Source organism: Notothenia rossii, assembly GCF_949606895.1.
Source record: "Notothenia rossii genome assembly, chromosome: 7".
In the NCBI taxonomy this organism is placed as follows: Eukaryota; Metazoa; Chordata; class Actinopteri; order Perciformes; family Nototheniidae; genus Notothenia; species Notothenia rossii.
The window spans coordinates 21,466,028-21,538,116 of NC_136905.1; the positions used below are offsets into that span (position 1 = coordinate 21,466,028).

At 41.2% G+C, this 72,089-nt stretch overlaps 3 protein-coding genes, 2 long non-coding RNA genes and 1 pseudogene across 13 annotated transcripts; 3 read left to right on the forward strand and 3 right to left on the reverse strand.

The window, feature by feature from the left end:
- Positions 1–10,595: 10,595 nt before the first annotated feature.
- Positions 10,596–17,189, forward strand: LOC307013432 (zinc finger BED domain-containing protein 5-like; the record flags this gene model as incomplete). The annotated part of the gene is made up of 4 exons (XM_079640832.1): positions 10,596–10,653; positions 10,780–11,017; positions 16,069–16,474; positions 16,713–17,189. 4 exons carry the CDS (start codon positions 10,596–10,598, stop codon positions 17,187–17,189), a joined length of 1,179 nt encoding a protein of 392 aa, XP_079496958.1.
- A 2,465-nt stretch (positions 17,190–19,654) lies between these two features.
- On the reverse strand, positions 19,655–26,030 carry LOC307013740 (uncharacterized protein). Of its 3 annotated transcripts, none has more exons than XM_079641291.1 (5): positions 25,651–26,030; positions 22,466–22,678; positions 21,250–22,326; positions 20,360–20,528; positions 19,655–20,158 (listed from the first exon to the last, which is right to left on the reverse strand). In XM_079641291.1, exons 2-5 carry the CDS (start codon positions 22,674–22,676, stop codon positions 19,972–19,974), a joined length of 1,644 nt encoding a protein of 547 aa, XP_079497417.1. In that variant the 5' UTR covers positions 22,677–22,678; positions 25,651–26,030; the 3' UTR covers positions 19,655–19,971. The 3 variants fall into 3 exon arrangements, with proteins under 3 accessions (XP_079497417.1, XP_079497416.1, XP_079497418.1); XM_079641290.1 differs by having other exon boundaries at positions 22,466–22,700; XM_079641292.1 differs by lacking the exon at positions 22,466–22,678 and having other exon boundaries at positions 25,651–26,024.
- Positions 26,031–34,978: 8,948 nt separating this feature from the next.
- On the reverse strand, positions 34,979–39,538 carry LOC307046129 (uncharacterized protein). Of its 6 annotated transcripts, none has more exons than XM_079692318.1 (13): positions 38,976–39,538; positions 38,571–38,727; positions 38,076–38,283; positions 37,862–37,954; positions 37,370–37,668; positions 37,123–37,213; positions 36,916–37,032; positions 36,714–36,789; positions 36,364–36,621; positions 35,952–36,121; positions 35,632–35,779; positions 35,315–35,541; positions 34,979–35,196 (listed from the first exon to the last, which is right to left on the reverse strand). In XM_079692318.1, exons 9-13 carry the CDS (start codon positions 36,491–36,493, stop codon positions 35,143–35,145), a joined length of 729 nt encoding a protein of 242 aa, XP_079548444.1. In that variant the 5' UTR covers positions 36,494–36,621; positions 36,714–36,789; positions 36,916–37,032; positions 37,123–37,213; positions 37,370–37,668; positions 37,862–37,954; positions 38,076–38,283; positions 38,571–38,727; positions 38,976–39,538; the 3' UTR covers positions 34,979–35,142. The 6 variants fall into 4 exon arrangements, with proteins under 6 accessions (XP_079548444.1, XP_079548447.1, XP_079548443.1 ...); XM_079692317.1 differs by having other exon boundaries at positions 37,862–37,975; XM_079692322.1 differs by having other exon boundaries at positions 35,632–35,744; positions 37,862–38,283.
- A 22,835-nt stretch (positions 39,539–62,373) lies between these two features.
- On the forward strand, positions 62,374–64,326 carry LOC307045476. The gene is made up of 2 exons (XR_013809934.1): positions 62,374–63,785; positions 64,006–64,326. It is a non-coding gene; the product is annotated as an uncharacterized lncRNA (long non-coding RNA).
- A 440-nt stretch (positions 64,327–64,766) lies between these two features.
- LOC307045477 lies at positions 64,767–67,827 on the reverse strand. Its single transcript, XR_013809935.1, has 2 exons — positions 66,858–67,827; positions 64,767–64,950 (listed from the first exon to the last, which is right to left on the reverse strand). It is a non-coding gene; the product is annotated as an uncharacterized lncRNA (long non-coding RNA).
- A 1,620-nt stretch (positions 67,828–69,447) lies between these two features.
- Positions 69,448–71,126, forward strand: LOC307013433 (putative nuclease HARBI1; annotated as a pseudogene). The gene has a single exon. The product of its transcript is annotated as a putative nuclease HARBI1 (transcript).
- The last annotated feature ends 963 nt before the right edge of the window (positions 71,127–72,089 follow it).

Below are 72,089 nucleotides of genomic sequence, written 5' to 3' on the forward strand. Positions count from 1 at the left end.
GCAGGCCTCAGAGAGTTAAACTTGGGCCTGCAACCATCGGTTTACTGTATTTTGTTTTGAAAATCCACAGCGGAGGTTTGTGTCCTACTACATGCATTGTATTTAGCATTTCTCTCAGTAGCCAACGATCTGTGAGTCTGTTGCACATAAACTCCGTAATAAATGTAGTCTACATTTCATAAGAGGTGTGTAAAACCTGAGAGGCATTTTAAAACGTATATTTGAGCTAAATGCTTATATAATCTGTAGTTGTATTTGTATTGTTGATTTAATGTGTGAACGAGGCGATATAGAGAAGGTTAAGCTGTCATTATTAGGCTGTAATTTGTTATATACTGTTGGAATGGTAAACAGGCCTATTGTTTCTGGATATGTGTGGAGTCAGGTGGTCAGTGAGTGTTTTTTTATTGGTTAAGTGGTCCTTGGTACAAAAAAGTTTGAGAAACACTGCGCTAGTGGATTGTCAAAGGGGGAGCCTCGTTGCGGGGAAATTATACAGATGGCTAGTCCGCCCCTGAAAAATGTATATGCATACGTTATCATTAATAATGATATATTTTATTTAATTGATTAAAAAAATTGATTAAAACTATTTTTTTTTCTATTTTTATTTTGTAATCATCTCGTGATCCCCACTTTGGGAACCCCTGGACTCTAATCAATAGAAATTACTTGACTTAACCGTCAGATACCCCAGAACCACAACTAAGTATTATGATCCATTATAGTATAGAAGTGAAAATAATCATTGTTTCTCAGACAGTAAAGGTAAATAAAAACTCCAGAACATTGAATTATTAGTACACACTGATTTGTTGTTATCATAAACTGGCAAATAGTGTACTCCAATTTGTTTTCCTAAATGTGTTTATTCCAGTCGATCAACAAAGTGGGCACCTCATGTCAGTCATGATTGTCTTAAAATTAAGTCAAACCCAAGTCAATCATTGCTAGTAGCTTTTATTATATATATTATATATATTGTTGCCAATCTCAATTCTGTAATTTATATACATAAATAGTTTGGCAATATGGAGAAAATAATATTACAATATTTAGAGTCCCTAAATAATTGTGATTTTTTTTTTTGTCCCTGTAGAATTACAAAGAGGAGACATTTAGAAGCTGTGAGTGAATTGTGTGAACATTTCAGCCAAGGCCATGTTGCTGTTTTTTTTGTATTTGTTTTACTGTCAAAAAAGTATTATCAGTAGTGTTTGGGGAAAAGTTTTGTGCATGGTCTAACTTTAAATAAGTTTCTAAATTGAATATGTCAGTTGCATGTTGGATGTTTTTTACTTTCCACAGGAAATTTGAGTTTCGAAAAATACGTTTACAGGAAGGAAACTAGATAACACAGACTTGTAAAACCAACAGACAGGACGTCCATCACACAGATGTTTCCCCCTGAAGTCTTTGCAGCTATCCTGACACCACGCTGCCTCAATCCGTCCACACTGAATATGAGAGGGGGAAAATGAAAATAATGAATGCTTTAGACAATAAGAAATATAAAGTTAACTGCTGAGTTGCTCAGTTTTTTTTAGATTGTCAATACTATTACTGTATAACTAATATCTCAGGTTAAGAGGTACCTTCAAATAAAGATTGGTCTTTAAATACATTTAGTTGATTTTGTCTTTTGAATTGTTTGTTTAAAGTCAAGGATCTAGAACTGGTACTTGTAGTTTTAATGATACAGTCTGGTTTTAATGCTGTTTGGAGGAGGCATTACATGCAGTGGCGGTGCCAGGGTATGGCTGGGGTAGGCTACAGCCATACCAAGAAATGGCTTAGCCCCACCATGAAAAATGATGTCAAAGTAAGCAAAATAAAGAGTAAATTGCACAGACAACAGTTAGTAAGATTGATTTCAGTAGCCACTTGTCTGGAAATACCGAAGACTAGAAACGGTTTTGAAAACTTTTGTCACGTAGTGATCGTCTTCTCAACAGAACATCTTTGATAATGTCTTCTGGCCAATCAGAATCAAGATAACGGCGTGGTGTTGTTGCAGGAAGTCCCGACGGAGAATACTTTTGCTGTAGTACATCTCTATATGACTATATACATCGATACAACACGTAATGAAATAAGACCCCACGGTTTGATGGTTGGATGGATGGGTGTGTGGGCTGTCTTTCATTTTGACAAACAGAACAATGGGGGCTATCCACCCTTATCCACAATGTAAAGTAATTCACAGCCTCTTCCCTCTTCTCTCTCTGAGGAGCAGCAGGTTCAGCTTTCAGAACAAAGTAACAAAAAACTAAAATGGCATTCATTTTTTTTTTTAAATGTGTAGTAATAGATTTATTTTATTATTTTAATTATATACATGAGCCCCACCACTGTATGGGTTAGCCCTACGGTACCATAGATTACCCAACTAAAATATTCTGGCGCCGCCACTGATCACATGTAAGAGCACTAACTAGCTATTATCACCCTTAGCTTGACACAAATGTATTAAATATATAATTAAGTGATAGCAAAATATAAATAAATAATTTCATGCAAACATTAATATTTGCTTGATTCCATTGTTGACTTTAAGATTCTGAAGTATCATGCTAATGTAACAGAGTTATAAAGGTTGGTGTAAAATCCGGGTTAAATTGGAGAATCACGCCATCTGGTGTTACAAACGCGTGCCTGCATTACTGTAGCTTTGTTACCGCAATGGATTGTGGGAGATTCTCATACCGCGTGAGGATCTTTTGAGAGTAAGGTTCGATTTTATTATGTCGGTGGACAAAATGTATGTTATTATTTTATTAGGACAATAACATTCTGTTGTGTTGTTTCGTTTAATGTTAGTCGTTTAATGCTCACAGCAACATGTTTTTTGTGTGATTGGCTATTTGTTTTATATGATTTATTAATGTGATCACCAATAGCTAATCTGAGCTAATAAGCTAACGTGAGCGTGGTGCTATCTCCAGAACGTGTCTTTTTTATGTGTCCATTCAAACGCAGGTATGTGAGTTTTGTACACCAGTTTGTATATGTTTAATTTTTCACATTGTTTACTACCACTATACGATCATTGGTGTGTTGTTGGAGATTTAGATACCGCGTGAGGATCTTTTGAGAAACGTTTCCTTTTTATGTGTCCATTCAAACGCAGAAACGCAGTGAAATAAACCAAAGTATTCACCAGCTCTGAGTGGTCTGTTGCCGAGGGGACACTACACCGGGGGTTACACTAACAACTCAATAACTTAGATTATTATTTATAGTTTGCTGAATAGTTTAATGTCCGCTTACCTTAGAAACGTAAAATGCGACGGCAGAATGTTAGCTTAGCTTGGTAGCTTCAGCTAGCTCTTGTATGAGGTGTGATTAGTGCCAAAGACTGAACTGAGCAGCCAACCGTACAATATTATACTATGGGCTGTATGATTAAATATTGTACTGTAAATGTTGTATTAAATAAAGTTAATATTACCAACGTAGATTAACGTCCCTGTAGCTTCTTATTGCACTAAGAAGCTTATTGCACTGTATATATGTATATATATTAGGGCCGGGACTTTAACGCGTTAATTAAGATTAATTAATTACACAAAAATGAACGCATTTTAATCGCACTTATTTTTGTACCGCGGAACGTTTCTCACTGGATGAGTTTCAGGGGTACCGATTATACTGGAGCACCAACTAACGTTCATGACTTCAGACAACAACAAACCACAGTGAACAATAGTCAAACATGAACGAAGAAGCTGATGAGACCGCTTTGGTTGGCCCCGTGGATAGGACATTTTGTTTTAAAAAACGGACGGATGGAAGCGTCGATAAGAGCAAGGTTGTTTGCAAATTATGCAAAAAGGAATTTGCATATCACCGCAGCACATCAAGCCTCAAGTATCACCTCAATGCAAAACCTATAGCAGCTAGCGTGGACGTTAGCCCGACTCGGAGTACAAGGACCCACACCCAATTCGCGTTGATCAAACAGTGGCCTATGCAACAGAGAGATTTTATTTTTCATCAGGATATTGGAAGAATAGGAGGGATTGAGGTCAATCACTGGCACTTTTTTATTTTATTTTAAATGGTACACTTTATGTTGAACTATTTATTATGTTGTTGGTGCAACTGGCACTTTATGTTTATTGTTTTGGCCAAGGTTATTGAGAGAGTTGGACTGAAATGTATTAGATTTTTTAAATCAACTGTTGGTAAATCAACAAAGTCTGTTATGGCCTCTGAAGCAACAGAGAGATGTTTTCTAATAGTCAGGGTTTCCAATGTTCTGAATGTACTTGAAAGTATTGTGTTTTACTTAAAAAACAAAGTGTTATAGTTTACAGAAGGTCTACCTACCTATAGGCTACCTGAATCTCTGAAATGTACTATATTCCTAAATATGCTATTGCTACACTTTATGGCAAAAATTTCACTTTTCTGTTGGTCTTGGTTAAGTACCACCTTGAAAAAAATAAACAATGTTTTGTTGCTTAAGCTTATGTATTCAGTCATTATTCAATGGTATACTAAAATCCATGTGAAAAAAATTGCTTCTCACTGTTCTCAGGTCAAATATTTATATGTGATTAAAAATGCGATTAATTGCGATTAATTAATTACACAAAGCCTGTAATTAATTAGATACATTTTTTTTATCGAGTCCCGGCCCTAATATATATATATATATATATATGTATATATGTATATGTATATATGTATATATGTATATGTATATATGTATATGTGTATATATTAGGGCTGCAACTAACGATTATTTTGGTAGTCGACTAATCGGTCGATTATTTTTTCGATTAGTCGACTAATCTAACGATTATTTCTGTCACACCCTCCATCTCTGCTTGCTGTGGGCACGGCTCCTTTTCCGGGCTCCAGTGCATGTTCTACCTCAAGTCTGCACACCTGTGAATGTCACCCTGTTGTCCAGTCCCAGGATCAATTCAATCGCATTTTATTCTTGTCATTTCGCAGACCCTTGTTAATTATTATTTTAAGTTTGGAATTAATTACAGCGTCCATAAAGCTCTAGTGTGCTCTACTACGCTGTAAGCTTGGCGCTGTTTAGCAGCTCGTTGGTGGACACGCAGCCTCAACATAACTGAAATAGCGTTTGCTTAGCAAGCATTAACCATGAGACGTTCTGTTTTCCAACATGTAAGCTAACGTAAACATGACTATGGCTAACTTGCTCAAACTTACCCATGATCCAAAGTAGCAGTCCTCACGGTTCCAGGGTGCTTGCGTTTTAAATGCTCGTGCATCACTGTAGTGCTGCCGTGGAATGCCAATTCCCCTTTACAAATTCTGCATTTCACTGACTTCTTTGGCTTGTCGTCTGTGAAATACTCCCACACTTTCGAAACTCTCGGTCTCGCTTTTTTGAGCTCTTCATCACCCTCATTCTCTCTCCTTTCCGCCATCGTTCGTATTCTTTCTTCTTTGTTGTTAGTACAGAATGCAGTCATGGCAGACAATGGAGAGTATACTGCCCCCAGCACTTCCTGTAGTGCATTGCAGTTACAAATGAACATTTGCGCAGTTTTGAATTAACGTTACCGGCTCTCTGATTGTTTTTATACGACGCGTCGACACTAAAATTCCGCGTCGACGAATTTTTATGATCGACGTCGTCGATTATGTCGACTAATCGTTGCAGCCCTAGTATATATGTATATATATATATGTGTATATATACAGTGCAATAATTATTTCATGCTAAATGAAGCCCTGTTGCTTGGATATCACTAGATCCTGTTACAGCGTAATATAAAAGTACATAACGATTGATGTGTAAATTAGCATAATTACTAGCTAGCCGCTAGCTGCTAACTGCCACAGCCGCCTCGTTAATATCAAAATCCATCGTATAACAATCCAGTACCATGCTGTCATGAATGTGCGGTGTTGTTACGTGTACAAATTGACGTGCTTAATGTGAATGGTTAAAGTCGCGCATGCTCTACTGTATGAGCGCACATGCGGGTACTTCTCAGACATGATGGTAATCTGTGACGTTTCGCTCTCTCAAAAGCTGGGCCATTTTATCTTCATGCGCCAATGAGCAGCTCTCATAGGAATGAATGAGGCCCCCCCTCCCACGCTGTATCCGGTTCTTTTTATACATCCATGGCTAAAACAGGGTGGATTGTCTGATAGTGTTATTCAGTCTATCCAGGCAGCTAGAGCGGGATCCACCACAGCCTGTTACAGGCCGAAGTGGCTGGGATTCCTCCGAAGGTGTGAGGAGTGGAAAATAGAGCCCCTATCTTGTGAGTTGGGATCTATTTTGTCATACTTACAGTTATTGGTGGAGAGATGGCTTGCTCATTCCACAGTGAAAGTGTATGCAGCAGCCATCTCGTCCTGCCATTCGGGGGCGGGGTGATCGGGAAAGCCCTGTCCAAGAAACGCCTGGCAGGCTGGCTCTGCGAGTGCATTGCACATGCCTACGGACAAGCGGGGAAAGTCTTCCCCACTCGGGTCCGTGCACACTCTACACGAACTATGGCTGTGTCAACAGCCTTATTTAACGGCGTGAGTGTGGAGGACATATGCACGGCGGCGTCTTGGTCAACGCCAGGCCCCTTATTAAAGTTTTATCTCTTGTACATGTCTGGCTCCTTTTCATCGTCTGTGCTTGCTGGGGCAACACAGGACTGGTGAGGAGGGAGGGGGGCTGTGGGTCAGTGGGACGTGACGCACACTGGGCCCATAGAGGCTGGAGGACTCATTACCCCTGCTTTAGGGGAGGGGGAGTCCTCCACGTCATAGCACACCTCCGCGGGGTAAGCGCGTTAGGGTGTGGTGCTGCAGCTGTGTCAGCCCCAGCCCCAATTTTTTCTCCACGGTTACGACCGAGGGAAAGGTGAGTGAGACGCAGCGGCTGCTAACCAGAGACAGTGAGATGGAACAGTGTTGTTGTGGGACAGACAGACACGTCCCCATCTGACCCAGAAAGCGACGCAGGTTCTGGTCCAGGCCAAGGGCGCCGGAAGCAGGGGGGCCAGGGGGCCATTGGCCCCCCCACTTTTCAGCCCTGCCCCACATTTTCGCAGCAGCAGATGCCGCGGAAAACTGTACAAATCCCGTTTCAATAATTCCCCTCTACTCTAAAGTCGCATCTAAAACGCGATCTGATCCAGCTGTGTACATTTTGTTATTTTTGATTGCTATATTCAGTCTCACTAGCTTCAGGCATGTTTGAAGCTTGTAAAGGGAAGATGACAGCTCTCACTCGCCACTCTGCTGTTCCTCAGCGCCGCTCCCCCTCCCTCCCGCTGAAATTATGAATGTAAGGTGTATAGTAATCATAGATAACACGGCAGGGTCCGTTACAGTTTGTTTTTATCTGATTTCAAATAAGCAAAGTCTTGGCTTTCAGTACATTAAACTTGTTTCGGCAAATTCAGATGATAAATAGGCCTACAACTTTGAAGCTTGTAACGGAATAATTACAAGCTGAGAACGGAGTAATTTAACGTCACTGCAGGCATAATAACAGCCGGTGTTTCTCGTGAGTCTTTTCCCCGGGAAACAAACACAACACACACAAACGCAAAAATACACAAACACGCACGTATATACACGCGGCGCGGAACACTGTACAAATCCCGTTTCAATAATTCCCCTCTACTCTAAAGTCGCATCTAAAACGCGATCTGATCTAGCTGTGTATATTTTGTTATTTTGTATTGTTATATATATTCAATCTCAGTAGCTTCACGCATTTTTTAAGCTTGTAAAGGGAAGACCACAGCTCGCCTCTCACTGGCCACTCTGCTCTTCCGCAGCGCCGCTCCCCCTCCCTCCCGCTGAAATTATGAATGTAGGGCATAGTAATCATAGATAACACGGCAGGGTCCGTTACAGTTCGTTTTCATCTGATTTCAAATAAACAAAGTCTTGGCTTTCAGAATATTAAACTTGTTTCGGCAAATGCAGATGATAAATACAGGTTTGAAGTTTGTAATGGCATAATTACAAGCGGAGAACTGAGTAATTTAACGTCACAACAGGCATAACAACAGCCGGTGTTTCCCGTGAGTGCAGTAATCCAAACGAAAATATCTTCCCTCCGTAGTATTTTTGATCATTTGCTCCGCTAATAATCAATCAGATCGATGGATTCCAGAGAAGAGAAACACTTTAAAGGCCTTTTTCTCAAAACGATGACTCTGTAACAGTCATTATATAATGTGACATATTTTGCTTAATATTTGGAGTACAAAAACAATCCTGATCTCATTAGAAAGCTAGGAATCAAAATGTGTCTTCGGGTCAATGCGAACGATTTCGATGGAGCAGGTCACTTTGCATTAGGTAAAATAAAGCAGGCAGACATAACAGGAAGAATATGTACATTTTAACCCAATCAAATAGGACATTGTCACACCATTCAAATGTATCCATGTAAATTACAACCAATAAAAAAGCTTAGATTTGTTTATTTGTTACGTTGTTTACTTTATTTGTTACGTTGTTCTGCTGTGTGTGTCAGCCGTTAACCTAGAGATATAAAGAATATATACACTTGCAAACATGTCAGAAGAACCAGCGCAGAAGAAAACTAAATACGGTCAATCTAAACTTAAATTTAACAACTGGAAGGTCACATCCCTGACTACCACATCTCCGGAGGCTGGACCTTCTTCAAACAGCGAAGCCAGATGAACCCAAAAGCAGCAGCTCTAGTCTGCGGCCGCAGAAACTGTCAAAACCGCCGCCGACCCCACCGCCGCCGTTGTTGAACCGAAACAGGCTGGTTCCAACTGCATGGAGGTTTGCTGTCGGGACATTGAGGCGGTTAAAGCTGTACAGCTAACTATCAGAAAAAAGGAGACCGCTAGTAGATTATTTGGGCAAAGAGAAAGTACTTCAACGCAGAATGGTACAAAAACAGAGTGGTTAATTCTTTGCAAAACCACTAAACGATAGTGATAAATTGCGATGTTAACAACCTCATGATAACCTCTTTTTTTTTTTTACTTAGGATCATACCTGTGTTTAGTCTAGAAAAAGGTGAATGTGTGCATTTTATTATAAAATTGTGTATATTTACAGACTGTTGCAAAAACTAAGAAGCTTATAAACATCAGGTTTAAAACTAAGAGCTTTACAAAAAAGTAACACAATTAAAGATGTTTGGAGTTTTATTTGAGTTATTCATTTACATTTTTTGTCAAAGAGATGCTGATTTGAAACCGTTGTAGCCGTTACGGCATTTCCTGTTTCTGCCGGAGAGAGGGGAGTTTGTCCCAAAGCTTGCCGCTGTATTTACTCCCTCCATCTGACAGGAGGGAGCCTCATGTGTCACTCCACGGAGTTCACTCCGTCACGGAGGGGGAGTGTCTAGGGCGTAGTTTGGGATTGGGCCATACACACGCACTTTTTTTGGCCCCCCCAATTCTAAAATGAATCCGGCGCTCCTGGTCCAGGCTCTCGTCATCTCACGCCTAGACTACTGCAACTCCCTCCTGGCTGGTCTACCTGCATGTGCCATCCGACCTCGGCAGCTCATCCAGAATGCAGCTGCTCGTCTGGTCTTCAACCTTCCTAAATTCTCCCACACCACACCACTCCTCCGCTCCCTTCACTGGCTTCCAGTAACTGCTAGAATCCACTTCAAGACAAAGGTACTTGCGTACCATGCTGCGAATGGATCTGGCCCTTCCTACATCCAGGACATGGTTAAACCGTACACCCCAGCATGTGTACTCCGCTCTGCATCAGCCAAACAGCTCGCTGCACCCGCACTGCGAGGGGGACCCAAGTTCCCATCAGCAAAAACATGTGGGTTTGCTATCCTGGCTCCAAAATGGTGGAATGAGCTCCCCTTTGACATCAGGACAGCAGAAAGCTTACACATCTTCCGGCGCAGACTGAAAACTCATCTCTTTCGACTCCACTTCGAGCGATAGAACTATTAACAAAGCAGTTATATACTAATAAAGGACTGGCTTATCTAAAGCCAGTTGAGTAGCACTTGAAATATTTTGGCTCTATGAAACCTGATGTACATATATGATTCTGTTTTCTTCAAGTTTGTATTTTGTCGGTCGAACGCACTTATTGTAAGTCGCTTTGGATAAAAGCGTCAGCTAAATGCAATGTAATGTGGGACGACAGTGCGTGTATACATCGGGGCTCCGCCCACTGTACCCATAGCCTGTGAGAGATATAACGAGGGGTTACGTATGGTAACCCTTGTTATATAAACACAGGCGGAGCCCTCTACTCAGGGACCCTGTCTGTCCTATGCTGCTCGCTGAGGAGAAGTGTAGGATGACGGGAATGGGAGGCATGGCCACAGGCCAGGCTCCAGGATGAAATGACTGAGGGGGCTGTTAAAATATCCGAGGGGGCGATTTTTTTTTCACAACAACGAAAAATACTGGCAATGTAATTAATTGACACACCAAGCTTCTTTCCTTCTCACTGCTCTATGTCTTTGCTTCTTTATTTGTATTTCGGATTTACCCCCATCATTCTGTTCTTTTCCTCTGATCTTTAACGATAGTACAGATTATTAGATGGCTGCACTTTGGTTAACAGAATTTAATTTAATTGTCTTCACAGTCACAATCTCAGTATCATCTGCAGTAATGGTGGACCGGCCTTTCACTGACTTGCAGTCTGCGGAGGTCTACTCCCACCTGTTGAGTACTTCTGTGCTGAGGTGAATTTCCCCCGGAGACGGAGCAGAGAGATGGAGCGGCTCCACCCGCTGCAGCCTGCTTTCCACCTGTCTGGTGTCTGCGATCTGCGGAGGCCTGCTCCCACCTGTAGAGTACGGCTGTGCTGAGGATTTTACCCCGGAGAAGTCGCGGAGAGACGGAGTGGCTCCAAGCTTCGGGCTGGAGCCTGCTTCCACCGGGCGCCTACTGCTGTGCGGAGGAGGATTTTACCACGGCTGGGGCCTGCCCTCCACCTGTCCTGGTTCTGCTGTTGCGGAGGCCTGCTCCGGGGATACCACGGAGAGACCAGAGCGCTTCCACGCTGCTGCTTTCGCCTGTCCTTTGCTGCTGTGCTGATTTGCTCCAGGAATGTCGCGGATACTGTGTGCTGGTCTGGGAAAATGGCCCATATCGGGATTCTGCTGTGCCTGTTAACTGTTTTGGACTATGAGAAAATCACAAGTCATTCTGAGAAGTCTACTGGATTCAGGTCTGTTCTGCCACACGCAGTGGTCATCCCCTGCAAAGGTTCGGATGTGATGCACAAACAATTACCGGTTGCTTTGTCACAGACAATCTGCTTTTTTTCCTGCGATGATGGTTCTTCAGGACTTCTTCTTAAGCTCAAATCACACTCTCGCAGACTTTTCCGGTGTTTCTAAAGTAGATGACAATGTATGTGTGCCGATTAAGAGGAAAAGATGCCTGTTTTTTTTGTTGCTATTACTGTCATGAAATGTACAACCTCAATACACTCTCACTCCATAATCGTCCAGGAGCAACGTTTGGTCAGGGTCCCGTGGCGTGCAGTTGTGACGCTCCTAGGCTCCTTCAGCTTCATAAAGGGACGCAAATAGCTTTCAACTGATTGCAATGTATTCCCATCTGCGGCTGGATTTGACGCTCATGGAAGCACGGCATTCGTTTGTGTCGGCTGCCCTTAAAGGCAATGTGAGCGTCCATTCCCATTGGATAATGGAGAATTGTACACCCGGAAGTAAGTATTCCCCTTACTGTCGATTGATTTTACAGTGATATCTGCACTACTCATCGACTAAAAAACATCAGATTATCTTTGTTAATTACACAACATTGATTGGTTTAAATGGTGTCCAAAGCTTTTGTATTTTTCCCCTTCGATTCGGAGAAACAAATATTTTTTCGGAGTAAAGGATGGCAGAAAACACTACACTACCCAGAATCCCCAGCTATCGTTTAGGACTACACCTTGTTCTCTGTTTGACAAACCCCGTTTTTTTTCACCATTCATTCCAATGGCTGGCGTATCACGGGATCTTCAAATTTCTGACTGCAGAAAAAAAAAACATGACCGAACTTCGTTTTATTCTCGGTGGAAAATGCCTATTTTAAAGTTAGTTTGGCCATTAAAATGCGTTTTGATGTCATTTGATGCGAGAAATATGAGTTGTTATTTCAGATTATGTGTGCAGTGGATGTACATGATCTTTAGTTTGCTAGTTATTATGAAGATTACTTCAGGAAATTGCGTCCATAGAACGTTTTCATTGTTACCAAGGTGGTTGCTAGGGACGCTGCTATCGATATTATTTCTGTTATGTTCTGTAACTGTTTAATGGTGTTATCTTTATTGCTACCCCCTTCCCCGTCAATGTATAGTGTTGATCCGCAGCGCAAACGTATTAGTTTAACAAAATCCGCATCAAAAGATAAGTTATTTTACCCTGTGCAATTCCAGTCTCACATCTCACATCACATCGTCATTAACAAATAGACCAAAAAGATTTAAAAAAAATAATAATAATACTTTATTCCGAGTGTGCTTGCTTTTCTCTTTGAAAGTCATCACATAACGGCATTGTAATACACGGTTCGGCTGCATTAAATATTACATATCTGCCGTAGTTCTCTATTTATAGAGCCCTGGTGAGAAGACTTCTAGACAAACATGAGGAACTGCCGCCAACACTGAAAACGTGACGTGGATCATAAATATATCAGCAATTAAACAACATCTTACATTTCTTTTCACACAATACGTCTCTTTGCAGGATCAACACTAATTCGGCTGACTTTTATATTTGATCCAATTGGTAGATAGGCTGTATTTACACCATAAAGGTGCACAGCTGATAGAAAGGGACACCTGGTGGTTAAAGCATGTTATTGAATTTCATTATTTTTATTATTAGATATTAGGATCCCTATAATGTATATTCATTACTCGTTATTCTCTACTAATAGTTAATTAAAGACTGTATATAATGACTATTTTGCACATCCCTTTCAAGATTTCAAGATTTTCTAACGTTTATTGACATATATTCACAAACGGTGTAGTTATGCAATGAATGAAAAACTTGGGTCGCAGGTTCCTCATTAGCGCATTACAAGACATCTATCAATATTTGTGCATGCCTCCAGCAATGTTAACTATGTTGAAGCACTTATTTTAACTGATATTATACATATGTATTATACTCTTATAGGCTGTATATAGATATTTCATCTCCGGCCTTGTCAGGTATTGAACAATCAATAAATAAAGAACACAGAATTATTAAATATAAAACACAGAATTTGTGTGATTATACTAAATGATTTACAAATAAACACCACTGCATATTTACAACTGTTACACATGCTGATGTATCGCAAATGTTTCCAACTTGGGATCAATAAAGTATATCTTATCTTAAGATGATCGATGGCTACTGCCATATTTGCTAAATTTGCCTCTGAACCTTGACAAGTGCATGTTTTAGGCTTATCAATTAATGTAATGTAATGTTATCAATTAGCAACAGGAGGGGTCACAAACATAAGACCAGCTGTTAAATAAAGCTCTTCTGACCTTAGCTGTCATATTATATATATTAATGCTGCCCATTATGGGCACAAGCAATTTTCCCCCATTTATTAATTATATGTTTCAAAATTTGAGTGTTTCCTATCCCCTAAACCTCCAGGGATGTACACAGTATACTGGCATCTTCTTATTATGGGAAATACGAAAACATCTTTTAAAACTACAACTCCCAGTAGAGACGTGCCATAGATAGAGAACATGTTGCGAAACACAATATCGATAGCAGCGTCCCTAGCAACAAGTAACAAGTAGTTAATACATTAAGAAAAAGGCATTTTAAACAGTCATTAAAAAGCAACACAATCTACCTGCATTGCATCACTCTAAACGTGTAATAACGTGCTTTAACCAGTAGGTGGTTTGGGTTAAAAAGCTGTCAAGTTTACAGTGTTAAAAAAATAAAATATACTGCTGTTTCTGGTTTAGTTTACTACGGATATATTTAGTTATTTTTTTGATATTTGTAACACAAAAGCGATGGAAAAAACCCACAGCAACACAGAAAAGATGGTCTTAACATGACCCAGCGGTCTAGTAGTTAATAAAAAACAATAATATCAAAACAAAATAGTACTACTAACTTTATTGTGAAATTCAGACTGAATGGTAAAAGAATAGTTTCCGGTCTATTCTGAGCCCGACCTCTGTAGATAAATAAAAATAAAGAACTACGACAGATTTGTAATATATTTAATGCAGCCGAACCATTTATTACAATGCATTCATGTGATGACTTTCAAAGAGTAAAGCAAGCACTGCTGAATAAAGTATGATTTTATCTTTTACGAAACTTTTTTTTTTCATATGGAATGCAGTTGGAGGTCAACCAATCACAGAGCTTGAGAACTAATCACGGGGTTTGTCAACCAGAGCACATGGTGTAGTCCTAAACCACTGGTTCTCAACGGGGGCGGTACCGCCCCCCAGGGGGCGTTCAGAGAACATCGGGGGGCGCTGGAAGCAATATTTTTGAAAGGGGGGCGTTGAGGTGTTCTTGGGGGGCGTTCACGAATAATGTCTTTTTGTCATGAAAAACGCTGGCCACAGCGTCTTTTCCTGTACAAAAAGCAGCTGTCAGCATCTTTTGTTGCTATAGGAAACCACAACTCTGCTTGCGATTGGTCAGCTGTCAGCAGTGTTATTACGGGTACGTTCGTAAATGCACGAACGTTCAGTCCGCTCGGACAACCCGTCTGTTCCGCCAGAGCACCCAGCTGTGAGCGCTCAGAGCGCAGCGCTCTGGACTGTGGAAAGGGGACGCTCGGAGCGCTCTGAGCGCATTTACGAACGTACCCTACAAAAAGCAGCCGGGAGCGGACCGGAAGTCGTTGTAATTTTGGGATCGCGACTGTTAATAATCTGTGTCACTTTGTTAAATTTTGATATGTTTTGATATGACAAATTCCACTAACAGATTCGAACTAAGTGGTCAGTTTATGAAAATAATACCAGTTTCTATGTCTGCTACGACATGGAAGAGCTGGCTAGCCAGGCTGCTCCACACAGAGCTATGTTTGTTCAAAATTACAACGACTTCCGGTCCGCTCCCGGCACGATGTCTTGTCATGTCACCAGCTAGCCCTCTAGTGTTATCGTGACACTACCCCCCCCCCCTAAATATTAGCATCATCAAACAACAAAAATCATATCACATCAGCAAAATGTCCGTGAAAAAGATAAAATGCAGACAGTACTCTATTGAATATCTTAGCTATGGCTTCATACCGTCTCCTACCAATGCACAACTCCCAATGTGTTTACTTTGCGAACATGTATTTTCCAATGAGGGAATGAAACCCTCACGTTTAAAGAAGCACCTTACCAAGATCCACCCGGATAAGGCAGATAAGGAGCGTCCGTTCTTCCAGGCCCTCAAAGAGAAACATGGTAGGAGCACCATCAGCAGTCTCTTCGCTAGGAAGACCACCCAGACTGACAGCGGGCTAATAGCGTCATATAACATCTCCTTGCTGATAGCCAAATGTGGGCAGCCGTTCACAATCGGAGAGAAGTTGGTACTCCCTGCCATCAAAGAGGTCATATCTACTGTGATGGAGCGTGATCCCACACAGGTGCTGAAATCCATCCCACTCAATAATGACACCGTAGCACGCAGGATTAATGAAATGGGTGCTGATACAGAGGAGCAGCTGTGTGCCATCCTGCGGGAAACTCCATTCAGCCTTCAGCTGGATGAGACAACCACTTCTGACAACAATGTTCTGTTGATGGCCTATGTCCGCTATAGCACCTCCAACAGTCAGGAGATGGCTGAGGAATTTTTATTTTCCAAATATCTGGTCACAGACACCAAGGGCCAGACAATTTTTAATGCACTGGATGCTTATCTACAGGATAAGTCAATCCCGATCAACAACATCCTCGCATGTGCTACTGACGGCGCCCCTTCCATGGTTGGCAGGTACCGTGGCTTCACCACTCTGCTGAAGGAGCAGGTCCCGCATGTCCTCACAGTCCACTGTGTCTTGCACTGCCACAACCTTGTGGCCAAATCTAAAAGTCCACCTCTCCACAAGTCTCTCAATGTTGCAGTAAAGGCAATAAACAAAAAAAAGCCCACGCCCTGAATAACAGATTGTTCCGACAGCTGTGTCAGGAAAATGATGAGACCTTTGAGCGTCTTCTTCTCTACACTGATGTCCGCTGGCTCTCAAAAGGAAACTGCCTTGCTCGTTTTTGTGAGCTGTTTGACAGCATCGTGGAGTTCCTGGAGGAGGTGGATGCAGCTCTCGGGGAACAGGTGTCATCCAGCCGCTGCGACATCATGTACCTCACAGACTTCTTTGGCAAAATGAATGAAGTAACGCTGAAGCTCCAAGGAAAAGGAGTTACTCTGATCCAGAGCAAGGCGGTCATCCACAGTCTCACCTCCAGGCTGGATCTATACTGGCAGAGCATAGGCAGGAGGCAGTTTGCTCATTTCCCGCTGTTGACCAAGGTGATCTAGCCTAGGCTACTAAATAATGATAATAATAAATAATACATGTAATAAATGTAGGCTACTCTATGCAACACTATATTTGTGTTCCTGGTTAGTATAAATAACTTATGTTCTGAATGTATTATGAGAATAAAGAAACATAAATTAGTAAACTAATTAGCAATAAAATAACCAGTTTAAAATCGGATGGTAACATTCTGCACCGATAACAATTTCCTGGTTATACTCATTGCAGGTGTCTGAGGCTCTTACCGATGAGCTCCTTCTCATTTACACAGACCACCTGAGGATGGTGAATGCCGACTTGAAGATCCGCTTCAGAGATCTTTTGGACCTCGATGTTCCCACCTGGGTGGTGCAGCCCTTTCAGGCGGACGTGGCGGAATGCGAGCCAGCAATACAGGAGCATCTCATCGACATCCAGAGTGACGATGAGGCCCAGGCTATTTTCCGCACCTCTGGCTGGGGCAACATGTGGGTCAAATACTCTCAGCATTACCCGGCTCTCTGGGAGAAAGCGAGGCTGCTTCTTCTGGCTTTCCCAACCACATACCTCGTGGAGCAGGGATTCAGCCAGGTCCTCCACATGCAGTCCAAGTACCGCAATCGCTTGAACTTGACGGCCTCAGGTGCACTGCGACTGAAACTAAGTTCTCTGCAACCCGCAGTGAAGAAACTGGCGGAGAACCACCAAGCACAGGGCTCACACTAACCTTCCCCCCCCCCGCAATTTGGCGAAATGCAACACCTTTCCGACCTGTTAGTTCTGTAGGCCTAATTTACAGTTTTGTAGCCTACTGTTTGTTCTGCACTGGACATGTGTGAAATTGCTTCTGTTCCGTAGCAGTCTGTTTGTATTCTCTGCTCTTGTCTGAGTTTGTTTAACACTCATAAATATCATTTTTATTCACATTCACATGGCTTTTCTGCTCTCTGGTAAACTAATGATAATGATATTCCAACTGCCCAGTTAAATCAAATCTATTATTTGGCATTCAGTGACATTCTTTTTAAATGATATAACACAGAATTTGTGTCAACATTAATATTCAGGGAAGAAAAATAAGTCTACTTTTTTTGATGGGGGGCGGTAAGAGACCTGGTTAATGGACAGGGGGGCGCTGGCCCAAAAAAGGTTGAGAACCCCTGTCCTAAACGATAGCTTGGGATTCTGGGTAGTGTAGTGTCTTCTGCCATCCTTTACTCCGAAAACATATTTGTTTCTCCGAATTGAAGGGGAGAAAAACAAAAGCATTGCACACCATTTAAACCAATCAATGTCGTGTAATTAACAAGGATAATCTGGTGTTTTTTAGTCGATGAGTAGTGCAGATATCACTGTAAAATCAATCGACAGTAAGGGGAATACTTACTTCCGGGTGTACAATTCTCCGTTATCCAATGGGAATGGACGCTCACATTGCCTTTAAGGGCAGCCGACACAAACGAATGCCGTGCTTCCATGAGCGTCAAATCCCGCCGCAGATGGGAATACATTGCAATCAGTTGAAAGCTATTTGCGTCCCTTTATGAAGCTGAAGGAGCCTAGGAGCGTCACAACTGCACGCCATGGGACCCTGACCAAACGTCGCTCCTGGACGATTATGGAGTGAGAGTGTGTTGACAACCCTGGTCCGCCCTCTAGTAGTAGCCAGATCGCTACTCCTGCTGATTTTAAAGCTAGGTCTGGGTTGGGTTTCATCCATTTGAAGGTGCGCAGTCTGTTAGGCAAACTAGATTTTATCCGCATTTGGGCAAGCTCGACTGACGCTGACGTCATTATTTTATCAGAAACATGGCTAAATAAATCTATTTTGGCCTCTGACATTGCCTTAAATGATTATAATGTGTATTGTTCCGACCGGCCTAATAAAGGTGGTGGCGTTGCCATTTATGTTAAGAATAAGTTCTGTGTATCCACATTAGTTTCCAAATCTATCAGTAAGCAATTCGAATTTTTAGCCTTAAATATAGAAGTGGCAAAGGGGCAACAGGTCATGGTGGTGGGCTGTTACAGACCCCCCTCAACTGTCAAGGACTCCTTGTCTTCGCTAGCAAATCTTTTATCGCAGCTAGACTACAAAGAAATAGTGCTACTTGGAGATTTTAACTGGGACTGGTTAACTGCAGTATCAGAGGATTTTAAAAACCTTTGTATCTCCTTAAATGTTACTCAGATTGTTGACAGTCCTACTCGCCCTAACATTAAGTCCCCTAATAAATCCTCCCTAATTTATCTCATTCTACACTGTAAAAAAAAACACGTTGTTTTTACGGTAAAAACCTGGCAGCTTTGTTGCCAGAATAATGATGTAAAAAATATGGTAAACTGTAAACAACTTTACAGAATAACGTGTATATTTTACAGTTTAAAACAGTTGTAATTTACATTTTAAATCTGTAATTTCAACAGCCCTTTTCTGCTGAATTAGCATGATCACGTTGCTATTAAACTGATTATTTCAGTAAGATTTACATGCAGTTGTTGTCTATTGTACATTGAATCCCATTCAATTTTACAGAAAAATACCAAACAAATAACACTGTTTAACTGTAAAAGCATCAGTGTAATGCTGTAATTTAACTGAATTTTCCCGCAAATTGTAATCAAAAGTTGTGTATAATTTAGTGTATTTTGCCGTAGTAATGACGAGTTTTACGGTGAAAGCAACCTCTAACTACTGCAATTTTAATTTTCTGTAAAATGTATTTATTACAATTAAAATGCAGCAAAAACTGTTTTATGAATAACAATCTCAAATATATAGTATAAAAGCGCCTGTAAGGATTATTGCTCAGTGGAAAAAAAATGTTTTTCCTATACATTAGTCAGATTGAAAGATTTCATTTAAACTACACTGCCTTCGTATATATGTGTTTGACATTACCAGAAATGTGAAGAATGTAATCCAGGGTACACAGATTAAGCATTTAAAATAAAAAATGCAAAGCTAGATAAACCTCAAGAGCCACTGTATTAAAAATTCCAACAAGAACTTGCCTTTCCAAGAATTTATTATATATATATATATATATATATATATATATATATATATATATATATATATATATATATATAATAGCAGTGATCAAAAACATCTGTCATTTCTCAACATACATATTGGTAAAACATACAAACTAAAGCTGCACAATAAACAAACTTCAAGCTGAACAAAGTTGAGAGGTTACTTACAAATGATTTATGGGAAATAATGTTTATAAAACAAAAAACAAAACAAAACCACCCAGTGGAGTGTAACACGTCAACATTTTTACACTCAACAGTGATGTCCTGAGCTTTTACATCCACATAAACCAACCGAAGATTGTTTAAGCAACTTCACTTTGTAACAGCAAACCCCAAGAGTGGCTACAATGACCTTAAAATAATAGTTTGACATTTTGAGAGTTACATATTGCATTTTTTAAAATTAGTTAAAAGAACAATTTAATTAGAAAAAAGGCACTTCAAATTTTAAGTACGATTTAAACAATCAAACAAACTGTAACTTGGGCACATCGCCACATGCCATTGATCTTACTGTCCATATTTGGACATCACGCCACTCATGGTCCGAAAGTTCCTGTATCAAGGTGAGGACTCTCGGGTTCACCTGAAGACGGGATGCGCGTGTCTTCTCCACTTTGGTGCCCTTCTCTGGGTTGATGGAGAAAAAACACCTTAAAATAGAAAAACAAACAAACAACAGAATTAATAATGAAATAGCTTGCCTAACAACAAAAAAATTCACATCAATCTTATTATTTTGAAGCCAAAATGACAATTATCTTAACCCCCAATTCACTGAAGCAGCTGCTTTAGATTTGTTGCAGTTTAATAAAATTAATTGTTGGATAAAACCCATCCCAAAAAACACATACCTCTGGACAAACTCCAGGGTGGATGCCAGCTCTGACGGGTAGGCGATGTTGAAGCAATAATAGCTCCCAAACATCATGGACAGGGCAGAAACCAAGGAGGGGATGTTGTCCTGTACTATGTTTCGATCCACACTCAGCATGTATCGCTTTGAAGAATAGCATGATCGTCCTAAAAAAGAAGAAAAACACAATTCAAACTAAATTAAAACAAGACTTGTCTTCCTGAAACATTTCACAAAACAATTTTAGCACATATGTTATTACATTTTAAGGTCTGTTAAATTGCTCTCACCATCAATACAAAAATGTATGTATGTGTATTTGCAGGTTAAGGGGAGATAAAGGGGATAGTTTAGGGGATAGTTCATATTGTTTGAAGGGGGGTTGTAGGAGCTACAGTTTGGAGAAACAGAGAGGAGAACCAGCAGACAGCTAAGCAATGCACTGCTGTGGACATAGTTAAGCCACCAAAAAAACTAAAACAATATTACTCTTAGTGTATGCTATATTAAAGAATATTTTCAAAGCTCTACCTTGCTGTCAGACAGCTATACAGTCTGTTTCTGATAGGGACTGAAGCAGCAGGGTACATTTGTGACAATATTCTAAATATAGCCTACATGTAAACTGAATTTTTAGGTGGCTAAAATACGTTTCGCTGCTGCACCCATCCACAGCTTTACATACGTACCCGTACTCCTGCCTGTTCCTCCAAAGACATGCAAGTAATACACTGACTATGGATAAGTATCCATAAGCATCCAAACTAGCCCTTTACGAGCTTACAGTAACAAAAAACATTGTGCAACATAAACGTCTCAAATTAGACAGAAAAGAGAGAAAGAAGTGCCAGAAAGAACAGAAAAAAAGTAGTGAACGTTTTTACTTACCACACACAACAATGGTGGGAGTCAACTGAACTTGGTCCATCTGTACTTCCCCTGCCAGGCATGTGTCCTCCACATAACAGAACATCGTGTCTTCCTTCTCATCAAAGTAGGACAGTAGAAGCAGCACCATGTCTTTGACGTCTTCAGAACAACCACTTAGCTCTCCTCTCATCACTTTGAACTTGGTTAAAGCCTGTAGCAACCTTTTGCTCTTGTACACAGCAACCGTATTCATGTAGTTCAGGAGTCGTTTCCCCTTCAGATCCAAATTCCGTGTGAAAGTTTCTTGAAGCTCACTTCCTGTGAGTTCCTTGAAGTGGACTGCCATGCCAAGGTCGTCGAACCAAAACGGCCACTCTTGCAGGAGGGATTTTATATTTGTCCCCTGGTTGACTTGTTTACGCTGCGTGTAGAACGTTGACTTCATTAGAAGTTTGACCTCCTCTGGATTTACATCAGTTTGCTTAGACATCACCCTCAGTTTTTCCTTTTTCTCCTGCTGGCTCTCTTCGGTCTCTCCAAGGGGCAGGAATTTTAAATCCCATTTAATGCACCCATAAGTGTCCTGGATTGCTGCTCTCTGTTCTGGAGGGACTTCATCTGTGTCTGACTCGTCGGTGCCATTCTTTCGTTTTCTTATTTTTGGGGTCGTGGATCGCTTCACATTCTCTATCCTATTTTGCAATTGCTTGACCAGAGAGTGATACCCTGGCCCGATCACGTCTCCCTCTATTATGTCTTGAAGAGACGTAGGATACTTTGCCACTATCTTTTTTGCAACTTCAATATTGTGTCTTTTACTTAAGCAAGTACTTTTTCGCTTCATTTCACACACCAGAATCCGTACCATCTCTCTTCTCATTTGTGGACTAGGTCGTTTTCCTCTGTCCAGTGTCTGCATCAGTTCCTCTGGGAACTTATCCCACGGTATCACAAAGCTATCCATCCAGTCTATATCAGGCCTTTTACAGCTTTCGGAAGAGGTTGAGGATGAACTTCTGGGTGAATAGGACATCAAGGATGCAGAAGGTCCTGGCGAGCCACCAACAGATGAGCTGCTGGATTCAGGAGTCTGGCCTGCAAAACACACACATATTAACAAAAAGAGTTATGAGGAACACAGTTTTAATGTTTCTATATTTCTGATGTATCTTTTATGCAGGCCACTTTGGGCACTGGTTGCATCCTGTACTAAAATAGTCACAAGTATACATACATCTCAGCTTCCAAGCAGCAAGGACTTTTCTGGCTTGAATTGGCCTCAAAGCTGACAGCAAATCTGCTTCATTAACAAACTGGAAATCCTCATAGGTCTCCACCCCAAGGGATTGTAAAGTCTCTTCCAGAATATCTTTTGTCATCTCTGGAAGGTCAGGCAAGACCTCAGTGATGGCACTGCGTATAAATGTTTGCTCCATGTCTGTCATCTCTGGAATCATGGAAGAACGACACTTTTCGGTTTTCAAAATTACAAATGAAAGACAAAGATAATTAGACATTTAGTCAAGTAATACTGTACATACATTATATACAGATAAGAGGAACCTCTAATTTGGGTATAGGGTGTGATTGAGGATGTATACTCTTTATTTCTGTATATTGCAGAACAAAAACTGCTGTCACTTTAATATTTTTCAAATAGTATTTTATCATTTTCCCTAAGCATACATGTGCATTGTTAGAATGGTTTCAACACCACAGTAGCCAATATAATGTTTATTTTGAGAACACACTGTGTTTCAGCGGGATGACTTGGTGCCCGTTAACAATGTATGATGGTAACGGATAAAAATCTACCAAGTCGTTAATGTTAACACATTGCAACCTTGCATTCTGTTTTGTCACAGAGTACAGGTGGTATTCAGAATGATAGTCAGTTTTATGTATATCCATCACAAAATACACAGCTGAATCATTTTGAATTAAAATAATGAGCAGTTCTCCGAACTCCATGGACTCGTCATTTTTGGACACAAGGAAAAGCCCTTTTTTATATGATGTACCTTTATACTGTATGTCTGTGGAAACACTAGTATTGTTTTCTGAAAAGCCAAACTCTCTCACTGCATGTTTGATTGAATCACTGTAAAGACTGGAGTAAAAATTACAACTGTCTTTGACTTGCAGAAGTTGACTGCATCCTGGCCCAGCTGAAAGATATGCTTGAAACATCTGATGTCTTTCGGATAAAGTTAGGCAGATGTTTTTAAAGTTTTTCAAATGCCTGGCACATCTCTTGAAGTAGCTGTGTTTACTTTCAAAACGCATTGTCCATACTCTAATCAAGGGGCCAAATTTCAAGATGAGTGCCGGATAGTGTCTCATGAAATGGTGCTTTGGTTTTAGTGGACTCTCAGGAAAGAAACACTTCCTTGTTTCCAAATATTCTTGGATTGTAATGTCAAGATAGGCTACCTGTGACAACGAAATCTTTTGTGCACAAATCAGATCAACAATATCTTTAAGCTGGAGAGTCAACTGCCACGCATCATCTTCTGGATTTTGCACTTTGTCTCCAATTAATACAGGCAGCAATCTTAACAAATTCCAGTTCTGAATGGCTTGACCTGAGAGCTTGAATACGTCAGAGTTGACAGCACAGGGCTTAGTGAGAGCATCAGATCCTTTGTACTTGAACTGTTTTATGTGCCGGTTCAAAAGTGAATATGTAAACCATTTATTTTTCTTAATAAAATACTTTAAGTACAGTGCAACATCGTAGGATAAGACACCCTCAAATATGTCATGGCCTAAACAAGGTGGGAGACCTGGCTTGCAAACATGAAAAGATGTCAGAGCATTGAAGACAGAGTTTGCCTTTATGCCTTTGATGTGTGGACTGTCTTCAACTTGTAGATCAGCAACAGCAGAATCGTAACCTTCGGGTGTGCGCTGTGGCCCACATACATTTGGATCATCACTCTTAAACTCACTTTGTGTGATTTCACAGTACCTGCAAAAGTACTTTGAACGACTAAAGTTTTCAGTGAACCCACCAATACCGTGTGAACCCAAGTTATCACCCGCAATGCAGTACAGAGCCCCTTTGACCATGTCTCCAACTGTTGTAACTATTCCATTTTCCTCCAAATCTTTTAAATCCACTAACATCTCTGAGAACACCTTAGCAAATCCAAATTGTTTTAGGTCATTCTCTCCACACAATAAAACCAGGGACATGTGATCAGTATTAGAGCGCACATGAGCAGGTAGATTTGCCACAGAAAGATAGACTGCAACAACTTTGTGTTTTTTCCTAGCAGAGCCAAGGGGGTTGACAATTTCAAAAGCATCCTGGTACAGAATTAGCTTCAGGCATCCTGGATTTTCAATGAAGAACTGGTTGGACTTAAAGTTGTGTCCATCACTTATGTCACCAAAAACATCTGAGTCTGTTTCACATGACTGCTGTGACATTGAATTCTTCAAAAATTCTGATTCTAATAAGCCACTTACTGTTTGTTTCAGAGGTATGTAGTAAGCAAACCTTTGTGTCATATTTTCATCATTTCCTAATGTTACTTTTTTAGGCTCTATGTATTTGAACATCTTTTTGAATGTCTGAGCTCTTGAATATGTTGTTCTCAGTGGTCCCTGGTGACAGACTGAGAACAGATCGGAATCCTTCACACAATCACAGATTTTAGCAATAGCATCATCAGTTAGAGACATGTCATCTTTTAAAAGTAAACGTAGTTTACTTAAATATGTAATCCTGTCCCAACTCATGCACATTTTGCATCTCTTCGACAATGGTCTGTATTGTTGAAGCTGGAAGAAGGAGCTGCCCTTGCAATTTTAAGTAGAATAAGCATACATTCCTAAGATAGGTCTCATTGAAATGCTGTGTCAAATCAGTGCTTTCATTTGTTGTTGCATCATTTGGGCTCTGGGAAGCATCTTCATGTGCAGAACACGGAGAAATGGCTTCCCTGTACATGTCACTTATGCTATCAACAGAACATGCTCTGTGTTTTCTGGACATATGAGCAGTAAATGACGATTTCACAGTGAAAGTATTTGTACAACCAGTTACTGGACATAACACAGGTCGTCCCTCCACTATATGATCTTTTAAGTGGGATATAAGTTCTTTCACTGTTTGAAATTGACGCGGACATAACGAAATTGCACATTTCAAATCTGTAACAATGGCTCTAGCAGTGGCTGCAGGCACATTGTGAATCCGATAAAAGTGAGCTTTAAAAGATGCGTAAGTACAAAATGTTCGCTTGCAGTTCGTGCCAACACATTTGAAAAAACACGGGTTCGTTCCTATGCACTCTAGAATGCAGCACATAACCCTTCAAAGTCTGTAGCGTTTTGCTGCAAAAACGGCAGGTAATCATTTTTAGGGGTTCCTATGCAATGCAGAACATAACCCCTCAACGGTTAGCTTACCAGTGCTACAGATGTGATCCTCCGCTCATGTGCACACAGCTCCACGTGGTCCGTGGCAGGCAGACTTGAGGCCGACTTGGCCGCGTAACCGTTAACCTGCAAATACGGCAGGTAATCATTTTTAGCACGCTAACACGACTGCCCGTTAACTTTGAACCCGCTCAGATGTAGCTTCAAACCCCCCGCTTCACAACAGCATGAATTAAATGAAAATAAAGAGTTCAGCTTTTAGCATGATACTTCAATAACGTTACCAGACTATTTAAATTAACTCCCGGTCAGTAGACGTTATAACTATGACTGCAAAATGCACTCAATCACAAACAGAAGTTAGTATTGTCCTGACAACACACCGTGTTATAATTGAAGTTTGAAGAAAATAAACGGTTAGCTTACCAACAGAAGGACTTTTAGCTGTTTCCCAGTAGAGACTAGAGAGAGCTGTCAGAGCGGTTGCTCTCAGAAGAGCAGCATTGGGCGGATCAGATAAGACCAGAGAAGAACCAGTTAAGCACCAGAAAAGCACAAGAATGGTTCTTGAACCGGTTTGGTTTATTGGCAGTTTGCAAACCACTTAAGAGTAGTGGAGTGTGAAAACAAAAGCTATTGAGTCAGTGTTGTGGTGCTGTTGCTTTGGTCTGGGTCTCTGGATCTGTGAGCTAACCACGCCCCGTTCATTTGCATATAAGGAATGGAAATGTCTCCTCATGAAATGTCTCATCATGAAATACAAGTCACCTGAAATAAATAAATGCGTCATTATGAAATACAAGTCATCTGAAATAAATAAATATGTCATTATGAAATACGATTTCTCCAGCCTCCAGAAAAAGCGTTTTGCATTTTGAAATGCTCCCGATTTCTGAGGTCTAAAGGTTGGCAAGTATGCTCACAGGCGCTAGTTGCCTCCCGCAGCAGCTCAGCTGCAGTCAGAGCAGAGAGGAGACAGCCACACCCTCCCGCGTCGAGACTGTAAATGAATTGCGTATGCGCCAAGCCGTCCTGGTGTCGAACGGGGATTTAAATGTAAATGTTTCTTCACTGTCACACTATAATAAATAACTGCCTTTGCTTTGCATTGACTCACACAGCCTCAGTCACTTAATCACCTTGTCCACTGTGTGTGTGCCTCTCTGTGACAAGCTAAACATTCACTTAGGTCATCATGTCACAGTCTAAACTGTAATCACAAAAGTACATAAAGGAGTGGGAATCAAACCCTGAGTTTAAAGGATGGTTGAAGCCATTTATTGGAGATGACACACGGGCATACTGCCTTTATTGTAAGGGAGATTTCTACTAAAAACTATTTCTACTTTCTACTTTTTCTAATAGACGCATTTCTGATCTACTGTCGTCTGAATTTACTCTGGTTTCAAGTTTTGATCCTCCTTGAAGGGGGTGGAAAGTTTTTTTACCGCCATTAGATGATATGCAAATTAGGCAATGACGTCATTTAGGGACTTCTGGCGACTTTTCGGACAGCCAATAGCTACTTTCCTTACTATGGAGTTGGCAACACTGACAGGCACTCTGCCTGTTCAGCTCATGCAGGGAACACAACTTGCCCCCGGCCGTGTTTGTTTGTTCTTCATGCTTATATATCGGACTATTGTGACTCGCTCTGCGGTTGAAACAGACGGTGCACGAATGCGGTTTTGCGGTAAGTGAAATTCGAGTACTTATTTATGTGTTAATGATTTTAATCAGCTACGTGATTAATGTTAAGGCTTGGGTTAGCGTGTAAGCGAGTGGTAGCTACATCGGTGCTAACGATGCTAATAGTAGCCTCCAAGTTAAAATCATAGTCATAGACTATATTTATAAAGGTTAAAACGAAATAGACAAGTGTTAAAGAGCAACTTCCAGGTTAAAGACACCTGTGAATAAATGTGTAGGAAAATTATGAATACACTAGATTTTCAAAAAAATATACAGAAATATACACTACAGTGACGTCTGGCGTCGTTTTTGTAAGAAATGTTCACTTCCGCATAAAAAAGCCTCGGCACGTGACCTCCCGCTTGTGACGTAACACGGGGGACACAAGGGGGAGAGCGGCCGGTGTAACGTATTAATAAACATGGATCCCAATGCTAGTTTCGACACAGAAGACACAGAAGAAGTTGAACATGAATGTTCGAATGCATATGACGGACAACAACCTTATAATTATGAGCCTGCTAGGCGTCCAAGAGACCAGGAGCAGCCAAGGATTAGAAGAAATAACGGCCATCGGAGAGAAATTGAGCTGTGGTGTGAGGAGAACCAGTGGAGAACTGGGCAGCTATCTTGGTGAGTGACCGGCGTTAGCTACAGAATGTTAGCTAACGTCACATCACAACATTGTAAAGTTAGCTATCATATATCAGGCTATAACTAAAGTAGCATTGATAATATAGTAACGTTAGTGGCAGGACTGTTGATACTGATCCATAACAGAAACTAATGCGCAAACTTCAGCCGTATCTCGCGTTACCTAATGCAAATCCACACTATGTCTTACGGTGCTGTGTACCGGAGGGGAGGGAGAGAGCAGCGAAGGGGGGGAGAGAGATGTAATACGGTTTCCTGATAAACGTTTTGTTTTGTAGGTGCTTGTGTGGGGAATGCCAGCCCATGACCTCAGCTGTGGAGAGCATGTGCTGCAGGGAGGTGGTATCCTTCTGGGCCCTGGTGGAGAACCTCACCCCCAGACCAGACATAACATGCCTGACACTGCACCCAGGCTTTGAAGCATGCTGTCTGAATCCCTTTGTGCTACAGATTGCCTACATCAGGGGTTTTCAAAGTGTGGGTAGGTGAGCCTCCCCTCAGAGAACATAAGAACAGCCGCGCCCCCCCCCTCCCAATTATTATTGCTGTTATTATTATTATTATTATTATTATTATTATGGTTATTGTTGCTATAATGCAGGGGTATTCAATTGCATTTCAAAGAGGTCCAGTAAGAGAAAATGTAATTAAATGCTCTGTTTTCGCTGTCTACCTTCCACCATTTGAAATTACTCCGAATGCTTCTCTCCTCTTGTCTCGTCTCTGTGTTTGAATCTATCGTGCTGACTGCACCGATTTGATTGGCTGAGTAGCGTCACCTCCTTAAAACATTCAACAATAACTTTTTTAAACCTTTTTATTTTTATGTTTTAAACATATTGTATAAAACTCCCCCACTACTTGGACTATTCCTTGAACCCCTCTAGAATAAGCCTGAATGGTCTCAACCATATTGCATCAGTAACGTGCACTTGTTATTATAACAAGATCGCAAGGACGCTGGTAGCGATCGAAAAATTGAGTGTTGTTCAGTTTGTGTGTTGTGGAACATGCATGTCCGTGCATGAAAATATACCACACACCCAATTACAATTGCATGTTCAATTCACTACCCTGGAAGTTAATACAGTTGTTAAAGTTGGAACAGCCTGTGGACAGCCGTTCTTCCTTGCATGTAAGTCGCCGACACCTTCTTAAAGAGGACAGGCACATCTAGCTGCAGCACGACCCGTATATTTCCGCACGCCGTGTTCTCAAGACATATTTTTTTTAACATTTTCAACATGGTGGATAAATCCTTATATGCTCCCGGTTTTGATTGATTGATTGAAAAGTTTATTAACAGCTTGTATATTGGGTACAGGACAGTACAGCTCAAAACATACAATTGTTAAGGGGATGCAGACCAGAGAAAGACTTTTGTCTTGTTTACATCAGGGTCCCCCATTTCCAATTCATCATAAACACCGGTAACACACTGTGTTAAGTTACGCTTAGTTCTGCAGCTTAACGTTGCATTCTGAGAAAAACACGGAGATGTAATCCATTTAGCCAAGCCTGGCATATTTTATTACAAGGGCTGCACGCATCACTCTCACGGGGACAGCCTCCACTGGAATGAACTGGTTCCACACACACGTGGCAATCAAGAGCTGTGATTAGCCTATAGGAGGCAGGCATGCATCCTATATCCCTTGTCCTTGCGCCTCACTGTGGCACAAGCACAACATTGCACATCACATGGAACAGTACAGTACCACATACAAGTGAGGACATATATCCCATCAAATCTCAACACCCCCACTTGTTCTCAGGTTGTTATAATCTTAAACAAGAAAAACAAAACAAAAACATCAGAAAAAAAAAATACAGAATGAATGTGAACCCCTGTGTCTTGTTACACATTTCAAACTCCAAAAATAATTGCACCAAACCTCTTCAGTTTCAATTTAGTTGCAGGTTTCGTCATTATATCAGCAACCATATCATCTGTAGGACAATACATCAGAATGACTCTCCCCTCACTCAAAGTGGATCTGATAAAGTGGTACTTTATGTCCACGTGCTTACTCCTCTGTCTGTTTACAGGGTTTTTGGCGAGAGCAATCGTTCCCTGATTATCCTCATGTACTACAGTTTGTGTGTACTTGTAGTTATCTATACCTTCTAGTAACTGTTCTAGGTATAGACACTCCTGTATGGTTGAAGCCAGTGCCATGTACTCCGCCTCGCATGTGGAGAGCGCTACTGTGGGCTGTTTTCTAGTTTTCCATGAAACTAGACAGCTGTTCTTACTAAGACTCACACAGTATCCTGTGGTACTGCGCCTGTCGCTGACATCAGACGCCCAGTCAGCATCACTGTAGGCCTGTATACCTAGCTTCTCACTGTTGTTTCTTTTGAAACTTAACCCTTTCTCAGAAGTACCGTTGAGGTATCTTAGAACATGTTTCACAGTAACCCACTGCTCTTCTGTAGGCTCAGCAAAATACTGTGATAACCTGCTTACCACAAAGCTTAAGTCTGGTCTGGTACAAGTGGTTAGCTATATAAGGCTTCCTACAGCCTCCCTGTACATCCTGACATCATTCATTTTTACTGCATCCTCAGTATATTCTAGTTTTGGTTCACAGGGCGTTTCTCTGGTTCTACAGTTTTCCATATTAAAACGCTGTAGTATCTTGTTAGTGTACTTTTCCTGTGACATGGTTACACATCCATCAGATTGGCTGAAATCGATACCCAGAAAATGTTTGAGTCTGCCTAGATCTTTCATTTGAAACTTTCCTGCGAGCATCTCTTTCACCTCTCTCAAAATCTTCTCATTGCTCTTGATGGAGTAAACCCATTTACCCCCCACTGTTTTCTTGCCTATTGGCAGGGTTGTTGGGGTAAATGTTTTGTTCTCATTTAATGAGTGGACCTCCTCATCCATGGCTTTTACCCACTCTTTTGAGTTAGCCGACCTCATAGCCTCCCCAAAAGTCTGTGGAACACCATATACCGCTCTGTAGCAGTAGTCTACAGTGGTATGAACCCCATCACTATCACTGTCTTCATCTACGAGTCATCTAAGTGACTAGGTTTCCTCCTTTCTCTAGTTGGATACCTCCTAGTCTCAGGTTCATCACCTGTCACACTCTGTTGTGTTTGGTTATGGCCATTTGGCCTCATAACTGCACCTGGACCACCACTATGTGTACTTCTACTCCGCACACTTGGCTCTTGAGCATTCTCCGCTCCCCTATTGACCTCTTGCGTGGTCTCGCTAGTCCTAGGCTGTCTCATATGGCCATAGCCATAATTTGGGTCTGTCTCTCCTGTCTGTGTCTGTTTCTCTACAGCTGCCCTGCTCACAAACTTCACTAGCCTGTGTTTGTGTACTTTATTAGTATCTGGATTATATACCAAATACGCTGGGCTGTTTTTGTCATATCCCACAAAACACCCCTGGTCACACCTGGAATCCAGTTTACCCTTATCCTGTTTGTACATGTAGCATACAGACCCAAATTTCTGCATGTTAGATACATTAGCCTTCTTGCCTGTCAGCAGCTGGTAAGGGGTCTGCCCTGTACGCCTATTAAAGCATCTGTTACGTACCACCGCTGCTGTTTGTATTGCATAGTGCCATAGCTGTTTTGGTAGCTTGCTTTCAACTAGCATGCACCTGCCCATCTCAAATAGAGTACGCCAACCCCTCTCAGCAGTCCCGTTCTGGTGCGGGGAATACAGAGCTCACGTTTCATGTCTGATTTTATTTTTCCTCATCAGTGTTTGGAAATCATTGCATGTATACTCCGTTCCGTTATCTGATCGCATGCACATCACTTTCCCATAAGGGGATATATCTGCTAGGAACTTTTCCGTAGCTTGTACTGTGTCGCTTTTCTTTTTCAGAAAATATACGAACACTGCGCTCGAGTAATCGTCAGTGAACGACAGCGCATATTTGTAATCATCTGCTGACTGTGTGGCTACAGGACCTGCTAGGTCTGTGTGCACCATCTGTAAGGGAGCCTCTGCTCTGGTATCAGGGTTTCTATTTCTCGTTTGGGCAAACTTTCCTTGAATACACACCTCACACTCATGTTCGGGCCTAACTGCTTTGCCCTTGATCTGCATACCCTCAACCACATTCTGCAACTTAAGAACATCGTCATAATTACAGTGGCCTAATATCTCATGCCATGTCTGAATGTCATGATATGCATTACATTTGTCATTAGACTCACCCTCAGTATGCAGAAAGTACAATTTTCCATAAACATGAATGTCAAATCTGGTACCGTCTCTGGTTATCAGTGCGTCTTCCTCTTCTTTAAAGACAACCGTGGCCCCACTGGTAGTCGCCGCCTTTACCGAGAAGATGTTCTGGGGGTACGACGGTATGAATAAAGCGTCTCTCAGCGTCGCCTTGTGTCGCCGTCCTCCGCTGTCGATTAGGGAAACCTCAGCATTTCCCCTTCTCTGAGCGACCCCGCTGCATCGGGTGCCGTCTGCCAACTCGACGCTGTGCTTTTCTGGTCTGAACGCGCTGTCGAAATCTTTGAACTGGGTCACGTCGGTGATGATATGTGATGTGGCTCCCGTGTCCACCATCAGGCCCTTCTCCTGGATGCCGCTCGCCGGCTGCTGCTCCCCGTCCCTCATCTTGAAGGCGAAGTCGGCGCCGTCATCATCTTCTGTGATTTTACACGCTCCATCCCTTTTGTCCTTACCATCCTTATCCTTACGCCTAAATGTGGCGTCTTTGTGTGTGTCGCTTCTGCATCGACTACACCATGTCTTCTGTCGACAGTCTTTCGCTCGGTGACCTTTGGTGCCACACTTGAAGCACACCATCTCTGTTTCTTCTTTGTACCGGTCACGTTCGTTTGTCTTGGCGGGTCGCCACCCGGTTCTCCCCTGGGTCTTCATCACACTGTCGCCCAACTCAGCTGCATTTGTCTTCTCTGTTTCTTCAAAACTTCGTAGCTTAGTCTTGAATTCAGCAAATGTGATATTATCATTTGTATGTGCCACATGTATTGCGAATGGCTTAAAACTCCCAGGCAGTCCTTTTAAGACCATAGCTACTAGTAGACCATCTCCCAACGTCTCACCTGCATTTCGCAGTGCTGTGATGGCTGTTTCTGCTCTGATGATGTAGTCCATAATACTTTCGTCGCCCGCTTTCTGGAGCGATGTAAGCATGGTGTACAGGTTAATTATCCGGGGTTTTCCCTTCCCGGCATAATACTCTCTTAATATGTTTAGAGCCTTTCTTCCATCGTCGGCAGCATCCCTCATAACTAATGAGAGGCTCTTGTCGTCCAACAGTTGAATCATCTCGGCATACGCGTCGGCATTTTTCTTGTCGTCTGCCGCTCTTTCCGCTTCAGTCCTCGGTTCTCCCAGGACCGTGTGTTTTAGTCCAATTAAATGGAAATGTCCCAACATTTTGGTCTCCCAAATCTCATATTTGGTCTCATCTCCGTCGAACGCCAGTCGAGGCAACCTGCTTGTTCCTCGTTGATCCATGATGCTAGCTTGCTCTCCTTGCTAGCTTAGCAACCCGTTAGCACGCTGTTTGTTGCGACTACTACACGGTGGAAACCGACAAACTTTTCTTCCGAACGACTCCTGGGCCCATAACCTGTTAAGTTACGCTTAGTTCTGCAGCTTAACGTTGCATTCGGAGAAAAACACGGAGATGTAATCCATTTAGCCAAGCCTGGCATATTTTATTACAAGGGCTGCACGCATCACTCTCACGGGGACAGCCTCCACTGGAATGAACTGGTTCCACACACACGTGGCAATCAAGAGCTGTGATTAGCCTATAGGAGGCAGGCATGCATCCTATTCCCCTTGTCCTTGCGCCTCACTGTGGCACAAGCACAACATTGCACATCACATGGAATAGTACAGTAGCACATACAAGTGAGGACATATATCCCATCAAATCTCAACACACTGAACGTCAACTTTGCCTCCTTATTACACTCACCCCTACTTTAGTGGGAACAATGAGTCTGCGTCTTTGATGCACAGAGGAATAAACGCAGATCATCCTCTGGCTGCAGCCTTGACCGGTACTTGCTTTTGATCAAAGTCAATGCGGAAAACCTGCACTCACACAGGTAGGTGGAGGTGAAGGGAATGAGCACTTTTACAGCCTTTTTGGCGAGGTGGGGGAACTCGGTCTCCAAAGAAAGCCACAAGTGGGCAAGTGTCACTTTACTCGTCTTTTTCTCGTTCTTTTGTGTCTCACGCTGTGCCTCCCCTGAAGCTCTCTGGCGCCCCCCAGGGGAGGCGCGCCTCACACTTTGAAAACCGCTGGCCTACATGAACTTCAGGCAGGAGCATGGCCCGCTTCAAGCCAGCAGACATGAGTATGTTTAGATTACAATTAAAAAGATAAATACTATTAAAGATAATACAGTTGCTATTGACCCCGAGTGTTTAGCAGGTTTCAAAACCCAGAGCCTGTAGATTATATACTATAGAACACTTGTTGATGATGTTAACAAGGCTATCAAGTTTACTTGTAGATATTGTGCCCCTATCCCCAGGCAATACCGCTACACAGCTTACAGGCAGGTCATCCGCTGGGCCTATGGAGTTCTAGGCATGCACATTAGGAAGCCCTTACCCTCATGTGTAGTGTCTGCCATCAGAAGACAGTTCCCAGAAGGAGGAGGAATTTACAAAGGTTTTGAGTGGCCTCATTTTGGTGACGATCAATACAATTAATCACAATCATAGTGTGTTCGCACTGTGTTCGCATACACATGCATTTCCAAACATTTTGTCTACCTATGCTGTAAATGTGGTATTTTTTCAATTTACACAAATAAACATTGATTGATTGAGATAGTGTCTTTTCATTAATAACCACCAAAATACCTTATTTGAATACTCCTCTCGATCGATTTACAAAAAAAAAAATAGTATGGCCCGCCCTAATACACCAATGCAGTTTTTAAAGATATACATTTTTCAACACAGAATCATTTAACAAATTACACCATATCTAATCATTTTACGAGTCAGAAAATGCTATCTGTTCATTGCAGTTATTGTTTATTGAATTAGATTACCATGAGCTCAACATAATTATGTAGAGTACAAGTCCACAGCCAAGAACATTTTATTTGCATATCATTTCATTTATGAATATGGAATTATTTATTTAATATTATTATCGCAGCTCAACAAGGCTCCCTCCTGTCAGATGGAGGGAGTAAATACAGCGGCAAGCTTTGGGACCTGTCCCAACATATCCTATGAAGAGAGAAAGAAAATATTGTTATTATATATTAATATTGATTTTTGCACCATCGAAATCTCTTACCAGGTGTTATCTAACAAATAAACAAATGTCAATTTAGAATAATCTTACCCTGAAAACTGAACCACAGAATCTGCTGGTTTCACACAAATTTCCTGTGTTAAACCGGGAATGCCGTGCCAGATAAAGGTCAACTGCCTCATCCTTGGCGATCTCCTGGCAGGAAGTGGAAAGGGGGGCCGGGGCAGTGGAGGACAAGACTGCACTGCTCTCTCGTAGAGTCTCTGGTGACCTGGAGTAGCCCTCTCTCAGAGACTCCATCAGGGCTGCAGCGTATGCTGAAGGAAGGAAACAAGTGATCACATTCAGTGATATTATAGATGCATCACACAATAAATAATATTTAGGGACCGAGTAAAACAGCTAACCGTATGATGGCTTCTCCTTGATAGGGCGAACTACCCGGCCACCTTTGCAGAACCTTGGGTAGCGAACTGCATAACGCACCTCACCATCACTGGTTCGAGCAACCTCTCTGCTGCTATTGTGGTTAAAGTGCAGGGCTGCCATGAGAAGCTTGTAGAAAAAAGCAGATTATGCAGTTCACAAGTTGTTTGTACATATTTGAATAAACTGTTTAACTGATAGCATTAGTCGGTTAAACTTCGTATTGTTCGTTAACGGTTAAATGGTTAATTATTAACATCCCTAAGCCGCACACATTATTTCACCATCACATCATATTTACCTGCTGTACATAAGGAAGGGGAACCCAGTGTGCTTTGGTGCAAAGTGGAGGATGAGGGAGTGAAATGCCTCCAGGGAATAGGTCTGATGCTGTGGAGACAACTTCCGGACATCCTTCACCAATGCTGTTCTCAAAGGTCACCCTCTCCAGTTTAATGGCTGCAGTTGTTCCTGTACAAACACACATTTTGTTCTGATGTTACTAGAATTGTCTACATATGCATGTATTACCTACACTGATAAAGCCAGATTGTGTGATACTATCAGGTGTTATTTATATAACGCCTTGTTAATGTGTTAGCACACTTTGGGTCATATATTGATGGAGTGCTCTGGAACCAAAATAAACTAAGCACCAACAAGCACTTGGACGACTAAGATGTTTCAACAACACAGTGTACAGAGTATGTTACCTGGTTCCAGCCACTCCTTGTCCCTTGCTTCTCCCTCCAGAGGTGGATGTGCACAGCAGGGAAATGCAGGAGTGCCGTGTTCATGGAGGTCCTGAACATGATTCACCATACTTTGCCACTTGGCTTCCATCACATCTGGATCTCCATCAGGAGCGGAAGCTGCAGTCCAGTACAGGTGATTGATGATGGCTGGCCTCCACAGCTTCAGGTCCTCACACTCCCTCTCCTTTGCAGCAGCATCCAAAGCTTTCCCTAGACCTGTTTCACAACAGAAAAAAAATGTTAAAAAAGAAAATGTAATTATAAACAAATTTCAGCCTAATCAAACCTAACAACATCAAGATACATACTTTTACCAATATGCCAGATATCAAAGAAATTAGTCGTTCCTCATGGACACAACTCCTCCCGCACCCACTTGGCAACCTAAAGAGTGAAACACAACACCTTAATTACTTACTAACTAGTAAGAAAATACATTTTTTGCTGTTAATATGGTGCGCCAAGAATCTTTGTGTGTACATATGTCTGTTCGTTCTTGTGTGTCTTTACCTGGCGATTTCGGTCCGTAATAAGGGCTGAAACTTCCATGTGTTGCTCCTTAAGGAAGTTGATGCTGCGTTTCAGACCCTCTAGTTCACACCAGGTGCTGCTTGGGACCTCTGGGCTCTGTGGAACAACATTATGCAGTCATATCACTAACCGTGTCACATCAGACGAAAGCACATCTGATTTGTGTGACTGATAACGATAACTTACCTGGACAAGTTGAAGATCCAAAACCTTGTTTATTCTGTCCTCGATCAAGGAATAGGTGCCATATTTGGCACAATGGCCAGGAGAGTCTGACCTATGAGTGTCAAAAACAGTTTAATTCAGACGTTAAAGCCCAAAAAACAATGCAATGCAGTTATTGTAAGTTGCTTTGGATAAAGCTAAATGAATGTAATTTAAATATTGTTTTGACCTCTTTTTGATATCAATAATACAAGCTGAAGTGTTCTACCTGCAGTCACCAGAGAGGATTTGCCCAGCCCCCATCTCCTTCAGTTCTCGGATGATCCCAGCCTGCTCAGTTTGCCAGGCCTGCACGATAGTAGGGATTGTGTACAGGCGTTGATGGCGGAAGAAGGTGCCGACACTGATGCACTGAAGCCCTAACAGTTTCAACATCCGTATTGTCTGGGTAGCCATGCAACCTGAAAAGTGGATGGCCCCACTCAGTAACAGGTTGCAGGCTGGCATGTTTCTGTACAGCATTGGCTGGTTCTGCCAAAAACGCTCATACCCACATGCTGCACATACCTAAGAGATGTGAAAAGCAGAACATTGCCAGTACAACTCTTAGTCAGTCAAAAATCAATTATACCATAAAACTAATGAAGTATAGACACAGTGAATTGATAAAACATAAAAATAAAATAAAACAAACATTTATATACAGGTTATGATACAACCTTTATTTTTACATCAGTGGAATTCACACATATCCTCTTACTTGTTTTATCTTTATATACGTTCCCTTTTGCTGCTCCACATTACCCTGGGTTTCCCCACAACAGGAAGGGCAAATGGTGAACAAGGACATCAGCTGGGTTTGGCACACAATGAACTTGTCAGTAGCATTGAAAAAAAAAAAAAAACGTTTTATTTCTGACCGACACAATTTGGTAATACAGTACACATCATCTAAAATTAAAAGAAGCCTTTACTTGAGATCAACATTAGTTCGCTGCAGTGGCTCTTTTGATGGTTCCTCGTCAGACGACTCGCTCATCATTTCCTCCTCTGGGCTCCATGGCATATCCCCAGGGTGGTCCATGGTTACAGAAGATGACTCATCATCACTGTGTGCAGGACTGGACAGTGGAGATTCTGTCTGACACCCCACACTGACCATCCTGGGCTGTACCTGGACAGCTAGGATAAAAAGATATATATTATATAATTGTGCCTGCCATAAACATCAGCCCTGCCATACAATCTACCTTTACAAAGCTTATGTTCAGGTTTTGTTGACATTCGGGCTGAGATGTTTTAATTCATTTATATGTTAATTATTGAGGTCATAGCAAGTCTTGGAGTTGTAACAGCCTGCATCATACTGAGATGTTTTTCTAATATGTTTTTAACATGTACAAAAACTATGCAGACTCTTTACCGCGTTTTGATGTAAAATGGGCGCGCTACTTCTGTGTTACATTTACCTGATGAACGATGGAAAGGTCTGAGGTTACACTGTGAGCCACAGTGAAGCACAGATGTTGGCTGAGGAAGCAGTGGAGAGACGACCTCTTGCTCTGGGTCTATAAGCCCAGCATCACTGGCTGTAGGTGAATCTGCAGTACTGTTGTCTCCCAAAGTCTTGAAAACACACACATGAAACACATGATGACACATGAAAATAAATATCAACTGCGCCATTAGATATGCAAATAAAGTCCTCACGCCAATTCTAGCTAACATTATCCATTATGACTTAGCAAGTGGGTTTAACAAGCTAGCAACATTAACTTACAACAATAAATACTAAACACACGTTGCTTGTCATTATTGAAATCATTATACTGACTAATTTGGAAGTTAGCAAACGTTAGAAAAACAATACTTACGGTGCACAGTTCACGTTTTCGTTTTGCTGAATCTCTGACCGACGCTCCCACGCTCTCACTCCAGCCTGCTGCTACTGCTGCCGGAGCTGTGTGTATTGACGGAACCGCACTAGCTATCAGCCTCACACAGTCCTGGCTTCGATATCCCATACTGCACTCCATCACATCACTTGACTCATAATCCCCCGTCGAAAATGAGCGCCACAAACGACTGCGTTTTTCGTCACAGACGCAGCATTGAAGTCCCGTCTCTTTGTCTGCACAAAACGAACCCAGGACCGAAAGCTAGCTAGCTTTCTTTTCCTGTTTGGGAAATAGTGGACTCGATGTCCTGACAGGCTGGTATTTGTGCAACCTGCACAAACACAATACTGCACCATGATTACAAATGGTGAGATTGTTAACTGTGTTCGTTATTCTCCCGACCAGGAGAGAAGCTTTAAAATAGGAGACTAAATGGAGTCTCTGTGAAAGTTCAATTGGGTACTTTAATTAAAAGAGGCGCGGTAGTGTTACAGACAGAATATTGTTCCGGCAGAAAAACAGCTGTGATCTGGCTCTCCTCGATAGGGAAGAGAAGAGAATGGATCTTCTTCTCTCTCTCTCTTTTTTAATGGCGGGTCGCAAACAGCTTTTGGTTGCATACCGCCACCTACTGTACACGAGTGTGTATCATCATGTCAGTCCTCTAATAAACCAGCATATCACAAAGAAAACCATAAAATAAAATAAAACAAAACAAAAAAAACAAAACAAATCATCCATGGTCTACTGTTAAATTCTTTTCCCTATCCCAGTTTCCCTCAAAAAGGTGAACAGTGCTTTTCTGATAGCTCTTACTCCTTCTCCTTCTGTTCCCAGAATACCCGCTACATTCCACTCCCTCTTTGCCTCTAAAACTGTATCCCTTAATTTCCCTCTTTCAACTCTATAGGTGACACAATGTAATAAAATATGTTCCACATTTTCCCTAACTCCACAGTTCCCACACTTGTCACTGTCACTTTTCCCCATGACATACAGCGTACCATTTAATGCAGTGTGATTTAGTCTGAGCCTAGCTATCATTACTTCCTCCCTTCTGTTTCTTTCTTTATAAATATTAATTGTAATTGTCTTTTGCACTTGATGGTATTCTTTGCCTTTCTGGTCTTTCTCCCACCTTTTCTGCCAGATCTCCATCCCTTTCTTCTTAATAACTGCTTTTCCTTCTCCTTTTCCAAGTTGAACTGGTAATGTGATTTCCTTTTGTAGTGCACTTTTTGCTAATCTATCAGCACACTCGTTCCCTTTCACCCCCTCATGCGCAGGCACCCAGCAGAACTGCAGATCTATGCCGCTTCTGTGAAGTCTTAACAGGCTGTGATTGATTTCTATGAGTATGTCTTCTCTGGCAGTTGTTGTTGACTGTATGCTTTGTAAACTGGATAATGAATCTGTGCATATCACCACCCTGTCTGGTCTGACCTCTTCCACCCACTGTAATCCTATTACTACTGCCAGCATTTCTGCTGTATACACTGAAAGTTGGTCTGATGCTCTTTTTGATATTGACACTTTAAATTCTGGGATATATATACCAATTCCGACACACTCTTTGTTTTTAGAACCATCTGTATATATTTTGAGGTAATTGTGATAATTATTCCTGAGGTACAAACTTGTTTTGAGTCCTACTTCATTTATTTGCCACTCTCTTTTCTTTTCTACTATACTCACATCTATATTTACTATTGGAAAGAGCCATGGGGGTACACTACTGAATGGATTTGATGGTGAAAACTCTAACTCATGCATGCCGTATGTCCTTATTTTTTCTTTATTTGTCCATCCAAACCCACGCCCCTGAAATTTAGAATATTCCCAGCACTCCTGTAGTATTTTGTTTGTGATATTTCCTTCCCCACTTCCTTTTAACCTGACCCAATAAGCAAGAGCAATTTTCTCTCTTCTTAGCTCCAATGGAGTCTCTCCTGCTTCAACTAATATTGCATTAGTAGGGGTTGTCTTAATGGCACCTATACACAACCGTAACGCTTTATATTGTAACCTATCAATTTTTAGTAATGACGTTTTTGCTGCTGCTGCATATATTAAACACCCATAATCCAGTGTTGTCCTCATAATTGCCCGATAGATGTCGATTAATGCCTGTTTGTCTGCCCCCCAGTCACATCCAGCCACTGCTCTTAATAGGTTCAACACTTTTTTGGATTTTGTTTCCAAATGTTTAATATGAGTTTTCCATGTATATTTACTATCTAACCATAGCCCCAGATATTTAAATTCATTGACCTCACTCATCGGCTTTCCATATAATGTAAGCTTCTCAGTCTCCATCTTGCGTTTATTCGTAAATTTCATAAAGCAAGATTTGCTTGCTGACAGCTTGAAACCCCAGTTGTATGACCACGTCTCCACTTTCTTTATAGCTTTCCCTATTTTTTCAAACACATATGGAACATTTCTTCCCCGTATCCATATGGCCCCGTCATCTGCATATAGTGCAGATTTTATGCATCCATCCAAATTACTAAAAATGTCATTTATCATAACATTAAATAATATCGGGCTGATTGAACTCCCTTGAGGAATACCATTTTCTATACTGCACTCTTTTGAAACCTCTGCCCCTACTTTAACTCTGAATGTTCTGTCTGATAAAAAAGCCATGATCCAGTTATACATTCTCCCTCCAACACCCATTCTACTCAATTTGATGAGCAACCCATCCCTCCACATAGAATCATAAGCCTTTTCAATATCAAAATATACAATTGCCATAACCTCTTTCATTTTCACTGTCTTTTCCACCTCATTGCTTACTCTAATCAAAGCATCTATTGTGGATCTTCCTTTACGAAAACCACTCTGAAAATGACTTATTAACCCTCTCTGTTCTAAGACGTGTGATAGTCTATGCACTATCATCTTCTCCATCCATTTACATAAGTGTGATGTTAATGCTATGGGTCTGTAATTATTGGGATTAGCAGGATCCTTCCCTGGCTTATTAAATGGCAATATAACTGCCGTTTTCCAACTCATTGGTAAGACTCCGTTTCTCCAGATTTGATTAAATAGTCTCAGAACTAATTTGAATGTTTCCTCTGGTAGCTGCCGGAACATGGCATAGCATAGCTGGTCTTGTCCTGGTGCTGAGTATCCTGTACCTTGCAAAGCTATTTTAAGTTCTGCTATTGAGAAGTCTACATCAAGAGCTGAATTATCATCCCGTCTCTTTTCCCTCACATTTTCATTTTCTCTTAATACACACTCTTTTTGCTGTCTATGTTTGTCATCAAGGTGTTCCCCACTATGCACCGCAGCAAATGCCCTACCTAAACATTCTGCCTTCTCTTCATTTGACACTGCCACTTTCTCCCCATCAATCAAAGCGGGAATTTTAACCGACTTCCTTTTCCCATTCATCCGTTTAAACATCGACCATACATCCCCTAACTTTACTCCTCTTCCAATGGTGGAACAATACTCTCTCCATGACGTCTTTTTTGTGTATTTTACTGTTTTACGGGCTACTGCCCTTTTCCTTTGATAATCTGAAATATTGTCTTGTGACAAGTTTTTCTTTAAAGACCTAAATGCCTTGTTTCGTTCTTTAATAGCTCTGCTACATTCCTCATTCCACCACGGAACCACTTTCTTCCTACCCTCTGTTGTTCTTTTAGGTATAGTTTTATTTGCTGCTTCTTTAATGTGCATTGTGACTTGATTTGAGCACTCCTCTATACTTCCTTCTAATGTTAACAATTGCGCTGACTCCTTACAGTAAAGCCTAAATGTTTCCCAGTCAGCTTTACCAAAGCACCACCTGGTAAATACACTCCCTTCCTGTCTACATACCTTTGTATTGATGATTGTGAAAACTGGGTAATGATCACTTCCTATGGTAGAATCACTTTTAACATACCATTCACATGATTTAACTAACCTATCCGTCACCAGTGTGAGGTCCAAACATGATTGTGTCCCCCTATTCACATCTATTCTTGTTTTTTGTCCATCATTAAGGCAAAACAGTGATCTTTCCTCTAGCATTTCTTCTACGACATCCCCATTACTGTCTGTTTGACTGCTTCCCCAAAGGCTGTTGTGAGCATTAAAGTCACCACACCATACTTCCCTTCTATGAGCCGTCCCTGCTATTGTCTGTAAGGTTTCAATGTCCAGATTTTTACACGGGTTATAGAAATTGATAAGCTTTATGTTCCCTTCTTTCCTTGGGCTGCATATTTCTATTATGACACATTCCTTGTCGTCAGGGGATGGGACTACCCTATAGGCCAGCCCATCCTTTATGAAAGTAACACACCCTCCACCATTTTGATTGCTAACTCTATCATATCTGATAGAGCTGAACCCTGGAATCATAAAGTCTAGATGAGGTTTTAACCAAGACTCTTGCACACAAATTACATCTGGCAATGTTTGTAACTCATAGACATATTTTTTAAACTCCTGTCCATTAGCTATGAGGCTTCTAGCATTCCACTGGAGTATGTGAATTACCATTAACAACGTGCTAACCCTCATCCTGGTTGTCCGTTTCTCCCACATCTTTTGTTGCTAGTAATTCATGTATCTGGTCTGCTTTTATATCTCTAATGTTAAGGAATTTCTCCGCTGCCTGCACGATGGTTTTGATTCTGTCACTTTTCTTCTTCATCTGTGCTGCAACATTAATGGTATGGCAGATGAATGTCATAAAGTTGACTTTCTTTACCACGAGAATGCTATCATCTTCTTTAATTTCCACAGGTACTTGGCTTTGATTTGTAACCTGCCTTTCTGAAATGTTGCTACCACTCTGTACTAAGTTTCTTTGAACCCTTCCACTAGAAGCCTGATTGTTTGCTTCCGTTTCCCTAACCTTCTTTAGGGCTTCTGCATATGAGACTTTACTGAGTACTTTGACCCTCTGAGCTTCTCTGGCTTCTCTCTGCACTACACATCCACCAAACGCCGCACTGTGCTCTCCTCCACAATTACAGCATTTCATCTTTGCCTCTTTTTCACATTTCCCATACTCATGTTGGCCTCCACATCTCGCACACCTTAGTTTTCCTTTACACTGCATTGCTGTGTGTCCCATTCTTTGGCATGCATAGCATCTAAGTGGTTTTGGGATGAATTCCCTCACACTGTAGTTCATGTATCCTATTTGCACAGATTTCGGTATATTTTTCTCAAACTGAATAACTACTGAAAGTGTTTCCTTCAATGTGCCATCTCTTTTGCTCATAAGTCTGTTTGCCTCAATAACTTTTCCTCCTTTAATCTCCTTTTTAACATCATCCATAGACATATTAAGTGGAACTCCAGATATGACTCCTCTCAACATTGCCATTGCTCCTGGGATATGAGCCTTTATTTTTTCCCCACTGAGTGTCGTCATTTTAAGTATTTTTCCCTGCTGTTGCTTGCTGGTTGCTTGTATCAAAACTCGTTTGTTGTTCATAAACTTGGCAAATTTGATTTTACCCATTTCTTTCTCAATTGATTTTGTCAGTTGAATCGGGTGGTAATGCCCACCATCCCGGTTGAATTCTATTATAACTTTCCACTCCTGCTCTAGTTCTGTATTCGAAATTGCTTGTTTTCCATTTTGACTGCCTTTTGGTTTTTTGTTTAAGCCTGCTCCACTCGACCAATCCGACCAACTTTGTGTTCTTGGTCTGCTAACTTTTTCCCTCAAAGCCCTTTTCTTCCTCACAGCTTTGGTTTCCTCCCATTCCATATCAGGTCTTTGGGTCCCATCTGAGCTGGTTGACATGATGATACAGTCAATGTACAGTTTATGCTAACCAGTCCAATGCTACCGTTTCTGTATGTTTCGATGATTTCCGACTCTCTCTGAACTTTCTGCAGCGTGTCTCCAACTTCACTTTCTTCTTCCGGCTTCCTCCGTCCGTTTCCGCTCGCTCGACTGGTCGAGACGCCACCTCGATCAGAGAATGGATCTCTCCTCCGGTGCTGTTTATATATCCTCTGCTGGCTCCTCCCCGCCAGCCGGCTCGCCTCGTCTCCAATGTCCGTTATTGCATTTAAACAGAGGATAGGTTCTTTTCACATTCAATATATGCTTAACACGCCGTTTCTCCTCATATTCTCTTTCATCACTTTTCATTTAACACATTCTAAACGCTGTAATCAATACTCTAAACAATACTTCTCGGCTCGTTTGGTTTCCGGTCATTCCAGATGTTGTCACATGCTACTCTCGTCTGTAAACAATAATGTATTCAAATAAACTGTACCTTCATTTAATATTCAGCATGGTAGTATCTCGACATCTATAGTTGTAGTGTTAAATCAGTAGGCTTCGGTTTGCACCACTCCATATCATTTCGCTACTAAATTCACCTCTTTAGGAAATCGTATATTAGCCACATGCTAAATGCTAACCGGAGATGAAGGATTTTCAGAATAAAAGCTTAACTGCTTGTGCACAAGAATTTCTGGTTTTTCAGTATAAAAGAGCATTAAAACTGACGGCATGTTTAAACTACATTTCCCCATTAAAACATTGATTTTAATTTCTAACAGTCCCTCCTTACACACCTAAAAGGTGTGTATAATCAGGGGTGCACATAAGTGGTACGCGGGTACGCATGCGCGGCAACAATCTGAAATGCGTACCGTCACTTGTGTCACAAAGCGCATTTGCGTACCGATGTATATGTGAAGCTTTTCCAGAAGGCGGTTAGATCATCGGACGACGGAGTTGGTCTCCGTGTGCACAGACAGGGCTGCTGTTAACGTCGGCCTGTACAGCAGCACTGCGCTAAAACAGCTGATCACAACGTTCACACGCTCTGTGGTCACGAAGCTCTGCACTCTACTACTAACCCCCCCCCCCCCCGTTGACATTCGCGATACAGAGGGCTTCATCATACTCCACTAGCACCCCAACCCGCTGACATTCGCGATACAGAGGGCTTCATGGGAACTTTGAGGGGAGCTGGAAGTTGGAGTACCAAACACTGACTCCAGGTACTCATCTGAGTACCTCACTGAGAAAGTTGTGTGCACCCCTGTGTATAATACTGAAATCAATGAGTTCTTCATCTGAAATTTGCATATTACATATCTCATATTAACAAACATACAATCAAATGGAATGGTTTTACAGCCGGCTTTACAAAAATACAAAATAAATTATTGTCTGTGTTCAAACATAAAAGTTTTCCCTTGTGCATAACTTCTAGTGTTTACATTCAATATCATTCTTCAAAATAGCAGCAATGGCTTGGTATCAGAACATTTCTTCGTCCCTCCTTTCACAGAAACCGTTCTCATACCACGCTCAGTGTTAAGGCACTTGTTTTTACAAAGTGAAAAGAAATAAACCATTTTAGAATAGCAATAAAATAGTAAAGTCAAATAAAATAGACCATCTTGGTATAGTATAAAATAAATTGAAAATAAAAATACACTATCTTGGAATAGTATAAAATAAATTGAAATGGATTCACTCCATTTTAGCATTTTATTTTGCTCACTTCTTCACATGATTTCATAATGTAAAGAATCACATCAGCTGGACATTCATTGATCAATCTCATCTCCGAACATCCATATCATTTAAACTAACTCATCATTGTCATCAACATCTGAATACGGGGGTGGGTCGTCTTGTTCTGCTAGCATTTGTAATTATCTCCTCATGAGAAATTTACCCTCCCTCCTTTCATACCATTTAAGGTATGAAAGTAATATGTTCTCTAGAAGGGGCCGTCGTGATCAATCGGTACGTTCTACTCTGGGGTACGGCATTCTAGACAGTCATTTCTGGGAGAAGATTTTGGTCAATTACAACAGTTGTAGAGTTTCATCACTTAAAAGTTCCTTCTCATTACTGGTGGTCTGTTCTAATGCAGTGATAAAGTCCCTGAAATGGTGTGAGAACCAGTGGAATATCAATAACTCATTATAGTAATTTATTTTCAATTCTTGTCTACTTAAATAGCTATGCTAACCCCTTTAACAGAACCTTGGGTGCTAGAGCATGTGATAATTACTCCCTCCTTTAACAAGAACTTTAAAACAGAAGTCATTTCATTAATGGTTTGCAGTTCAATTCAGGAATTTACACCTATGGCAGATATGTTTCTCCTTTAAATAACATCTCTAAAAGTCAGGTCATCACTGATTGAATGGATGACCTTTAGGAGCTGGTGGCGCTTGTCTTTTAAAACTCATACTCTGGTGCCGTGCGCTCCCTCTGAAGCTGCAAGTAAGATTTAAAACATCTGCAGGGTGGGTCGAGCGACCCCTTCTCCCTGAACGATATTTGTTGTAAAATATGCACCATCACAATGAGTGATCCAAGGCCCCCCATGTATTACTCCCAATTATATTAGTTTTTTTAAATTAAAATGTGCTATCTCTCTTTTGTCTTTTTAAAACTCTACATCTTGGACAAAAAACAACTGTTATTTCCACCCTAATCTTCCCTCCTGAGGTAATAACCATGCTACAATGGAGAAATCAATACTCTAGATTGGAATACTATCTTTGGCTTGGTACTAGCTCTACCTTTAACATTTTCCATACAAATAAAGTAACAAATTAAATCTTACCCAAATTCACACATGAATAAAAAAAACTCTTAAAGAATATTTTGTTCATATGATGAAAAGATTGAATAATATGTTCTACCCTCAGTGTGTTTTTAGGGTTATTTAATAGTTTCCTCTTTCTTTCTTTATAAATTCACCAATTGATTAATTCATGGCTAATAAACCTTTTTCTTTACGTATTTCTCGTTGGTGAATAAGTGTGTTTATGTGTAAACTCACTCACTCCCGTTTTCCTTCTCTCCCCCTCTGGTTGTCAAGCCACGACCCCCTCACGTTCTGCCGGACCATGCCAACTCCTCCGTCCTATCCTCTTCTCCGTCCACCTTCTCCTCAGTCCATCTGCGCTTGGATCCTTCCGCTGTAACTCTCTTCAGTGTCCCATCTGCTTTGCATTTCATCTCCTCCTTTACAGTCTCTACTTTGTTGCATGGAGGGCGTATTCTGCTCTCATGTCCCACACTCTGCTCTTGTGTCCAAATCTTGTGGCTCAGCTTGGAACTTCATGTCCTGTGGGGGACCGATGAGAGTGTGCCTTTTTATGTCACCTGTAGTTCTGGATTCCTCAGGTGGAGATGGTTCAGCTCTGCTTCTCTGTCTGTTCGATGGAGGAGGAGGAGTCTTCCGTGGTGAGGTCTTTTGTCTGCTTGGAAGTTGGGGTCGTAGCGTTCTGACAGGCGGAGAGATAGAGAGAGAGATCTCGGGACGCATTATCTATAGTTAACACACTGAGGTAAAATAAATCCAATCTTTCCCACTCTATTTTCCTAACCATACTATCTTTCTTTGATGTTAAATGTCATCTAAGCCCAGTTAATGTTTTCTAATAATTGTACCATATCCCTAAACATTGTTTTCACCCACTGTAACATGTTTACTCCAATTAACTCTTTCAGGAAACCACTTTCTTCCATACATTTAAATACCTAGATGCTTCAAGCACCACATATTTCACACACTATAAAGGAACGTCTCCATATTTTCTCCATCACTTTAAATCTCACTGTTATTTAGAACATAAGTAACTTTGGTGACTGGACATATCTGCAATGTCGCCACTGTCTGCTAGGAAATTTTGTTCATAGAGTTTGTACGTACAAAGCTGTACTTTTGGGTTAGTAGCCTGTGTACTCTTATCCCTAGGGGACCCCACAATTGGTTTGGCTTTGTTCTCGTCATCATCTCTATTTTATCCCTGGTTGTGTCCGTTACAGAATTTAAATAACGAGTCCAAAAATAACATACAAAAAAATTGGACTCTTTTTCAGATGTAAAACAAAAAAATAGGTTTTCACATTAATGTACAATCTATACAAATCTATAGACAATTTGTCTTTTGAGCTGTTTCTATCTTTATCTTATTTCTATTTATTGTTTTATTCCAGCTCTTCCAAATCAGTCCTAACTCCCAATAATGTTCTGGAAGTTGCCAGTGAAGGGTGACAATGTGTGAGGTGGTGTCAATTTGCTCCTTTTTCTTTACCTTTAAACCGGAGCGCGTGTGAAGTTTGTTACAACCTTTCACGCTTCCGTCCACCGGGGATGAGCCCACTGTCTTTTGTGAACCTTCACCCTCACCCAATCACCTGGCCGAACAGGAGTCTCTTCTGGTGTCTCGTCTGGTATCTCTGTAGTTTTCCTAGCCTGCTGTGTAGACAAAACTTGCATAATATTACTCAAGAGTTCTGACATATTCATCCACTTCTATTTGTCTAATATCTAAAACTGGACCACTCCCTCCTTGGAGAAGGCCCAAGCTTTGGCATACCTCTTGTTGTTTTATGACCTATTGTTGACTACATGTTATTATTTATTAACTACGTCACTGAAATCAACATATCTGTATAATCATGACACTCCCTCCTTTGAGCATAAAGTGCTCAATTAATATTGCAATGATTACCCTATTCTAAACAGGACATGTAAAACCCATAACGTTGCATTAAATAAATATAAATTCTCCGTGTACCCACAAGGCGTACAAAAATAACATATGATGTATGGCTTTCTGATGGCATAAATGCATATTCACAAAACATTTCCCATTAGCACTTCTAATAGTTTACTTGTTTCAATAATGGCTTTTTTCATGGTATTATGCATCATCGTTGCTGCGAAAAACAATACCCCTGGTGTCGCTAATGCGTCTCAATAACTCTAGGATTAGAGGATTGGTTGACACTGCTGAACTAACATATGATAAAATAATCTGTCTCCAAACTGGAGGGAAAATATGAACTATTCTCACAGAGGGTGACCTGCATGAAGGGCTGGTGCTCCTCACTCATAATGAGATATTGCCTTACGCACTACACTATAAATCAGTAAAGTTACTCAAGAATAAATAAATAAAGACTGATTCTTGAAACTGTTGTAAAAACCCTACAACTTCTTCATCCAAGCTCTCAATCAGTGTTATGTTATTTAATCTGCGGCTCATGCCTTAAAACAGATACTTCAGACCGATTATAAAATTGTGTTTATGAGAAAAATGTAATCTGACTCCATAAATCACATAATTGTTTGATTAAAAACTGCACTTCTGGCTAAGAATAAATGAAGTTCCCCTTTAAACACAGCCCCGGTCTTCTGACGGGGTCTATCTATGTACTGGCTGGAAAATGTTGGGCCAGTCTCTGTCGCTCCGTCACATCTTGACCTCACTAGTTGTGTGGACACAATAGTTTTCTGTGTGGGGGAACAACATCACTTGTAATCTGTATCCTTCTCATAATTACAAAAATAGTCTGCTAAATGTTCTACTCAGCTACTTCTAATTGGTGGATGCTCTGTGTAAATGCAAATTCAAAGCAAAAGGAGCAAATTGAATTTGCATTTCACGAAATGGCGATTGCCCTGTCTTTGTTTTTCCACATGTGGGGTGTAAACAAGATGGCACCCGATTATTTCGCACTCTGACCTGTAGACAAAGAGATTTGTCCATGCGGCTCTCAGGTGGGAGTTTAAACAATGGCGAGGTGATCTTTAAAGGAACCGTAACAAAGTAAACCACTGGTGTGGTATTATAAACCCTGAAATCCAAGCCAAAAAAACACTTAGTTTAAAATAACAACATTTCTATCTAGCTTACTATGAAAAAAATGGGCTTTATCTTATTGATATCATCACTTAAAGTTAGGAACCCTTACGCACTAGCTATAAACCTGTTCACGTAATATTTGACTTTATAGTCGACTATGGGCTTTATCTTATTAATATCATCACTTAAAGTTAGGAACCCTTACGCACTAGCTATAAACCTGTTCACGTAATATTTGACTTTATAGTCGACTATGGGCTTTATCTTATTAATATCATCACTTAAAGTTAGGAACCCTTACGCACTAGCTATAAACCTGTTCACGTAATATTTGACTTTATAGTCGACTATGGTTAACTGTTGCTATTTGGACACGCCAAACTGGGACTAATATGGAGACCTATCAGCCACTGATAATAGACCGTCGTCTTATTACTGCACTGCTGCTGTAACTCCGATTACCGTAACCCACCCGCAATATCTTTTTTTAAACAGAACAGTTTTAACCACTGATAAAGGCATAGACCTTAACCAAGCCTTTCTTGAAAAGGACTTTCTTTAAAGCACTGACTTCGGTCTTAACCCTTAGTTGATTCACTATGCCCCGCTGGTTTTCACTTACTCGGCCCTTAACCGATTCGCTATGTCTCCAGATCTTAACAAAAAATCGTCAAATGGGCTATATACCCTTACGTCATAGGCTAACTAACTATTAACGTAACAAGAGACACCCATGTGAAAGCAGCAAGGCACCTATCCGAAGTACAATGTCCACACACTATATATTTAAAATTCAACACCCACACGTGGTTAATAGCATGCAGGGTTAATGGAACAAAAGAAAGTGTGAACTCACCCTGCTTGTGACAAAACAACGCCTCGTGGTTTTAGAGTGATTATTTTATCAATTTGGGTTGTTTTAACATTAAAATGCACAGCTATTTTCAGGATCAGCCGGCTGCCATCAAACACACAAATCTAACTTTGCCTAGTTTAACTAGTGAAGAATCTTTGTCATAACAGGCATCTTCTTACCGATTGATTTGAGCTCTTGTGTGTCGAATGGCTGCAAGCGTCTCCAGGAAACAGCCGGTTGGTTTTCTCTCCTCGGTCAGCGAGATCACGTCAGGGAACTCACCAGATTGTTAACTGTGTTCGTTATTTTCCCGACCAGGAGAGAAGCTTTAAAATAGGACACTAAATGGAGTCTCTGTGAAAGTTCAATTGGGTACTTTAATTAAAAGAGGCGCGGTAGTGTTACAGACAGAATATTGTTCCGGCAGAAAAACAGCTGTGATCTGGCTCTCCTCGATAGGGAAGAGAAGAGAATGGATCTCTCCTCCGGTGCTGTTTATATATCCTCTGCTGGCTCCTCCCCGCCAGCCGGCTCGCCTCGTCTCCAATGTCCGTTATTGCATTTAAACAGAGGATAGGTTCTTTTCACATTCAATATATGCTTAACACGCCGTTTCTACTCATATTCTCTTTCATCACTTTTCATTTAACACATTCTAAACGCTGTAATCAATACTCTAAACCAGGGATGGCAAACATACGGCCCGCGGGCCGGATCCGGCCCGGGAAGCATTTCAGCTTGGCCCACGGAGCTGAAGGACTTTGCTAAGTAGGCTGTGAGGAGGGGAAAAAAACTGCTATTTTGAATCCTTCCACTAGTGGGCGCACTACCGCACCGGTACCAGTGAGAGCGCAGCCAGACTGTAAAACAAGTGATGAGTAAGAGTAGTGATTGCAGTCAATAACCTCTGACACCCTCATCCCCAAATGTCTCTGTCAAAAAAGAGAAAAGTGGACACGGAGTGCCGAGTTTTCCAAGAAAAATGGACTGCATCCTATTTTTTTACAGAGGTAAATGGAAAACCTGTATGCTTGGTGTGTTCGCAGCAAGTTGCTGTGCTCAAAGAATATAATATTCACTGCCATTATGAGACTCACCATGGAGAGAAATATGACTGCTTGCAAGGACAATGGAGAAAAGAAAAGATAAATGGCCTGCTATCAGGTCTAAAGAAACAACAGGCCATTTTTACCCGGAGCCGAGATATAAGTGACGCAGCAGTGAAAGCCAGCTATCTCATCGCTAACGAAATAGCATCAGCCTCAAAGCCATACTCTGAGGGTGGGTTTGTGAAAACATGCATGCTGAAGGCTGCAGAAATTGTGTGCCCTGAGAAGCGACAAGCTTTTGCCAACATTAGTCTAACGAGGAATACAGTGAAGGATAGGATTGCCGATCTTTCAGCAGATTTGGATAGCCAGAAAAAAACAAAAGTCAAGTCATTCGTAGCATTTTCAGTTGCAATCGATGAGAGCACTGACATTACAGATGTTGCTCAACTGGCCATATTAATTTGTGGTGTTGATGAGACTTTGACGGTCACCGAAGAGTTCCTTGAGTTGGTTCCTATGACAGACACCACTAAAGCGGATGACATTTTTAGCGCTCTCGTTGAAGCACTGGACAGGGTTGGAGTTGACTGGACCCGTGCTGTCAGTCTGGCTACAGACGGCACGCCATCAATGATTGGGAAAAAAGCAGGTGTTGCAACGAAATTCAGGGAGAAAGTACAAGCAGCAGATGGAGGAGATCGTTTTTGGACATTCCACTGTATTTTGCACCAGGAGGCATTGTGTTGCAAGTCGTTAAAAATGGATCACGTCATGAAAGTGGTTGTTCAAACGGTTAATTTCATCCGAGCCAGAGGGCTGAATCACCGTCAGTTCGACAGCCTCCTCAGTGATAAAGACATCACCTGTAGCCTATCATATCACACTGAAGTAAGGTGGTTGAGCCGAGGTGCCGTGCTGAAGCGTTTTTCTGATCTACGCAAGGAAATTGGACAGCTCATGGAGAAAAAGGGTAAGCCAGTGCATGAATAAAAAAAGAAACAGAATGGCTGCAGGACCTTGCATTTATGGTGGATATTTCAGAGCACTTGAATAATCTGAACATAACGATGCAAGGTCGCGAAAAAGTTGTCACAGAATATTATGACAGCATACGCGCATTTAAGTTGAAGCTGGCTTTGTGGGAGACACAGCTGTCAAGTGGTGACCCTGCTCATTTCCCTCATCTAAGAAATGTGCATATGACCGGAGTTACTGCTGACATGAGACGGTACAAAAACAAAATTACGGAATTGCTGCGGGAGTTTGAGCGGCGGTTTCAAGTCTTTGGTGAGCTTGAGACAGAGTTTGCAGTTTTTCACTCGCCATTTGCAGTTAAGACTGCGGATCTGCCCGTCGACATACAACTTGAGATAATCGACTTACAATGTGATCAGGATTCAAAGGACAAATTTGCCTCGTCGGACTTGGGCACATTTTATCGGTATCTTTTGCCAGGATACCCCAAATTGACAGCCCTGGCAGCAACGGTTTTGAGCATGTTTGGGAACACCTACCTTTGTGAACAGGTTTTCTCTGTAATGAACATTACTAAAAAAAAGCTGCGCTCAAGACTCACACACAAGTGCCTGAATGAAATAATTAAATTGGCTGCTAGTCAGGATTTTAAGCCTGATATTGATGCCCTTGTGAGGGCTAAAAGATGTCAAGTTTCATGAGTAAATTAATCAGTTCTGTGACCTCAGTTCTGTGAAAATAAGAACCTACTGAAATATTTGAAAATGTTATATTATTCTGTCACTGAAAATTGTGTATTATAATGTCAATCAGCGGCTTCAATAGGCAAAAAATAGTTTGATTTGATGTGACACTGTGGCTGCACTGCAAATATAAAAATTCTATATTTTCAAGGCAAGGGAGGTAACTCAAACTCCTCACTTAATAGCTCCCACGTTTTTATTTGCATTTTGTGGTGAGTCAGTTCAGGTGGAAACTGTGATCTGTTGTAAAGAACATGTGTGTAGCACTTGAAATTGCACTTGTTTGTCTTAATACAGAACATTTCAGTTTGTTCATAACGTTTTGCGTCTCATTACATGTGGACATTTTCCGAATGTACTTGTAGCTACTTATTTGCACTTAAACAGAAATATTGTCGTTATGTAGGGCCTGTGGGTTATTATGCTATGATGTTACTGGTCCGGCCCACTTTAGATCAAAGTGGGCAGTATGTGGCCCCTTAACTGAAATGAGTTTGCCACCCCTGCTCTAAACAATACTTCTCGGCTCGTTGGTTTCCGGTCATTCCGGATGTTGTCACATGCTACTCTCGTCTGTAAACAATAATGTATTCAAATAAACTGTACCTTCATTTAATATTCAGCATGGTAGTATCTCGACATCTATAGTTGTAGTGTTAAATCAGTAGGCTTTCGGTTTGTAAGCTGACTCGCTGTCAAATAAATACTTCCAGGAAAAAGGATTTAAAAAGTTTTGGATTCTCAAAGGACCAAGCCTCGCTCCAAAGATCACATGCATGCCACGACCAGGATTATACTCCCATTCAGTACGACATATCTATCAGAAACAGCCTTCAGCGCACTTGTTGCCATCAAAACAAAAGCACGCAACACACTGGACGTTCACAACGACTTTAGACTGGCTGTCACTCACATTACACCGGACATTCCATCCCTGGCAGCGGGCGTGCAAGCCCAAGGTTCACATTAATGAACCTACTTGAACCTCGTCTTCTCTTTGCTACCTGTTCCATGGCAGACAAGCATTTGATTTACCTGCTTAATATGCCAGTTTTTCATTTTTGTTTTATACAGGCCAATGCAACCATATTACCGTTTATTTATTAGACATAGTATATTCTTTTGAAGTGTCCTGTTCTTCGACATTTGAAATAAATATTACGCATACATTTGCAAGTTAGTAGCTAATAAAAGCATACAAAGACAGAAATGTATCATTTTTTCTTTAATATAAATGTTTCTTCTGCGCGTAAAGTGTCGGTTTCAGTTGGATTATTTGTCACAGTTGCTCCGATCAGATCGGTCTCCTCCATTTTGTAGATTATTTACGATTTTTTAATCCACATAAACACATCGCCAAAATCCGGCTTACTTTGAGCATGTGTTTTAACAGTTGAATCCCTTTGTGAATTGTTTCCACTTGCGCCGTCCTTTAATTTCTTGATACAGCGGGCATCCAAATTCATTAATCCTGAGTCCAATAACCAACAAAGTCACTCCAATAGTGCTCCTTAATTACGCTTTCATCCTCCTTTAATGAAATACTTCACATTCATCCAGTTTGTGACAGTAGTTGTAGCATTTTTGAGACTTTAAACTTTAATTATCGCTGTTGCCGTGTGTGTGTGTGTGTGTGTGTGTGTGTGTGTGTGTGTGTGTGGGGGGGGGGGGGGGGGGGGGGGGGGGGGGGGGGGGGGTGGGGTGTAACCGCTGTTACCAGGTACGGCTGTCACTACCCGATCTGCCCCCCTGCCCGATCTGTACTGCGCATGTGCGAGATGGTCCGTCATACTGGACAACTACAAACGGCAACTGTAATAGGACCCTGCACACAGTGGCGTTTGGCAAAGCAGAAAAAGAACACAAAAAACCCGGGAGAGATGAGTTATTGTTATGACAACGTGACTTCACTATTATTTAACAACTCTTTTTATTGGGTTCTTTTATTTGGGGTTAAGTACATTGTCAGAATAAGTGAGACATAGATTTAACTTCTGTTAGACAGCTATATGCCATACATTTTTGCATACATTCACAATAAATATTTATTCAGTATGATAACTGCCAAACAGAAGTTAAATCCATTTTCTTTTTGTGCTTTGCCAAACGCCACTGTGTCAAGTGTCTTAGTTGGGTTGCCGTACGGAGTTGTCCAGTATGGCAGACCATCTCGCACATGCACAATACAGATCGGGCAGGGGGGCAGATCGGCAACAGCGATAATTAAAGTTTCAAAGTTTTGGGGGGTCGCAAATTCCAACAGGAGTCATTTGAGGGGGCCCTGGGTGAAAAAGGTTGGGAACCCCTGCCTTAGAGTAAACTTTCCCGAGGAGGCTGAGTAGTGTGATGCCTCTTTAATTGGCACACACCCTCTGATCCCCCTTTTTAAAAAGGGGAACCAACACCCCAGTGTGCCACTCCTTTGGTACTGTTTCCGACTTCCACGCAACGTTGATGAGACGTGTCAACCATGACAGTCCCTCAACACCCAGAGCCTTCAGCCTTTCTGGGTGGATCTCATCCACCCCCGGGGCTTTAGAACTGTAAAGTTGTTTGACGACCTCAGTGACCTCCCCCCGGGAGATTGGTGTCGATCCCCCGTCAAACTCCAGCTCTGCCTCTAACATGGGGGGCGGAGTTGTCGGGTTCAGGAGTTCCTCAAAGTGCTCCTTCCAACGCCCTAACACTCCATCAGTTGAGGTCAACAACGTCCCATCCTTACTGTACACAGCTTGGATGGTTCCCTGCTTCCCCCTCCTGAGGTGTCGGACAGTTTTCCAGAACAACTTTGGTGCCGCCCGAAAGTCCTTTTCCATGTCTTCTCCGAACTTCTCCCACACTCGCTGCTTTGCCTCGGCCACGGCTGAGGCTGCTGCCCTTCGGGCCTGTCGGTACCTTGCAGCTGCCTCGGGAGTCCCCCGGGATAACAAATCCCTGAAGGCCTCCTTCTTCAGTCGGACGGCTTCCCTGACCACCGGTGTCCACCAGGAGGTTCGAGGGTTACCGCCCCTTGAGGCACCTAGGACCTTGAGGCCACAGCTCCCCGCCGCGGCTTCGGCAATAGAGGCTTTGAACACCGACCACTCTGGTTCAATGTCCCCAACCTCCACAGGAATGCCCAAAAAGCTCCGCCAGAGTTGTGAGTTGAAGGCCTCCTGAACTTGGGCCTCCTCCAGACGTTCCCAGTTCACCCGAACTACACGTTTGGGCTTACCAGGTCTATCCAGAGGCTTCCCCCGCCACTCGACCCAACTCACCACCAGATGGTGATCAGTTGAAAACTCCGCCCCTCTCTTTACCCGAGTGTTCAAAACATACGGCCTCAGGTCCGATGATACGATAACGAAATCAATCATGGACCTTCTGCCTAGGGTGCTCTGGTACCATGTACACTTATGAGCATCTTTATGTTCGAACATGGTGTTTGTTATGGCCAATCCGTGACTAGCACAGAAGTCTAGTAACAAACCACCACTCCGGTTCAGATCAGGGGGGCCGTTCCTCCCAATCACTCCCCTCCAAGTGTCTCCATCATTGCCCACATGTGCGTTGAAGTCTCCCAGCAAGATTAAAGAGTCCCCTTCAGGAGCCCCATACAGGACTCTTTCCAGGGTCTCCAAGAAGGCCGTATACTCTGAACTGCTGTTGGGTGCATAAGCAAACACAACAGTCAGAGTTTTCCCCCCCCATAACCCGCAGGCGTAGGGAGGCGACCCTCTCGTCCACTGGGGTAAACTCCAACAATGAAGCACCCAACCGGGGACTTGTGAGTATCCCCCCACCCGCCCGGCGCCTCACACCTTGAGCAACTCCGGAGAAGAATAGAGTCCAACCCCTATCCAGAAGTAAGGTTCCAGAGCCGACGCTGTGCGTAGAGGTGAGCCCAACCAGATCCAACTGGTAACGCTCCACGTCCCGCACAAGCTCCGACTCCTTCCCCCCCAGAGAGGGGACGTTCCACGTCCCCAAAGCCAGCTTCTGTCGCCCGGGTCTGGTCCATCGAGACCCTCTGCCTTCACTGCCACCCTTCTGGCAGCGCACCCGACCCCATCGTTGTTTCCCGTAGATGGTGGGCCCGCGGGACGGAGAAGCGGAGGTGTTGCCCATGTTGCCTTTTCGGGCTGTGCCCGGCCGGGCTCCGTGGCAAGCCCGGCCACCAGACGCTCGCCGACGAGTCCTCCATCTGTGCCTGGCTCCAGAAGGGGATCCCGGGCTTCCTCCGGGCCGGGTATCCTCACTTCTTTGTTGTTCTTTCATGAGGTCTTGTGAACCAATCTTAGTCTGGCCCCTTGCCTGAGACCAATTTGCCATGGGAGACCCTACCAGGAACACAAGGTTCCAGACAACACAGCCCCCAGGTTCATCAGGGCACACAAACCTCTCTACCACGGTAAGGTGCTGGTTCTTCAGAGAGGAGGCTTTAAGTACGTGTGCCGCAAAAAGTGTGGTGTGTGAAGAGGAGACGAGAGACGCGTCCTAAAACCCGGAAGTTCCCCCCGGTTCCCTCCACAAAAAAGCAATGAGATTTCTCCATAGGATTTTAGAAAATAGCTCAAAATAAGATCTGTGGGAAACGTACCTGTTAGATAAATGCACGTTTTGTTCAGCCGGATAATATCCACATGTCTACCCTACTTTTACAATTTTGGAATCATAAATCTATCGATTAGATTTATGATAGACTTTTGAAACTACAACAAGATAAGAACTTTTACAAAAAAGTAATAGAGATTTTTGTCCAGAAGGATAGGCAAATGGACTTCATCTTCAAGTCAAGGTAAGACCGCAATTTTATTGAAAATGGGATCTTACTAAGAGAGAACAATTCAATATTTAAATGATAAAATTACATTTTTTGGATATCCTTTTGTTAAACTGTCTGTTTAAAATTAATCAAAGCATCAGACAAAAAAAGCTTTTGAAAATAATATAATATTTTGATTTAGGTCAAGTAATTACAATAAGAGTAAGTGCCAGCGCCTCACCAGCCATGAACCTCACTGCAGAAGCTTATATATAGACATCTAAATCGTTTGTGCCCCATCACTTTTTTAGCCTACATATAAAAACGCCACTGGGTATTACTATCAAAACAGACATAAAAGTTAGAGAAACATCCAATATAGAAAGTAATATTCAGAATAACAAAGTTATTCTCAACAGCTGGCTTCAAAGAGATTTGTCTATTTTTGAACGTATTCTACTCACAAAAATGCAAAGTTTATCTAGGCTTATTTATCCAGCCTATTCCTTGGATATACCTGACAAATTTATTAATAAAACTAATCAAGATAACTTCAATTTTCTATGGAAAATAAATATCATTATATAAGGAAAAGTGGTACAGTTAAATCTGCTGAAGAAGGTGGTCTGAATGTTATTGACTTTGACCCAATGAATGGTACCATAAAAGTTAAAAAAACTTTATTAGAAACTGCGATGGTTTTTGGTTTGATTTTCTGTCCAAATTATTCATTAACTTTGGTGGTATACATTTTTTGTTAAGATGCGACTTTGACATTTCCATAAATTGCCATTCAAGTTATCTGCTTTTCATCAACAAGTTCTCCTATACTGAAAACTCATATACAAACATAACTTTACACCACATACTACTCCAATTTGGAACAATAGATACATTCTAATGAAAAGAAAATCATTATTTTACAAGGAATGGATGGAGAAAGGAATCTGGTCAATCTTTCATTTGGTGGATCACTATGGTGAATGTCCGGATTTGGGAAATTGTGGAAAAGGTAGGACCCAAATGCAGACTACAAAAAGGGTAAGGGTCTATAAACAAAAGTGAGCTTTATTACAAAAGCCGATGACAAAAAACATGACATGAAACACAACGAAAGCACAAGGAAAAAACATTACCGTGACTCACATGGAAGGAGACAGGAAAAATAAACAATGAACCGACATGGAGCACAGGGGGAGACAAGACTAAATACAAAGAAGGGTAATCACAGGACAAGACACAGCTGGGCAGGGGAGGCAGAAACACAAGGGCAATCGGTGAACACAATCAGACAATGTTGATTGAGACAGGAATCAACAGACAAGACAGGGGGTGAACACTTTAAAAAAAAAACAGGAAACCAGAATCTATTAACACATGAAATATATATATATTTTTAGTGTGCTGACAGGCAATATACGATATAGTTATTAAAGCAATCCCTCAAGCAATGATTGTATTAATTAAAGGCATGCTTTTGTATTTTGTGGTTATTCCACAAGAGCAGTCCTTACTTATAAATGGATTGAGTTTTTTAGATAATAAATGTAATGACAAATTATTAAGAACTGCCCTCATTTCAATTTGCTTTCCTACACAGCTAAGAAGAAAACCTATTTTTCAAAAGTATTCAAACAATTCTATTATAAAGATAAGAACCAATTACCTCTCCTTTCCAGTTCCACCAAAATCTAAAGAAGTACATTTTAAAATCATGAATGAAATTCACCCGTGTAATAATTTCTTACACCAGAGATTCGATTTAGATTTAAATATATGCTCCTTTTGTAATTCAGACACTGAAACATTAGAACACCTTTTAATTTCTTGCAAAGTAATTCAAACATTTTGGGACGCTTTCCATTATTGGTTAACTTCTAATGAGCAAACTTTTTCGATCTTAACATATGATAATATACAATTTAGCTTTCAATCTGAAAACAAAAAAACTGAATTTGGAATGAATAATTTGATTATTTTAGCAAAATATTTTATTCACAAATGTCGCTTTTTCAAAATGGCTCCGGTCTTCAAAGTGGTCAAAAATCATTTTATTCATTTATTGGAAACATTTTCATTATCGCTTTTTTCGTTTTACATTTTCATTCATTGTCATTTCCTTTCAGTCCTTTAAGTGCTATTTAAAATGTTCATTTGCTACATATCCACACAAACAAACAAAGTGTGCAGTCCAATGAATGTTAATCTAACTGGGTTTTGATAGATAACATACCTCTTTTTCTTCTCTGAATTGTTTTATTTCTATTGTGTTTTATAGTCTTTATTGCCTTTCTCAACGAAATAACACTATACAAAAAAAGTATACAATTATGCAAAAGTATAAAAGCCCAAGACTTTACAAGTTTCTTAGCACTTTAATTTCTGAATGACCACTTCTGGGTTTTTTTTCTAATTGTTTTTTTATTCTTTCTGCTCAAATGCCCTCAGTTTATTTGTTGGAATGTATATGTTGAACATTGATGTCTATATGCCTTATTCTGTATTTGAAATAATTGTTTCAATAAAAAAATAAAAAAATAAAAAAACATCACGGACTGATACGGAAGTTGCACTACCGTCGTTTGGACCATAGATGTATAATAGGTTTGGATACTGTTGTCACTACCCGATCTGCCGCCCTGCCCTATCTGCATTGCGCATGTGCGAGATGGTCCGCCATATTGGACAACTCAGTACGGCAACCCAAGTAGGACACTTGACACAGTGGCTTTTGGCAAAGCACAAAAAGAAAACTCGAGAGAGAGAGAGATGAGTTATTGTTATTACAACGTGACTTCACTATTATTTAACAACTCTTTTTATTGGGTTCTTTTATTTGGGGTTAAGTACATTGTCAGAATAAGTGAGAAATGGATTTCACTTCTGTTAGACAGCTATATACCATACATGTTTGCATACATTCACAATAAATATTTATTCAGTATGATAGTAAAGCCGAAGTAAAAACCATAAGTGTGGCTTGATATTGAGTAAGAAAAAGGTTTATAACGCTGTGAGAATGGGTCTGCGGAGAGCATTTCTCAGCGATCCCAACTTAGCAGTCCGAAAAACGTTTACCCTTTGTTACAACCCGGCTCCTGGGCTGCAACAAAAAAGCAGGGAGGCAAGATGAAGGGTAAGAAATATAACAATTGTTTATTTCTCTTATAAACAATGTAACGAACAGAACCAGCAACAGGTCCCTGAAGCTGGCCCGGGGTCAGTGCCCAAAGGAGTGAGAGAGACGTAACCGCTGGGCTCCTCCTATATCCTTTCCCCAGGTGCAGCTCGTCAGATGGCTGCAGCTCGTCAGACAGCTGCAGTTGGAACCTGCAATCACACACAAAACACACACACAACCAGACGGCACCCCACGTGGTGTGGAGGGGTCGTCACACCTTTTAAACAGTCGTGGTAGACCTTGTTTGTTTTAAACATCATAAATACACAAACAACAATTAATACTTACAGGTTGTGTACCCGAATCTACTCACAAAGTAGGAACAGCATCGTTCTTCAGTGCCCTACGCTGTACATATCCGGCATGAATCGCTGAAAGGTTTGGGAAGCTTTGTTTCGTGAAAGGCTGGCAGAGGGTGCGGCCATAGCTCTGGGCGTGGCTACTGGGTACCCCTACATAGCTATAGACAAGTTTACGCGCCAAAACACGGGTAGCGCCATAACCCTACACAAATAGAGAGGCGAAGTCCCTCCCCTTCCGGGAGCCTCCATGGGACCCCGGAAGCGGAAAATTATACATTGAAGTCAATGGAGAGAGAAAAGTTATCTTTTGATCCCGTTTGAATTGTGCCACGAATGACACATATGATGTTTGTCAATCTTAAACAATCATTTCCATGCAAAAAAAGTCACAGTTTGTCGTAAAAATGCTGAAATATAAGACTATGAATAATACGCAACTAGAAAGACTACAAATCCCAAATGCATTCTGGGTCGCGTAAGTGATGTCATAGGCGATAATGCTCCAAGACTGGTTGTGACTCGCAAAGCAAAGAGGAAGAAGAAGACTGATTTATTCCCTCCAATAAATATAAGAGATTGCTCCAATAAATTCACTTTTACAAGATGCCTGTGTGCTTTGTACGAGGTTGTAATCACAAAAGAGATCATACCACTTGCTCGTTCTATCGCTTCCCGTCTGATGAAAGGACCAGGAGTCGTTGGACCAAACATATCAGGTAATATACATGTTTTGCATGGAACATAGTCAAGTTAGCTACCTAGCTAGTAGCGAGCATGTTAGTTAGCATTATATTACATTACTTAGCCTTGTCATTTGTATTAGCCTTAACATGAAGTAAACCAAAATGTTAAACAGTAAGAGTAGTCATGATGGTAAGTATTTTGTGAAACATTTGAAGAGTAGCCTATCGCCCCCTCCACCAGGTGCTAAGGGGGCGGGAGGTAGGCTAACGCCACATTAGTATCAGCGATCTTTTCTACTTAATGCTATCTGCACAAATGGTTAACATTGACCATTAAAAGATCAGGCAGTTCAGGGAGAGTCGAAGGAAGGAAGGCAGGCAGCTTTGCATGACATTCTTCTGGACGTGTTTCATTGTGATGATAGTGAGAGTGAGTCAATCTGTTTGTTGGAAAGACAGTAGTTGAGTGATTACTGAGAGAAAATTATTAAAAGAGATAATTATTCAGTGTTGTTACTTTAAAGTGTTGTTACTGACCTTTTTCTCTTTTATTTTCTTTACCTCACCTGTAACTGCTGAGACCCTGAGGAACATGCACACTGGTCTGACCTGCTCTGGTAACCTGATTTCCACTGTACGTAATAGTATTTGGTTATGGTATATTATTTATATACATCAAAGGCACAATGCACCCCTCAGAGACACACATGTATTGAGTGTGATATTTTGCATTGGTCATGTGAAATCATCTTTACACACTAGAAAACTGTAGGAGCGGCAACTTGTTTTGAAATTGAATTTTTAATATCCGATAATAAAGTTGATCTGTTTTCTTTATTCTTCTCTCTTCCCAGCTCCATCCATCACCATTCTCTGTTCCTGCAGGTCCTGCTTGCTAATCAATGCTCATATTTTTTTTACACAATTACAAATAAAGTCAATGTATTGTATGACATGAAGTTGTGCTTCATTCTGAGTCAATAATAAATTCATTCTGCCTTCAGCTGCAAAATTATTGTGGACTGCACCGACATCCACGTAGCAGCCCCCCCCCCCCAGTAAGATGAACCAAGCAAAGCTGACATACTCAACATACAGCTGTGCTCTTAAGTTTACATGAAGAATTTGTGAAATATTGGTAATAACAGGTTTAAATGATTATTAGTAATTAATTATATAATTTTCTCATCGTAGATGAGCAGACAGGGAGCAGATGAGAAAAGCAGAATATGCAGCTGCCATTTTCCACATGGAAAAGAGAAAGGGCCAAGTGTATTTGAGTGGACAAAAGAGAAATCCCAAATACGAAAAATAAAATTATACAATTTAGATATGTATACAAATAAATACATATCCTATATACACCATCATGTATAATGATGGTGTATGATGTAGAAGGAAGTGTGGTAGATAACAATTAAATATAGAGTTACATACAGATCCATGTTACAGCAAAAGATGGAATAACTAAGAAGCACACAGTATAATAATAATTACACGCAACAATTAAATAACTGCTCAGCATCTCCACCACAATCCCAATCTGCTGTGTCCTGTTTTCCTCCCCTCTGCATAACACCCCATCACACATACGAAACACAACGCAGAGTCCGAGGGTGTTAAGAGTATGTTTATTTAAATGTCCTCCTCTCTACTGGCCAACACAGGGAGCATATGCTGGGTGTAGAATTGTTCCAGGAGGAGGAGATTTCCATGCCATGCAGGGTCTTTGGGGATGGGGATGATGATCCCCTCCTTTGTGGTCCACAGTAGCAGAGACTCCGGTCTGTGATTTGCAGCTGTTATATAATATACAATACATTTTTTTGAAAAACATTTGATCAAAAAATAAGGATTTGGTCAGGATCTAGAGTCAGTGTGTAGTTTATTAATTAATCAATGCTCTCTACATTAGGAAAACACATACCAGTGTACCAGAGGGAGTCACACACAGCTGTGCCTAGATAACCAAACAAATTGACAACAGGGATGCAAACTCATCAGGTATGAAAAAGGTGACAAGGATCCGAGCCCCCTGACCCCACAGAATATCGGCTTTAAAATGAGGAATAACAGAGGATTTTAGCAGTCAGAATAACTAAAGCAGCAGTGTTAATATTAACAGAAACGCCATAGAGTCACATCTAATAGAAATATATAAAAAGCATTTATTTTAATTGTGTAGCAGTCAGTTTATAATTTTGGCAGCACTGTTGAGCATTTTGAAAATGTATTTTCAGGCCTCTGTGCAAGGCTTAGTCTTTCTATCTTTATAGCCACTGGTGTAAAGTAACTAAGTTCATAAACTCAACAAGTACTATACTTGGGCACAATTTTGAGATACTTGTACTTTACTAAAGTATTTCAATGTTTTGCTACTTTGTACTTCTACTCCACTACAGTTCAGAGGTAAATGGTGTACTTTTACTCCACTACATGTATGTAATACCTTTAGTTACTTTACAGATGTGGATGAATGATGTGGATGAATGATGTGAAATATAATCAAGTGTTAAATCAGACTTTAGTTCCACCTGGAGTAAATCCAAAAGCTACCCTGCAGTATACAAAGTCATTCAGACTAGCTGCACCTTTACCAGCTTTGAGAACACTTTCATGATCAATCATTATAAAACGTATCATATTATTCTGAAATGGACCAATCTGCAAAATGACTACTTTTACTGTCGCTACTTTCACTATATTTTGATAATAATACTTTTCTACTTTTACTTGAGGAACATTTGGAATGCAGGACTTTTACTGTAACAGAGTATTCCTACACTCTGGTACTTCTACTTTTACTCAAGTACAAGAACTGAGTACTTCTAATTTTAATCAATTACAAGATATATACTTATACCACCTCTGTTTATAGCCTATGAAAAAAACGATTAGAAAACGAAGGCTAAAGCTAACGTTAGCAGATAGTGACAATGTATGCTAGTTAGCTAGCTCAACGATAATATTGCGACGGGAAAAAAAAACTTTTCAGTGCACATCACGCTCTGCCGCTCCGACAGGGAGCTCTACTGTGAACACCTGAACGGCCCGTTCTAACAGCTGTTCACCAGCGGTCCAGTCTGTGCCACAGGGACTCCGGACGCACAGTTAATATTAACGAACGCACCGTAGGTAATGTAGCTGCTGAAGCTAGACCATCATCGCCGAGCAGCAGAGGCTTATTATACATCATGAGCAGAGCCGACAGGCAGGAAGACTCGAGCACACAGCTCGCGCTTCATTATAATATATATAAAAAAAGCTCGCGGCCGCACATTAATCCGGGTCCCAGACCCCCTCCCATACCCCAAAAATATTTTTATTGCAGATCTACAGGAATCACAAAAACGACCTATTTTGGATTCAAAACGGAGAATTTCGCCGAAAGGTGACAAGTTTGCATCCCTGGACAAGATAACCAAAATCCTTGAATCTACACACAGCAAATAAACTCAAATGACACAACGAGATGTAAAAAGGAGATCACACATATAGTCGATATAGAACTGGCCGCTTCAATCTGGAGAGCAACTAAAACAAAACACGGGAGTGTATCTTGTTCTTGTGAACACTAATGTTATCCACAGCATACACAGACACCACAAAGTTCTTAAGGAGAAAACTAGTTTCTAAAACAAAACACGTTAGTGTACCTTGTTAGCTAGCTGACATTAACCTTAAACATTGCACTCATATTACTCACTGAAACCTTGTAAAGCCGGTCCCGCATGCTGGCTCTTACAGAACCGCTCCCTTTCGTGTATGTACAGCTCTCAACATGCCCAGACTTGTAGTGATTTTCACCTCGTTTTATACTTTTTCGCCTCATTCTGAAAGAAACAGGTGAAATTTACTAACGTGACAGCCATCTTTGTGATGGTGACGCGTATTGTGCGAGACCAGAGACCTGTAGTTCACTGAGCGGTTTCACACAAAAAAAATTGTAACTTCACAGTTTTACGACACATTTTTATTTTTTTGACTTGCAAAATGTTCTTTTAATTTGACAAACATCATATGTGTCATTCGTGGCACAATTCAAACGGGATCGAAAGATGACTTTTCTCTCTCCATTGACGTCAATGTATAATTTTCCGCTTCCGGGGTCCCATGGGTCGGAAGTAGATGGGCGGGACTTCGCCTCTCTATGCACTTCATTTCCGCCGGAAGTCTTTTGCACAGCGTCTGTCGGTGTAAACCGGTGTAAACAGTCAGACGGGCACTGGTGTAAACACAGCGATTTCGATGCTAACAGTGATGCTAGCTTGGGAACACGATTCTACTTCTTTGACTGGAGATGGCGTTACTCTCCCCCACCCGAATTCAGTGCAAAACTGGGAGGATAACATGACGATGTGGCCCAGCATAACGTACAGCAAAATTTGCTCCTACTTCGTTCAATCCATGGCAATAGATGGAAAAGCAATGGACAGTCTGAAGGCATATCATAAGGCTGCGCACATTCTACTTTGCCCACATGCTCCCGAAAATTGTTGACGATTTTGTTGAGGGAAGGTTACAGTTCTGCAGTAAATATCTCAGCATTTTAAAACCAAAATAAACTGCCTTATTTAGGTCATGCCCACAGGAGCCAACAGTTGTCTGTTGTTTACATAATGCACAATTTACATGATCTCTTTATGCTGTGCAATATATCATATGTGCCTGTACTGTTTGAGTGAAAATAAAGTTTGATGTAATTTAATTTCATTATTGGACTGTTATTGCATTATTGCATTTCATATGTTCCTTAGAGTGCTACAATTTCTTTTAACACAGTTCATCATTCATATTAAGCTCATACTGTACATAAATAACACTGAATTAATTAATTGTTGAGAGGAAACTAAAGAAATGGCTTCAACAAGAAAGATCACATGTTTAATCCTAACAGGTATTACAAATTAAAATATAAAAGCAGCCCACACAATTACATCACTATGAAAATATTCATATATAATATTAAAAAATACAATGCATGCAGTATTTGTTGTGTTTATCTGTATTTAATGAACAACATGGCTGGGTGCTGGGTGCTGGTTTGTGGTCGTAGCACTCTCTATCTAACCACTCGTTCAGGTGCTTTCTCGAGTGATTGCAACCAACTACCGCACACGTAGTTCCCGAACCACTTTTCTTCATGTTGTAATTGTTATATCCTCTTTGTCTCTGCGATATCAGTGCTTTGTCGGCACAACGGAGCTAGCTAGCAAAACAAACCCAGTCCGCCAAAACGGAAGTGCATTGCATCGAAGGGAGGAGTTCAGGATGTAGAGCGGAAACGGCTCAATAACTTGTGTATACCCAGGAAGTAAATGAGAAATCTCCAACAAGGCCTTTTGGGGAGATCTTTTCTGTGTTAGAGTTTTACTCGCTACAGGGTGTACTTTGAGGGTTTTTGACTCTGCAGACCGTTTACATGCATAAAAACCTTCATAACACACAAGGGGATGGGTAATAACCGGAAAAGCATGACATGGGACCTTTAACATATGAATTAAAGCATGTTAGTGGATTATGCCCTTCTACATTTAGACGTTAACAGATTAGGCTAGGATACCAGATCAAGTTAGAAACACACGTTATGATCAGCCTTTTAATAGTTAATTCCGTTCTCTTAATGTCATTTCGTCCAACATTGTGGAATTAGAGAAAAGGGTTTAACGTGCTTTTATCCAGGGTGGAGGGAGTTAAATATGAGTAAAATATACTGTAACATTGGTGCGCGTGCGTATGATTGTAGTGGGTGGAGGTGGTGAAATGAGGATATCCATTTTGGAGTTCAAGCTAGTATAATATAGTTAACGTTACATAATAATAAGGAAGAGAGCTATTGTTGTGATACATTGCTATTGATATGGATTCAGAGTGCATATTTGAGACTTCTAAACAGAGAACAAAAATGCTATGGGTGAGTGTTTTTAGCAGAGTCATATAATGTCCTTGGCCCAGTGGTTCAAAACTTTTAATCTCAATCAGATCCGATCAGATTTTGAAGTCCCATTTTTTGTGATCCAGGATCAGACAACTCGGACAGATTTTGTCCCAGTATTTCAAAGCAATTCAGGATAGGATCACCCTGATCCAGATTCAGACTTTTCAAGATTACTAGATCCTGAATACCAGTGCTTTAATCCTACCGATCTCCATCTAGTTGATATGAAAAATAATACAAGGAAGACAAGAGACCACATTGTAGAGACATCTATAATGTCTAAATTTATTTTTAAATACATAAAGGACATAAAATCATAGTGGAATTCTAAAAAAAAAATAAACTCCCACTAGGGTAACAACAAAAAAACATTAATTCAAAGGCAGCATGTGGAACATTTTATCATGTCATAGCTGACAGCATGGGAGTCCACAAGACAACAGTGGTGAAAGCTGTGTCTGATGCACTGGCTCGTCTGCTGGATCACTTTGTGACTTTTCCCAATGATGGCCAGATTGCCAAAGTGAAGCAGAAGTTTTTTCTTTTGGGAGACATGCCCAACACCATTGGGGTAATCGACTGCACCCATGTGCATATTCAAGCACCTCATCAGAGGGAGTGGGAATATGTTAACAGGAAAGGGAGGCACAGCATCAATGTGCAATTTGTGGGAGATGCTGACCTTGCCATCACCAACTGTGTTGTGAGATGGCCTGGGTCAGTCCATGATGCACAAATCTTCAGAGGGAGCCGGTTGTTCACTGAATTCCAAACCAACAGGCCAACACTCCCTCACAGATGCGCTACAACAATGCCCATGGAAGAACAAGGTGTGCCATTGAGCGCTTGAATGGAGTACTGAAGAGGCGTTTTGCATGCCTCAGCTATCTGAGAGTGGAACCCCAACGAGCATGCCGCATAACACTTGCTTGTATTATGCTACACAATATCGCTGTCCATCGCAGAGTCCCCCTCTCTGACATCGATGATCCCCCAGAGCCCCTTGCACCTGCTGATGATTTAGGCACACCTATGGATTTCCCTCTAATGGCGCATTTACACTGCAGGCCTCGCTCGGCCTCGCTCAGTTTGGTTAGGCCTTATTAGGCCCGGCTCACTTCAATGCTGCGCTCACATTACAGTTTAGGAACTGGGGTAGTATCTATAGTAACGCAGTGTAGGCGGAGCCCTGACGTCATCTTCAATGAGCGCCCCAGAAAAAAAACTCAGCTGTTGGCTCTTAGCACTCAGAGCTCACAGCTCTTCATATCTGTTCAGAAACTAGACAAAAGTTAAACAAGTACAAACCACAGACTGCCTGTGTCATGGCGAATACAGTCGCTGGTTTATTTATGTCTGTATAGGCCGTTGTTGTGAGTGTGGAGGGTCGGAGCATATATAACGTTAGCTTAGCCAAGCTCCATTTAGAAAACACGCATTTTAAAAGGTTTTTCGCCTGCCGTCTGTCTGCAGACTTGTCAAAGCATTAATTCATGGTTTTTATGTATGTTGTTACTTCGGCATCATTTTGAAACGTGTATTACAATTAAATCACGGTAAAATATGTTCATCTTGTTGTAGTTGGAGCCCCCTTGACAGCGATTCTCTCTCTAGTTTAGCAAACTCAGCCCGACTCAGCCCTGTTTGTTGGCCTCGATAGAACCACGATTAAGTCGGGCCAGAAAAAAGGTGAAAAAGTAGCCCCGGGCAAGTGTAAGCGCAACCAAAAACAGGCCCTGCACGGCTCGGCACGCATAAAGCGAGCTCCGCGCTGTAGTGTGAATGCACCATAAATGAGAGACTGAGTCGTGGTGCAATGCGAGATGCTATTGTCCGCAATTACTTTTGAAAGGTGATGACAGATGATGGACTTTTTTTTTGTTGAAGATTTTTTCTATATTTTTATTTTATTATATTTTTCCTCGCAGAGAAAAGACCCTCAGTCCTCTCCAAACCAACAGACAGGACGTCCATCACACGGAGGTTTCTCCATGAAGTCTCAGCAGTTCTCTGGACACCATGCTGTCTCAATCCGTCCACACTGAATATGAGAGGGGAAAAATGAAAATAATAAATGCTTTAGACAATAAGAAATATAAAGTTGACTGTTGAGTTGCTCCATTTTTTTAGATTGTCAATACTATTACTGTATAACTAATATCTCAGATTAAGAGGCACCTTCAAATAAAGATTGGTCTTTAAATACATTTTGTCTTTTGAATTGTTTGTCTAAAGTTAAGGTTCTAGAACTGGTACTTAGTTTTAATGATACAGTCTGGTTATTATGCTGTTTGGAGGAGGCCTCACAGGTAAGAGCACTAACTAGCTACCATCACATGTACCTTAGCTTGACTTAAATGTATTAAACGTATATTTAAGTGATATCAAAGTATAACTAATGTCATGCAAACATATTAATATTTGCTTGATTCCAGTGTTGAATTTAGCACAATTGCATACAAACGTTTAGGGATTTTAAGATTCTGAAGTATTATGCTAAAAACTCAATAACTTAAATTATTATTTATAGTTTTGCTGAATAGTTTCATGTCCGCTTACCTTAGAAACGTAAAATGCAAAGGCAGTGTGCAGATGGGGAGCATGTTAGCTTAGCTTGGTAGCTTCAGCTAGCTCTGGAACTTCCAGGGTTATGGCTAGAAAGGATCCGTCTTGTGTAAATATGACGTCACGTTCTCGTTGTAACTCTCGTTGGAGCGGCTCGGAAACACACCTACAACAGTAACATGCAACATACACATTAATGCAGCAGTAATATTAATAGAGAAACATCAGACATAATAGTAAAACACTGAAAGGGAACATTGTATTGCACCAGGAGCTATCTTGGGACTTTTACTGCGACAACGTTGACTTGCCTGTGAATAAAAAATAAACCATAGTGTTGGTGATCTACAGTGTTGTCATTCTTCTTTGAACAGCAAGACCGCTAACACCCTATTTCAACAATCACACTCCCTGTCATTGACATAATTAATAGAT

What these genes read in the sequence shown, in the direction of transcription:
- LOC307013740 (XM_079641290.1), bottom strand. Translation starts at nt 22,688, where the DNA reads ATGATTCCAGAGATGACAGACATGGAGCAAACATTTATACGCAGTGCC. An exon ending in TGCTGCTTGGAAGCTGAGAT is followed by an intron (nt 22,327 to 22,465) that starts GTATGTATACTT and finishes TGTGTTTTGCAG; the next exon opens with GCCAGACTCCTGAATCCAGC. An exon ending in TCCCACCATTGTTGTGTGTG is followed by an intron (nt 20,529 to 21,249) that starts GTAAGTAAAAAC and finishes CTTCTTTTTTAG; the next exon opens with GACGATCATGCTATTCTTCA.
- LOC307046129 (XM_079692318.1), bottom strand. Translation starts at nt 36,493, where the DNA reads ATGGAAGCCAAGTGGCAAAGTATGGTGAATCATGTTCAGGACCTCCAT. An exon ending in CAAGGAGTGGCTGGAACCAG is followed by an intron (nt 36,122 to 36,363) that starts GTAACATACTCT and finishes GTGTTTGTACAG; the next exon opens with GAACAACTGCAGCCATTAAA. An exon ending in CAAGGAGAAGCCATCATACG is followed by an intron (nt 35,542 to 35,631) that starts GTTAGCTGTTTT and finishes TCCTTCCTTCAG; the next exon opens with CATACGCTGCAGCCCTGATG.